Source organism: Oncorhynchus masou, chromosome 2 (assembly GCF_036934945.1).
Source record: "Oncorhynchus masou masou isolate Uvic2021 chromosome 2, UVic_Omas_1.1, whole genome shotgun sequence".
Classification (NCBI taxonomy): Eukaryota; Metazoa; Chordata; class Actinopteri; order Salmoniformes; family Salmonidae; genus Oncorhynchus; species Oncorhynchus masou.
Window position 1 is genome coordinate 29,450,516 of NC_088213.1, and position 72,089 is coordinate 29,522,604.

The 72,089-nt window shown below is 43.3% G+C and overlaps 1 protein-coding gene across 5 annotated transcripts; it reads left to right on the top strand.

Annotated features, from left to right (window-relative positions):
* Positions 1-11,394: 11,394 nt before the first annotated feature.
* On the top strand, positions 11,395-41,662 carry LOC135558367 (liprin-beta-2-like). 5 transcript variants are annotated; one of them, XM_064992139.1, is made up of 21 exons: positions 11,395-11,475; positions 16,742-16,828; positions 18,657-18,770; positions 21,198-21,329; positions 23,442-23,534; positions 24,248-24,356; positions 25,121-25,182; positions 32,681-32,756; positions 32,898-33,019; positions 33,275-33,327; positions 33,797-33,857; positions 34,231-34,354; positions 35,793-35,928; positions 36,055-36,183; positions 37,973-38,123; positions 38,438-38,549; positions 38,724-38,812; positions 39,264-39,386; positions 39,553-39,678; positions 39,847-40,035; positions 40,198-41,661. In XM_064992139.1, exons 1-21 carry the CDS (start codon positions 11,461-11,463, stop codon positions 40,399-40,401), a joined length of 2,307 nt encoding a protein of 768 aa, XP_064848211.1. In that variant the 5' UTR covers positions 11,395-11,460; the 3' UTR covers positions 40,402-41,661. The 5 variants fall into 5 exon arrangements, with proteins under 5 accessions (XP_064848211.1, XP_064848202.1, XP_064848229.1 ...); XM_064992130.1 differs by lacking the exon at positions 11,395-11,475 and adding an exon at positions 13,626-14,132 and having other exon boundaries at positions 32,919-33,019; positions 40,198-41,662; XM_064992122.1 differs by lacking the exon at positions 11,395-11,475 and adding an exon at positions 13,627-14,132.
* The last annotated feature ends 30,427 nt before the right edge of the window (positions 41,663-72,089 follow it).

Sequence of the window (72,089 nt, forward strand, 5' to 3'; positions counted from 1 at the left end):
CCTCTACAAAACACTTTCTACCAACACACCCACTTGTAAACCCATATGAAACATACACACCCTGCATTTATCTGGCTGCTAATGGTCTTGGCTGGATTCATTGGATAAATGGACTGACATTTTTTAAGCGAATCAATTCAGTTACCCCACTCCATCTTGCAGTTGTCTTCCCTATGTTATGATGTGCAGTCTATGTTATGATGTGTAGCCTATGTTATGATGTCTAGACTATTTTATGATGTGTTTTTTGCTAAACGGTATATTAGACAGAACACCATTCATGATTGCCATACACACAGCATTTGGTCATTGACATACTGTATGCAGTGATTTGATGCTCTCTGGTGGCCTTGTAAGGCATAGCAGCACATCACTGCCTCCCCATGCTCTCCTATACAGATAGCAAAGATGGTGGATAATGAAGATGCTACATAAAGGCTGTTTACCATAAAAACAAAAAGGTCAAGGTTTGTGTCTGTGTAAGTGTGCGTTTCCGCCGTGCATTCTCAAAGATGGTCACAAAGGAGAGGGAACGCCCACTTAGACAGGAACCTTCACAATTGTTTTCAACGAGAATCTGCCAGATAACAGCTGGCTCTGGTCTACCTCGCCCCCCTTCACCCCCGCTCACCCCACCCTGCCCAATCAGAAAAGAAAATGCCTGTGAGATGTTTCGCTCTCTCTACGGTCTCTGCTAATGAGACACTGTCAAATGAACACACAGGTGAATGCAAATGCAAAACAGAGAAGCAACAGTGGAACATAAATGCTCTATTACAAATGAATCTGCAACACAATACCATTTCAATTGGGTTATGTGAACACATTAAACTACAGAAGATAAACAGATCCACATACAGTATGTTGTGATAGTGTGTAATGTACCATTAATTGTAGCAGCCCGCTGGCTAAATGTACATTATACACTGTTAATGAGCCATCCTGCCCCCAACAGATGCTACCCATGGGGCAATAACACGGCGAGTGAACATTCTCTCGACGGCATATGTCAATGTAGGTCAAATCAAATAGAAATGATGCATTTCAGTCAATTCCCGAAGACAGATTCATGGTTACAGTGTATGGAACGTGATTCAATTTAAAACCTGTACTTACTTGAAAGGAAGGAAAGTCAACTGGAGATGTAACAGTAGAAGGTATGTTTTGTCGAGCCTAGGGTGCCGGAGAGGGGAGAGGACAGGGAAGGGATAGAGCAGGTGGTAGGGGAGGGTGTGTAGATAATATCTCAAACTCTCCAACTGTAGAACAATGTTATAATGCCGTCTTCCCCACAGCCTATGCCTCCCTCCAGTCCCTCGACTTCTTGGCACTGACGGAAACATGGATCACCACAGATAACACTGCTACTCCTACTGCTCTCTCTTCGTCCGCCCACGTGTTCTCGCACACCCCGAGAGCTTCTGGTCAGCGGGGTGGTGGCACCGGGATCCTCATCTCTCCCAAGTGGTCATTCTCTCTCTCTCCCCTTACCCATCTGTCTATCGCCTCCTTTGAATTCCATGCTGTCACAGTTACCAGCCCTTTCAAGCTTAACATCCTTATCATTTATCGCCCTCCAGGTTCCCTCGGAGAGTTCATCAATGAGCTTGTTGCCTTGATAAGCTCCTTTCCTGAGGACGGCTCACCTCTCACAGTCCTGGGCGACTTTAACCTCCCCACGTCTACCTTTGACTCATTCCTCTCTGCCTCCTTCTTTCCACTCCTCTCCTCTTTTGACCTCACCCTCTCACCTTCCCCCCTACTCACAAGGCAGGCAATACGCTCGACCTCATCTTTACTAGATGCTGTTCTTCCACTAACCTCATTGCAACTCCCCTCCAAGTCTCCGACCACTACCTTGTATCCTTTTCCCTCTCGCTCTCATCCAACACTTCCCACACTGCCCCTACTCGGATGGTATCGCGCCGTCCCAACCTTCGCTCTCTCTCCCCCGCTACTCTCTCCTCTTCCATCCTATCATCTCTTCCCTCTGCTCATACCTTCTCCAACCTATCTCCTGATTCTGCCTCCTCAACCCTCCTCTCTTCCCTTTCTGCATCCTTTGACTCTCTATGTCCCCTATCCTCCAGGCCGGCTCGTTCCTCCCCTCCCGCTCCGTGGCTCGATGACTCATTGCGAGCTCACAGAACAGAGCTCCGGGCAGCCGAGCGGAAATGGAGGAAAACTCGCCTCCCTGCGGACCTGGCATCCTTTCACTCCCTCCTCTCTACATTTTCCTCCTCTGTCTCTGCTGCTAAAGCCACTTTCTACCACTCTAAATTCCAAGCATCTGCCTCTAACCCTAGGAAGCTCTTTGCCACCTTCTCCTCCCTCCTGAATCCTCCTCCCCCCTCCTCCCTCTCTGCAGATGACTTCGTCAACCATTTTGAAAAGAAGGTCGACGACATCCGATCCTCGTTTGCTAAGTCAAACGACACCGCTGGTTCTGCTCACACTGCCCTACCCTGTGCTCTGACCTCTTTCTCCCCTCTCTCTCCAGATGAAATCTCGCTTCTTGCGACGGCCGGCCGCCCAACAACCTGCCCGCTTGACCTTATCCCCTCCTCTCTTCTCCAGACCATTTCCGGAGACCTTCTCCCTTACCTCACCTCGCTCATCAACTCATCCCTGACCGCTGGCTACGTCCCTTCCATCTTCAAGAGAGCGAGAGTTGCACCCCTTCTGAAAAAACCTACACTCGATCCCTCCGATGTCAACAACTACAGACCAGTATCCCTTCTTTCTTTTCTCTCCAAAACTCTTGAACGTGCCGTCCTTGGCCAGCTCTCCCGCTATCTCTCTCAGAATGACCTTCTTGATCCAAATCAGTCAGGTTTCAAGACTAGTCATTCAACTGAGACTGCTCTTCTCTGTATCACGGAGGCGCTCCGCACTGCTAAAGCTAACTCTCTCTCCTCTGCTCTCATCCTTCTAGACCTATCGGCTGCCTTCGATACTGTGAACCATCAGATCCTCCTCTCCACCCTCTCCGAGTTGGGCATCTCCGGCGCGGCCCACGCTTGGATTGCGTCCTACCTGACAGGTCACTCCTACCAGGTGGCGTGGCGAGAATCTGTCTCCTCGCCACGCGCTCTCACCACTGGTGTCCCCCAGGGCTCTGTTCTAGGCCCTCTCCTATTCTCGCTATACACCAAGTCACTTGGCTCTGTCATAACCTCACATGGTCTCTCCTATCATTGCTATGCAGACGACACACAATTAATTTTCTCCTTGTGGCGAATCGCATCTCTGCATGTCTGGCAGACATATCAGTGTGGATGACGGATCACCACCTCAAGCTGAACCTCTGCAAGACGGAGCTGCTCTTCCTCCCGGGGAAGGACTGCCCGTTCCATGATCTCGCCATCACGGTTGACAACTCCATTGTGTCCTCCTCCCAGAGCGCTAAGAACATTGGCGTGATCCTGGACAACACCCTGTCGTGCTCAACCAACATCATGGCGGTGGCCCGTTCCTGTAGGTTCATGCTCTACAACATCCGCAGAGTACGACCCTGCCTCACACAGGAAGCGGCGCAGGTCCTAATCCAGGCACTTGTCATCTCCCGTCTGGATTACTGCAACTCGCTGTTGGCTGGGCTCCCTGCCTGTGCCATTAAACCCCTACAACTCATCCAGAACGCCGCAGCCCGTCTGGTGTTCAACCTTCCCAAGTTCTCTCACGTCACCCCGCTCCTCCGCTCTCTCCACTGGCTTCCAGTTGAAGCTCGCATCTGCTACAAGACCATGGTGCTTGCCTACGGAGCTGAGAGGGGAACGGCACCGCAGTACCTCCAGGCTCTGATCAGGCCCTACACCCAAACAAGGGCACTGCGTTCATCCACCTCTGGCCTGCTCGCCTCCCTACCACTGAGGAAGTACAGTTCCCGCTCAGCCCAGTCAAAACTGTTCGCTGCTCTGGCCCCCCAATGGTGGAACAAACTCCCTCACGACGCCAGGACAGCGGAGTCAATCACCACCTTCCGGAGACACCTGAAACCCCACCTCTTCAAGGAATACCTAGGATAGGATAAGTAATCCTTCTCACCCCTCCCCCTTAATGATTTAGATGCACTATTGTAAAGTGGCTGTTCCACTGGATGTCAGAAGGTGAATTCACCAATTTGTAAGTCGCTCTGGATAAGAGCGTCTGCTAAATGACTTAAATGTAAATGTAATAACAGCTATCTGAGCAGTGTTTTTCACAGTACATCTAGAAGGTTGTTTATTTCCTCTTGGATTGTGTTGAGCGGTGCAGAGGTTTGTGGGAGAAAACACAGTGTGCGTACCATATCACTAACGTGCTTTTGTTATTCCCTGGCCAGACAAAAAGCCTTTATTTTGTCAACAACTGACTGGTTGTGACTAAAATAGGCCTTCAAGTCGAAACCATTATACACTTTTAGAAAAAAAGTTTAAAAAAGGGTTCTTCAGCTGTCCCCATTGGAGAACCCTTTTTTGTTCCAGGCAGAACCATTTTGGGTTGTATGTATAACCATCTGTGGAAAGGGTTCTAATTGGAAAATAAAGGGGTTATTCAAAGGGTTTTCCTATGGGGACAGCCAAATAACCCATTTAGGTTCTAGATGGCACTTTTCTTTCTAGTAGTGTACCAAAGACCTTCAAATAACGACAAGATAGGGTTGGTAGGATGATGCTGTACTCTGGTTCTGGTCAAGGGCTTGATATAATCTGACTAATCTGATACATTTTGTTGTGGTGCAGTTCAGTTGGTAGGTTATCACTCCTCCAGGGATTGCATCTCTGCCACTATGGAGCCAGAGTGCTATGAAATAACAACCTTATCTGCGATTCAGTAAGTAGTCTATGTATCAACCCTTGGGTGTGTGTGATTACAACACATTGGCAAACATACAGTACCAGTCAAGAATTTGGACACACCTACTAATTCAAGGGTTTTTCTTAATTTTGACTATTTCTACATTGTAGAATAATAGTGAGGACATCAAAACTATGAAATAATACATATGCAATCATGTTGTAACCAAAGAGGTGTTAAACAAATCAAAATATATTTAATATATTAGCCACCCTTTGCCTTGATGACAGCTTTGCACACTCTTGGCATTTTCTCAACCAGCTTCACCTGGAATGCTTTTCCAACAGTATTGAAGGAGTTCCCACATATGCTATGCACTTGTTGGCTGCTTTTCCTTCACTCTGCGGTCCATCTCATCCCAAACCATCTCAATTGGGTTGAGGTTGGGTGATTGTGGAGGCCAGGTCATCTGATGCAGCACTCCATCACTCTCCTTCAAATAGCCTTTACACAGTCTGGGAGTGTGTTGGGTCATTGTCCTGTCAATGTCCCACTAAGTGCAAAGCAGATGGGATGACATATCGCTGCAGAATGCTGTGGTAGCCATGCTGAGTAAGTGTGCCTTGAATTCTAAATAAATCACAGACAGTGCCACCAGCAAGGTACCCCCACACCATCACACCTCCTCCTCCTCCATAACTACACATGCAAAGATTATTCGTTCACCTACTCACAAAGACACGGAACCAAAAATCTCAAATTTGGACTCATCAGACCAAAGGACAGATTTTGACCAGTCTAATGTCCATTTCTCATGTTTCTTCATCTTATTGGTGTCCTTTAGTAGTGGTTTCCTTGCAGAAAATTGACCATGAAGAACTAATTCAGGCAGTCTCCTTTGAACAGTTGATGTTGAGATGTGTCTGTAACTTGAACTCTGTGAAACATTTATTTTGGCTGCAATTTCTGAGGCCGGTAACTCTATTTAACTTATCCTCTGCAGCAGAAGTAAATCTGGATCTTCCTTTCCTGTGGGGTTTACTCATGAGAGCCAGTTTCATCATAGAGCTTGATGGTTTTTTGGTACTGCACTTGAAGAAACTTTCAAAGTTCTTAAAATGTTCCATGTTGACTGACCTTCATGTCTTCATGTCAGGACTATCATTTATCTTTGCTTATTTGAGCTGTTGCCATAATATGGACTCGGTCTATTACCAAATAGACCAAATATTACCAAATAGGGCTGTCATCTGTATAGGAACCGCAATCTACCTTGTCACAACACAACTGATTGGGCAGTGGGCAGTGTTCAGAAGTTCGGATGACTGACGTGCCCAAAGTAAACTGCCTGTTACTCAGGCCCAGAAGCTAGGATATGCATACAAATGGTAGCATTGGATTGAAAACACTAACGTTTCTAAAACTCTTAAAATAATGTCTGTGAGTATAACAGAACTGTATTGCAGGCGAATACCCAAGGAAAATCCATCCAGAAATGTCAATGCTAGTCTATGGGATATACAAATAAATAGGACCCAGATTGCGGTTCCTATAGCTTCCACTAGATGTCACCAATCTTTAGACAGGTTTTCAGGCTTGTTTCTTGAAAAATGAGCAAGTAGTTGTAGTTTATCCAAGGTGTCCGTCATTAGAAAATGAGTATTTTTGCGTGTGTGAATGAGGCTCATGCTCTTTGTTATTTATCTTCCCATTTGAACATACTATTCTCCGTCTTAAATATTATAGTTTATTTAGATATTAGAGTACCTGAGGATTAATTAGAATCATCGTTTGACTTGTTCGGACGAACTTTACCGGTAACTTTTGGAATAGTTTGTATGCATGTTGAAAGAGTGGTATCCTGAAATCAATGGCGCCAACTAAACTGACATTTTTGGATATAAAGAAGGACTTTATCGAACAAAGCGACCATTCATTGTGTAGTTGGGACCCTTGGGATTGCAAACGGAGGAAGATCTTCAAAAGTAAGTGATGTATTTCATCGCTATTTGTGATTTTTTGATGCCTGTGCTGGTTTTAAAAAGTATTTTGATGTTGGGCGCTGTCCTTAGATAATCGCATGGTATCCTTTCGCCATAAAGCCTTTTTGAAATCTGACAATGCGGTTGGATTAAAAAGACGTTAAGCTTTTAAATGATGTAAGACACTTGTATGTTCTTGAATGTTTAATATTACGATTTTATCATTTGAATTTAGCACTCTCCAACTTCACCGGATGTTGTCGAATTTGATGTCTGGGAAATGTCCTGGGAAATGATATTGTTTTTTACAACCTCATGCTAATCACATTAGTCTACATTAGCTCTACCTTCCCACGTAGGGGGACACCAATCCTTTAGAGCAGGTATTCCCAAACTGGGGTCGGGGGTATGCCAAATAAAAATTTGATTCAGATTATTATTTTTTTTAAATGGTTTAAATCCTCACATTTTCAAATAGTCCATTTATATTTTCCAACAGGGCTATACATTTGGGTGAGTTTTTTTTCTTGCCTGAGTAGCCTCGTTTCACTGCCAAAAATAAAATGAAACCATCTAGTGTTCAGCAAAGTAACAACACAATGTAAAATACTGGTAGCCGAGTCAAATAATTAAGATCCAATCACATTAACCGTTACTCTCTCGCAGGAATTCCACTAACGGTCCGTATGTAGCCAAACGTAGCTGTTGCTCATGTTGGTATGTGTACTGATGACGCAAAAGCCATGACAGGGAGACATGGTGGAGGGGTAACGCGCATGCAAGCAGTTGCTCCCGACGCCACTTGGGTACACTGCATCGTCCACCGAGAGGTTCTTGCTGCCAAGGGAATGCCTGACTACTTGAAAGACATTTTGGACTCTACAGTTAAATGGCTAACTTTGTTCATCTTAGCGCACGGATCCCGTTAACGGGATCAAAATCGACAACATCCGGTGAAGCTGGAGTGCGAAATTCAAATGACAAAATCGTAATATTAAACATGAACATACAAGTGTCCTACATCATTTAAAAGCTTAACTTCTTGTTAATCCAGCCGCTTTATCAGATTTCAAAAAGGGTTTACTCGAAAGCATACTTTGCAAGTATCTGAAAGTATCTGAGGACAGCGCTCCACACAAAGCATTTAAAAAGAATTCAAACCACCAGAGGCTTCACAAAACTCAAAAATAGCGATAAAATAAATAATTTACCTTTGAAGATCTTCCTTTGTTTGTCATCCTAAAGGTCTCAGCTTCACAACAAATGGTTGTTTTGTTTGATAAAGTCCTTCTTTATATCCCCAAAAAGTATGTTTAGTTGGTGTGTTTGATTCAGTAATCCACCCATTCCACTAGTTCAACATGCATACAAAGGAATCTCAAAAGTTACCAATAAACTTCGTCCAAACAAGTCAAACAACTTTGCTAATCAATCCTCAGGTATCCTAATATGTAAATAAATGATACAAGACTACAGTCCAAATGACATCCACCTTGAAAAACTACAAATTCTAGCTAATTAAAAAAAACAAGCCTGAAACCCTTTCTAAAGACTGTTGACATCTAGTGGAAGCCATAGGAACTGCAATATGGGAACTATTTATGTATATATCCTATAGACAAGTGTTGAGATTGACAGTGACCTCAAAATAAAACATTTGGGATGGATTTTACTTGGGTTTTCACCTGCAATATCAGTTCTGTTATACTCACAGACATTATTTTAACAGTTTTAGAAATGTCAGATTGTTTTCTATCCAATTATATGCATTTCCTAGCTTCTGGGCCTGAGTAACAGGCAGTTTACTTTGGGCACGTGATTCATCCAAACTTCCGAACACTGCCCCCTAGCCCTAATAGGCTAAAGTAAGGCCCCTGAACTCTCGTGTATTTTCTGCACTATGCAGTGATATGGGCAGCGACCATGTAACGATTTTACAACATACAGAAGTGCGCTGGTTATCAAGGGGCAAAGTATTGACCCTTTTTTTTAATTGAGAGATGAGCTTAAAGTTTTCTTTACTGACCAAAATTTTCACTTGTCTGACCGCTTGCATGATGGCAAGTTTCTCACACGACTGGCCTATCTGGGTGATGTTTTTTCTCGCCTGAATGATATGAATCTCGGGTTACAGGGACTCACCTCAACTATATTCAATGTGCAGAACAAAATTGGGGCTATGATTTAAAAGTTGGAGCTCTTCTCTTTCTGTATTAACAAGGACAACACACAGGTCTTTCCTTCATTGTATGATTTTGTGTGTGCAAATTAACTCAAGCTTACAGACAATGCCAAATGTGATATCGCGAAGCACCTGAGTGAGTTGGGTGCACAACTTTCCCAAAACGGATGACACAAACAACTGGATTGTTATCCCTTTCATGCCCTGCCACTTACTGATATCTGAACAAGAGAGCCTCATCGAAATTGCAACAAGCGGTTCTGTGAAAATTGAATTTAATCAGAAGCCACTGCCAGATTTCTGGATTGGGCTGCGCTCAGAGTATCCTGCCTTGGTAAATCGCGCTGTTAATAAGACACTGATGCCCTTTGCAACCACATACTATTGTTATTTTATTGTGTTACTTTTTATTTTATTTTGACTTTAGCTTATTTAGTAAATATTTTCTTAACTCTATTTCTTGAACTGCATTGTTGGTTAAGGGCTTGTAAGTCAGCATTCCACGGTAAGGTCTTACTTAACCTGTTGTATTGTGACAAAAACAATTTGATTTGTATATAGATGAAATAAGATGATTATATGATTACATCTGTGAACAGAGGATGTAATATAATGTGACAATGTGCATTAGGTTCAAAGATTTATATACATTTTCCTGTGAGTAGGTTTGTGTGTGTACACGTTTGCATGTAATTATACTGCAAATAGTTTCACCATTCTGTCTACAACACCCATAGGGTTTTCACTTGGACTTTGTTATGACAGCCACTGGTCCATGCTTGCATTGGTTATCAGTATCCAACTATCTGTCATCCTGTCTTCCTACTGTATGTCCGTCCTGCTGGTCAGTACCATCTTTATACTTATTCAACCTTGTTTCCAGTAAGACAGTATTTTATAACTTCTGTATTCTCAGCCTAAGGGCCAAATAACAGCCATAAGAATCATACCAGACATGAAAAAATAAAGAAACACAAGACAATTAAGAAATCTAGAAATATTAAAACAAGCAATGTCAGTCCGGAATATACGTCTCTAAGGTGTAGGGTGGAGTACTGGGTGGCAGCGGACTAGTAACAGTGACTAAGGTTTCAACAGTCTGATGGCCTGGAGATAGAATCTGTTTTCCAGTCTGTTGGTTCCAGCTTTGATGTACCTGTCTACACCTTCTAGATGGTAGCAGAGTGTACAGGCTGTGGCTCGGGTGGCAGAGGTCCTTGATGATCTTCTAGGCCTTCCTGTGACTCTGGGTGCTGTAGTTGTCCTGAAAGACAGCCAATGTGCCACCAGGAGTTGGGCAGACCGCACCACCCTCTTGAGAGCCCTGCAGTTGCGGACAGTGCAGTTGCTATACCAGGCAGTGATAGGGCAGTGTGCAGGGCGAATGTAATTGCGTCATTCGTGGATCTTTTGGGGCGGTATGCAAATTGTATTGAGTCTAGGGTGTCGGGTACGGTGAAGGTGATATGGTCCTTGACTAGTCTCTCACAGAATTTCATGATGACAGATGTGAGGGCTACAGGGCGATAGTCATTTAGTTCAGTTACCTTCAGGACATATGAATGAAGTTAACAAGTTATAGAAATAAAGGGAAGACAAATGGAGTACTTGAACAAGAAAAAAAATTTAACCACTCCTTTTCCATGGTATCCAATTGGTAGTTACAGTCTTGTCTCATCGCTGCAACTCCAGTACGGACTCAGGAGAGGCAAAGGTCGAGAGACATGCGTCCTCCGAAACACAACCCAAATTGCTTCTTGACACAATGGCCACTTAACCCAGAAACCAGCCACACTAATGTGTCAGAGGAACCACCATACAACTGGCAACCGTGTCCGCGTGCACTGCACCTGGGCCCACCACAGGAGTCGCTGGTGCCTGCCAAAAGTGGACGACACTGGCCCAATTGGTCACAGCCGGTTACAACAGAGCCTGGACTCAAACCCAGAATCTCTAGTGGCACAGCTAGCAGTGCGATAGAACACTGCGCCACTCGGGAGGCCCACAAAAACAAAAGCAGAAACAATGCCAAGGTTGCGCTCCCATCCCATTTGGATAGGACTGCTGACAACGGCAAGAAAAGTCAAAAGCCACATCCATGGAGGATATTTACATGGGGAAAAAAGCTGTTGTTGTTTTGCTGTAAATGGATCTAAGAGGTAAAGAGTACTCCTTAAAGCTGCAGTCATCTGAGTGCTGATTAGAATCTCTTTGACTGGTTTTGCATTTTAGTTCATGATTGTAAACTGTCCCATCTCTTACTCCCCTCCCTTCTGCTCCTTCTGCCCCTCTCCGTCTCTCTCAAACCTTCCTCTCTCCAGCTCTACTCTCAATCCCTCCATCCCTCTCTCTCTTTCTCTATTTCAATTTCTCCTACCAGTGCATGGTGATCTGGTGAGTAACAGTGTATGAAGTAGCCCGTTGCCATGGCGTCAGATGCCAGCCACATGCTGGCGGAAGCTTTGGAGCAAATGGAGGAAGCTTTGGAGCAAATGGAGGCAGCCTTGGAGTAAATGGATGATATTATCGCTGGTAAGTTTCACATTTTATTAAGACCTCCTCAAAGACAATCCGGCTTGCAATTACTGCTCTCTCTAGACTGGTATTTGATAATGTGTTGAAGGTTTAATTGAGATTTAAATAGATTAACTTAGAGTAGGAATGTTACAATGTGTTCAGTTCTTTCTAAGCATAATCTAAAAAATGTGTACTTTAGATTTGACATGAAATGAGGAAAGGAAAGTTCCTCTTGTGATTTTGAAGTTTGGGATACTGGGATTGAGTTTGTTACAACTAGAGCATATTTACTGGGGAAAACTGCAGGTTTTGATTAGATGGTCCTTGACAGTAGGCTACTGTACATCAACCTTTCTGCTTGTCTTTGAAGCTGCCTCTCTTCTTCCCCCACCTGATCTATTCCATTCATACTCTATCATTTTTATTGCATTTACATTTAGGTAATTTAGCAGACACTCTTATCCAGAGCAACTTACAATTGCTTCAACTAAGGTCCATAACACCCCATGTCATAGTCATAGAATGTAAAAACGCTCCTCAGTAAAGCAGCTGTCAGCAAAGAAAGATGCAGCTGTCGGTGCAATAAAGAAAAATAGAACAGTAAGGTTTGATTTATATTGTCTTTACATATACAGTCTCTTTCCCGTAAGGGGTTCCCGTAAGGGGCACAAGACACACGGCTCTAATAATGAAGATAGCATAGTGCTAATGACCCCCAGCAGACTGCTCTAAGACTGAGAAAACAGTGACATCACCCATAGAGATGGTAATACAGGCTAGCATAATGCTAATAATGAAAATTATAGCAATTCCCGGAATAGGGCTACAACTAAGGTGACATGAGATCATGAATATACATCTGTGCAGACTAGTGTAATATTTAAAAGACCATCAGAGCACAGCACTTTGACCCACTGCCTTTACTCATAGAGGCGGTCAATACGACATACAATTTTCTTACAATATCCCTATAGAGAACACTTTCAAAGCTGACAGCATTCAGGCACTGTAGAAGATAGCGTTGTAGTGGGAGTGTGCCCTCTAGTGGTCTGGCTAGGTAGCAGTTGGATGTTTTCAATTATTTCACACAGTATGTTGACGTATTCAGTGACATCAAACCTACATGAGACATTCATCAGCACATAATACTTTCACTCAGCAATCCTGACAGCCTGTTTGTGGAGTGGTCACTTACAATATATTCAACACCGAACAGTTTATTAGTAATCCGATTTCAGAAAATCAAAACAAGTCAACATGGATTGCTAGACTCTGGGATAGCTAGCGTTAAGGCTCTGATGTCTGTATCTCCACTATGAGGCAAAATCTCTGGGTGAACAAAACTATAGATCATGTACAGTATTTATAGGGTACATGAAGGCATAAGGTCTGTTTTGTGGTGGTCTTTATTCAGGGGTGGATGCTCCCTCCCTCCCATCTCCTCTCCACCCAGAAGTAGGAGCCAGAGCAGGGGTCTCTGATCTGCCACTGGTAATGGAATCCAGAGGTAGCTGCTGCTGCTCAGACTGGGAGCAGTTAGTTCCCCTCCTCCATCCCTTCCTATTCTTTCTTCTCCTTATCCACTTCTTCCTGCTTGCATTTTGATGTTGGTTTTATTTGCACATAAACTTTAACACATACTTACTATGCACATTCAGGGTAAGGAAAGGAACATCTAATAATCTCCCCACCTAACTACACTTCCCTTTCCCCCTTCTTTCTCCTCACCTACCCTCCATCCTTCTCCTCACGCCTATTTCATCTCCTCATTCTCTTCCTCATCCCCCTCCTCTCTGTCTACCTACCATTCCTGGTCTGTACCACATCTGTGACAAGCATGTGTAGCAGAATGCTCCCTCTCTCCCGTGCCCCTTTTAGAGAGATCACAAAAGTAGCTACATCGACGGATACTTCAGGGAGAGGGGGGGGGGGGGGTAGAGCCAAAAAGAACAAAGTGCTAATGTTTGTGTATGAGATGGAGAGGGAGAGGCATGTGTGTGTGTGTGTGTGTGTGTGTGTGTGTGTGTGTGTGTGTGTGTGTGTGTGTGTGTGTGTGTGTGTGTGTGTGTGTGTGTGTGTGTGTGTGTGTGTGTGTGTGTGTGTGTGTGTGTGTGCGCGCGCGTAAGAGAGAGCAAGAGAGAGAGAAAGAGAATAAGAGAGAGAGAGGGGAGGAGAAAAGGGAGAAGAAAGGGAGGGAGAGGAGCCAGCTGGCGTGGTCTTGAGTCGTAGAGCTGCAGTCTGATATTAGAGACTGGCCACTTCTCAGCCTGCTTCTGTCTGGGCTCCAAACCACACAGCCAGGGTCCGAACCAGACACAGCACACCATAGGTTCCCCACTACAGTCTCTCTGCAGCAAGAGAGAGGGAAGGAGGGGAAGAAGAAGATAGAAGGTTTCAGGGAGATTAACAGTGATATCTTCCTTTCTGATCCCTACTTAATCACTCTCTTTTCTATCTCTCTCTCTCTCTCTCTGTCTCTCTCTCTGTCTCTGTCTCTGCCTCTGTCTCTGTCTCTGTCTCTGTCTCTCTCTCTGTGTGTGTGTGGAGCCTCACCGCCTTGCCGGGATAAGTTGCAGTGTAGAGTTTGAGGAAGGAAATAGTTAAAGCTACAATGGGCCAACAGAATGGAGTATAACATCGATTTGTATAAGCATTTTGCCTGGCTGAAAAAGGTAAGAAACATTTTGAGGTTTCACTTTCATGCATTTACCTTGCTAATACATCTGTACAGAGGAATCTGTTTTTTCTTATTGTACACAGACAGTGAAATTCCTTGCATACTGGTGATGCACATGGAGAAATACGTGTATTGTGGAGTTGCTCATTGTAACACAGTTGGCAACATTGATAGTACAGACTCACCTGTTTTGACCGTAAGTTGGACATTTGTGCGTCATGCTGTCCTAAAAAGCAAAAAGGCAGTAAATGCTCATAGCGTGAAACTGAGAAAAATGGCTTTTATTTACCTTGGTTTCACAGTAACTTTATGCATTTAATACTAACATGACCCCCATTGTCTACCTAACACAATACAATAGAGGCAGGATACTTGTCCACATGATTAAGCATGTATTTAATGTAGCAAAAAATTACATTAACTAATTTTCAACTAAATGAGCAGTTACTGCCTTTTTGCTTGGTAGGGCAGCATAGTACTCACCTGTTCTGTTGTCTGTAATTTCTACACCTTCACAGAAAAGGCCGGTATAGGGAAAAGCTCGGGAATTGTTGAAGAGCAACAGGTAGCATTCAATAAAACATGGTAACCAGCTTTCTGGAAAACACTTTGAACTCTCATTTACATGAACATTTTAGTCATTAAGCAGACGTTCGTATCTACTTACAGTAGTGAGAGCATACATTTCCATACCTTGTTTATTATCTTGGTCGTACTGGTGCCCCATCGGAATCCAAACCTGGCGTCTACCAACTGAGCCACATAAGACCCAACTTTCCCTGTGTTTCTTTACTGAACAGGAATAATATAATATTTTACTAATATAAGTTTAGTTCATTTGTATTTTTACAGGGACAGTGCACATTAATCAACGATTCAGTAAAAGTTTTCAACCGCAGTCCCTGGGCAGGTTCTTAAAACAATTACAATACAGACAAACAATGAGCAGTGAGCACATGCAGAGCAACATGGAACAATAGCACCAAAAGCAACAAAACAAAATGCATAAAAGCAAGTGTTTCCACACCTCACATGCTACAGACAACATGGAAAGCAGCAATACACAGCTGGGGATTATGTTCACAAGTCTGATTGGCCTTTAAGCATTTCTTAGTTTTTTTGTGAAGGTGGGATAGGTGGTGCAGTTATGCGTGTCTGATGACAGTGGGTTCCAGGCATGGGAAGCTCTCACAGAGAAAACAGATTGACTAAAGGTGCTTTTCCATTAGGGAACTATATCCATAACTCTGCAGGCGATTCATACATGGTACCATAACAGGGAAATGTCATTTCTGTATGGTTCAAATAGCTATATGGCTAATCTGTCAATCCATCTGTTGAGGAACTTTTACTGAATTTCAGTGAAGAATGTGTAGGCTAATCTGAGTCTGTGGCCGAATGGATGTTATCTAGGATAGGAGGAAAATATTTAAACGAGTCACTAAATGGGAACCAGATCTGGTATGGTGAGCTTGTGCACCAGGCTTAACCTTTTTCACGGTCCCTGTGGCCAATCAGCAACCAAGGTCCCAGTGACCAATCACCAATTAGGGGCAGGAAACATGTGTCTGGAGAAGTGCATACTGGAATGTGTGAAAGATAAACACCAGACAGGTCAAGAGGTCATAGTACCTGAGGAGAATAGATGAATGGATGGGCAACATGTGTTTTCACTTCAGACCTTGTCCTTCCTCTGGGAGGTACAGTACAGGAAGCACCTGAAATAGACCTGATAGAACTAGACTGGATGTAGTTACGATCAGCCCATTCTTGAATTCTCCTTCACCATCTTGTTGTCATTAGGGAGATGTGATTAACTCTTTGCTGGCTCGTACCATCTGGACCTCGTTGTTACAGGGTTAACTTGGAGACAAAATGGCCTGATAGATGATTATATACGAAGTCTCTTTCTCTCTCTTTTACCAAACTGACTTGTTTATTTGGACTTGTTTACAGGATGTTTATGTTGGGCAAAAATGTGTTATTTGCAGCCCTTGAAATAGCTGAAGAGAGAATGTATTTGCATATTCTATTGTTCAAAACATATATGGCTATATGCATACTTTGTCTTCTTTTTCCTATGACTCGTGAAGGAAGTTAAACTCCAGCCACATGCTGTGGATTCTGAATCTAAAACAGTTAGATCTGAAGAGTATTCTTACATAGTCCTCACGGTCACTGCACCACAAAGTTACAATGGTTGTGGTTTAAAAAAGTTTGGATTTCTCAGCAATTTGCTCTAATTTTGTTTCATTCTTTATATGAACGGCTAAGCCATTATTTAGGAAGGCCCGAGGTCCTGCACACTTGGTCGAGAAGCAAATATCAAATTATTAGAATACTAAAAGGTTCAACATCATTTGATGAAAGCTTAAGAATCATAAACCTCTTAGAGAATTCCAGACTCACGGCCACAATAGGTTATTTAAAATGTAATACCAGTGCTGTGTGTGTGTGTGTTCTTGTTGTTCTCTCCAGAGTCTGAGCTTTCATTTCAGAGAGCCCTGGTTCAAGGTAGACCTGACACTGTGGGTAACTCCTCTCACTTCACAGTTGTATTTGTACTGACCACAAATTGACCAGTAACTGACCACTCCTCTGTAGGTAAACCAGCGGTCCCCTGTGAACGGTGAGACTAACCAAGAACGGTTGACACGCTTAGAGGGAGACAAAGAGTTCCTTGTCCTCCAGGTAAGATTACCTTATGGCATAAACAGTGCATGCATGTGTATGTTTTGCTTTTGTGTGTTTGTATGGGAGAGAATAGTGTGTTTCGCTGCACATTAGTGTATATCCAGCAGCATACCACCCTGCATACCACTGCTGGCTTGCTTCTGAAGCTAAGCAGGGTTGGTCCTGGTCAGTCCCTGGATGGGAGACCTGATGCTGCTGGAAGTGGTGTTGGAGGGCCAGTAATAGGCACTCTTTCCTCTGGTCTAAAAAAAAAATGGCCCAATGCCCCAGGGCAGTGATTGGGGACACTGCCCTGTGTAGGGTGCCGTCTTTCGGATGGGACTTTAAACGGGTGTCCTGACTCTCTGAGGTCATAAAAGATCCCATGGCTCTTATTTTAAGAGTGGGTGTGTTAACCCCGGTGTCCTGGCTAAACTCCCAATCTGGCCCTCAAACCATCATGGTCAGCTAATAATCCCCAGTTTACAATTGGCTCATTCATCCCCCTCCTCTCCCCTGTAACTATTCCCCAGATCGTTGCTGCAAATGAGAACGTGTTCTCAGTCAACTTACCTGGTAAAATAACGGACAAAAAAACAAGAGTTGTGTTAATGGATATATCCTTCACCTACAGAAATTATTTAAATTCAGCTGAAGCTGAATCCCCCGAGTTGAATATGAGCCTACTGATATACATGAGGATACATTACACTGCATTGGCCCCCTTATGTATCAGTCATAAGAGAGGGAGGAAGAGAGAGAGAGAGACGGAGAGAGTTGAATTTGAGCCTACTGCAATACAAGAGGATACATTACACCGCATTGGCCCCTTGGTGCCCTCTATAAAATATAAACAGTAGTATCTCTATCATGTATCAGTCATAAGAAAGGGAGCGAGGGAGAGGAAGAGAGAAAAAGAGAGAGGAAGAGGGAAGGAGATAGAAAGATGGTGGCAGAGAAAGATACAGAGAGAGAGATGTAGAGAGAAAGAGATATATATATATATATATATATATATATATATATATATATACGTAAATATATGAGAGGGGGAGTGCTAATCCAGTGGTTGGCCTTAATTGCTGTGTTGTTTTGTTGTCAACAAGGGTTAGGTACAAGGGCAGTACTTCTTAAGTGTGTGTGTGTGTACACTAGTTCTCAGGGCTGTTGAGTAAGGGTTTTTCTGCAGTCAGGTCCAGACTTGCTGGCTACAACACACCTCTGTTTGTTGGCAGATGTGATGTCTTGTTGTTGTGTATAGGTCTCATGTACACACTACCACATTCCTCCACTAACCTCCATCTGATTGGCTGGTTGAGCCCTGCCTTTTGTAACTGATTGGCTCTTTCGCTAGTTTGTATTCTCAACAGCTTTATCTACATCATGAGTAGTGCAGAGCCGGCTTGATGGGCTGAACTGAGAAAAACTCAAAGAGTCCTTCATTCAGCTTTGGAAATACTTGCACTGTTTAATTTGGCAGTGTTAAGTCTATATCAATTAAGGAGCTGATATGTTGTGAAATGGATGGCAGGCAAAGAGAGGTGATTTTAATGACTTTGAGAAAGTGCATATGGATGGTGGGGTTAGATGACTTCCCAGGTCTGGAGGAGTGAAGGATGGAGCCAGGGAGGGAGAAAGAGAGTGTGGGAATGAAGGATGAGCAGAGGTCAAGAGGGTTGACAACATTGAAAGAAGGGGTCAGAAATGTTGAAGTATTGCTGTCTACTGGTGAGACTAAGTTTCTACTCCATTCCACACACACACACACACACACACACACACACACACACACACACACACACACACACACACACACACACACACACACACACACACACACACACAGGTGAGCGTTCTGACGGACCAGGTGGAAGCTCAGGGAGTAAAGATCAGTGATCTGGAAAGTTCTCTGGAGGAACACCAACACAAGCTCAACTCTACAGAGGAGATGCTGCAGCAGGTAAGGACCTCACACTCTGGTCCTCTTCCATTCATACAAACTTTTGAACACCAACCTTATTTACAGTCTCAGTTTAGACTGGCTTCAGCATGATATGGGGCGGCAGGGTAGCCTAGTGGTTAGAGCAGTGGACTAGTAACCTGAAGGCTGCAAGTTCAAACCCCTGAGCTGACAAGGTACAAATCTGTCGTTCTGCACCTGAACAGGAAGTTAACCCACTGTTCCTAGGCTGTCATTGAAAATAAGAATTTGTTCTTAACTGACTTGCCTGGTTAAATAAAGTTCAAATTAAATATCAACTTCCTTGATTTGTGTGGTTATCAGGTTCACTTCTGTATCTTCCTGTTTCTATTCAAATTGGGATCTGAAAGTCTGCAGCACAACTATTATGCCTTCTCCCTTAGACTGACATGATGACATTTGATTTATGTATGACTAGAATGCTTTAAAATAATGCATGTATGAGCAGGGGACATTCAAAGCTTTCATCTACTACTTTGTATTTTAAGACTAGCACACACCCATGGCACAAATACTCCTCATACAATAGTCTTATATTCAGTCCACCAGCAGACTAGATTTAGACATGCTCTGTCTCTTAGCAGACTGTCTAGACATGCTGAGTCTCATGGTAGACTGCTTCCTAGAGAGGCCAGCTTCCCAGGAGGAAATTCCTCCCTGCGATTCCAGTTAGCCGGGCTCCAAAGTCTCTGACAACCCAAATATTTAGTGTGGTCTGTTCCCATCCAGGACTGATTCTTGGAGTGCAGCGGCCGTCTGCTCTGGTAGGTTTGGTCGTGGTGTTCTGCTCTAGGGCTGGTCTGTCTGGGCATGTGTGCACAGGACCGGGAGCGTAGTCGGTCACACCCCTAACCCCCCGGTGTGTGTGTGTGTGTGTGTGTGTGTGTGTGTGTGTGTGTGTGAGTGTGTGTGTGTGAGAGAGAGAGAGAGAGAGAGAGAGAGAGAGAGAGAGAGAGAGAGAGACAGATCTGTCATCAGTAGAGGTGGTGTGTCCATGTCTCCCACTCCTGTGAGGTGCAGTAGAGTTCAAGCTCAGAGCAGACATGGAATCTCAGTCAGAATCAAGGATCCTCTTTACAATTAAGCTAAGATAACTTCATGACAGCAACATGCATGAAAAGGACTAGCCCAGGCACAATTTAGATTTTGGCCACTAGATGGTAGCAGTGTATGTGCAAAGTTTTAGACTGATCTAATGAACCATTGCATATCTGTTCAAAATGATGTATGAAGACTGTCCAAATGTGCCTCATTGGTTTATTAATACATTTTCAAGTTCATAATTGTGCACTCTCCTCAAACAATAGCATGGTATTATTTCACTGTAATAGCTAATGTAAATTGGCCAGTGCAGTTAGATTAACAATAATTTAAGCTTTCTGCCCATATCAGATATGTCTATGTCCTGGGATTTTTTTTGTTACTTAAAACCTCATGCTAATCACATTAGCTCAAACGTCCCACAGGGAAGACACCAATCCCGTAGAGGTTAAACAACAAACAGTTTCCATAATGAATACACCCCTGGTTAACTCTGTACAGCAGGGTTATTCTGAAGGGCCGGGTTTGTTTCCTTGAGACGTGGTCATTATGAGGCGTTGGACCTGAGCCGCAAATCTCTTATTAGTGACACAGCTCTAATATTTTCCATGTGCACTCTCCCAGAAACCTTAGAAAACAAACCATTTTCTCTTAAAAAAAGGTACATTTTTAAATGCCCATGCTTGGACTGCCTCAGTGCTTCAGATATTTTCTTTGGACCTTTTTAAGGCTGTGTTTACACAGGCAGCCCAATTCTGATATTTTTTTCACTAATTGGTCTTTTGACCAATCACATCAGATATTTTCACATCAGCACTGATTCAGAGCTGCTCTGATTGGTCAAAATACCAATTAGTGAAAATAAATCAGAATTGGGCAACCTCTGAGACTTTGCACCTGCCTGAAATCAACCTAGTTAGCTGTTGAGTGAAATAGGGACATTCAAAGCAGACTGTTTTTCTGATAAAGAGGGATAATTAGTGGACCAAGCAAGGTCCTAATCAGCATCATGTTAGATTGATAGCAATCCTCATTTCAATAGGAAGGCAAATGCTGAGCCTCTACAATATTTCTAGTTGTTGTTGTATGGCAACTGTGCAGGGTTCTGTGGGCTCTTCACACTCTCCTCTGCATGATTTGTACTTGTGTGTCTGCCTGTGAGAGGGGCAATAAAAATAGTGTCCAGAGGCTGTGTATATTTAGCCGTGTGGACAGTGTCTGACTTTGAGGGAACTGAACAGAGCTAGACGGTAGCTTCTTTAGTGTCCAGTGTAAAAGTTCTGTTTGGGCTTGGTGTGGTTGTACTACCTTTTCTTTTTCTCCATTTGCATGATTGGTGCTAACAAGTGTCTCCCCTGGTGGCAGGAGCTCCTTAGCAGGACATCACTGGAGAGTCAGAAGTTGGACCTGGTGGGAGAGGTGTCCTACCTGAAACTGAAGCTGGTGGACATGGAGGAGAAACAGATTAATGGAGTAGCAAGGAAGCATAAAGCAGAGGTAAGGACACAGACACATGAGGTGATGAGTGTAATCCTAAACCTTTATGTGTGACTGAGGTGGTTAGAGTTGAGTCCCTGAGACAGACTGTACTGTAGCAAGACTGATTTAGTTCTTTTATATTTTATTTTTTAAACAACTATAGAGTAGTGAAATAATTCAGCTTCCCTGAGGGGGTTTGTTTACATCCCTTGTGATACTTATATTTAGTGACGTGAGCTTTGCCAGGAACTGACAGGAGTGCATGTACAAGTCCTGATCATGTTTTGGGAGATATAACAATGCTGCTGACTTTGACAAACATGCTAAAGACAGTAAAATGTACTCCGCCCTCTTCCTGGACTACCTAGGAATGAAACTACTCTCCATGGAGTCATGGCTCTGTTTAAGTTCAACCTGAAATGTATGTTTGCTTAAGCCCATATGGTATGTTGGGTTACCTACACCCATCACCACATGAAGGTAAGGTCTAACATTTTTCCTCAACTACTGCAAAACCTGATACAGTTATGTAGTTACTGTCAAAACATGGCTTGTCAAAGAGCCTTTGTGCCCCAGAACACATCCAGTACTATGTGAAGCCATGATGGTTGACTGGGTAAACCTGAGGGTGAGTAGGTTTTAATTTGGCGACAGGTTTAAGGTTTAAGTCCTGATGTTTATGAAATCATTACTGGCCAATTGTATGAGATGCAGAGGCAGGTTTCCAAATGAGGAAACCCCACCGCTTTCAAGACTGGGGAGCATAACACTTTAGACAGGAAATGATCCATACCTGTGGTTTGTAATGTAGAGGATATTCAGTACACTTAGTAATATAAGGACATGTGTTGCGATAGTCTTTATGCTCCGGTCATGTACACACTGCCTTCCCTATGACAGCTGACTGGAGAGAATGAGACCTCTGTTTTGAACATTCCTGATGTGCCATGTGTGACCATCCAAGCGTATAGTATGTTTGTGAATATGCGCACGCACACTGACACTCCCTGCTGTGGAGCGGAGTCCCTAAGCTCATGGTTATATACAGCTGTGGACAGCTCTCCATATGTCATATCTATACTGGACACCATGTGATAATTCCACAGTCCAGGTATAGCTCTATGGTTGTTACACTCTAAGTATGATAACATGCCCTGCTCAAATGGAATAGACTGTTCCTTTCGTGTGGCAGTATCGCACACACGTGTGAGATTTGGTACTTGTTCTCACTCCAGTAGGTCAAAAGCATATTTAGACAAGACTTTATCACAGGCCCAGAGGGTGTTTAGATCTCGCAGCCCTTTGTTTCTCATTGTGGCTCACTCAGACATATCAACCCAAATCACTGCATGGCTTTAAACATTCCATCTGTTACTTTATTAACTAAATGGGTGTAGAAAATGTAGGTAGTATATCGTTGAGGAACACCACACACATCTTTCCCTTTTCATTCTTTTTGGGGTTTTATTGTCCTTATTTCTCTCTTCCCTTTGTCAGAGTGTTGTGAACTTGATTAGTGAGCTGCAGGAGCAGATGTGTAGGTTTCAGCAGGACATCAATTTCAGGATTTGGGAGAAAACAGGCCAGGCTGACAGCAGCCCACAGGAGTCCAGTGACATTGGGTCCACGGAGGCCCAAAACCCAGACCAGGGACTCGCCTGTGCGGGTATTCCAGAGGAGGTACATGACAGTGGGCTGGAGGAGCCTCCTGACGTGATACCAGGCGTGGATAATAGCTCCAGTACTTCTGAGGCGCAGTGCTGCTTTGGGGAGAGTGTAGGCAGAGAATGTCTGCATGACCTTTGACCCTAAGCATGTAGTCGTCCCCCACTGTATGGAATGATCCCAAGGCTGTGACACTTGGCTCTATGCTTGCACTCAGGAACCCCTCACCACAACTTACACGTGTAGTTCATGAAACCCAATGCAATCCTATGACTTGTGTAGATAAGGGGGTTGCTGCATGTACTGCATTGTTTAAGAGGCATTTCACTGTGGTGGTTTGAGTAGTTGGCAGAACTCATGGACTAATTGATAGTCTCCAGACTATTTAAACAATCCATTATCTGTTGATGTACATTTGTGACAATGACATGTACAATTTGTAAATCCTTTTATCAATGTCCCCAGGTCATACTTCAAGAGCTCAGACTTCTCAAGGAGAAAGTAGACCATCTTGAAGACCAGAAGTCCCAGTATGAGAGGAGACTCAAAGCAACAAAGGTTAAACATGTTAGCCTACCTCATCTCCTGTTATATCTAGACTGTACTAGTAGTGCCCAGATTCCTCTGCTATCTACAGCTTCCCTAAACTATGTCCAATCTGCTTCTCTGCCCAGTTAGATGAGTCTTACAGTCTTACTATTTTCTGAACAAATCTGCAGGCCATTTTCTTTGTAGAAATGGATTTAAATGGTGGTTAGGTCCTGGTCTCTTGGCGGTATTACAATACCTTGGTTAACACACCCCATTGCCATACCTCTCTGGCTCTCTCTAACCCTCAATTTCTCCTTTTCTAGAACTTAATTGAGCTATTTAAAAAAAACTTTCACTCGCTTAATCTGTCCCATCTGCTTTTCGCTCACACTATGCATTTTAACTTCAATCACTGCTAGTGTAGTTCAGCCTTCCTAAAATGTATTTCTTTGCTATACATGGTCATGTTGCATTACTATGAACATCGGTGTGCCCTATGTAAAACATATAGCCTGCTCTGGAAAGATGAACAAGCCAAATCATGTAAATATCTACTTCAGGTGCAATTTTCTGCACCTACTATTACATCTGCTAAACAGTTTACGCCACCAATAAACTTAGTCTCCAACCGTGTTATGTTGAGCTTTTTGTTATGAGTGTTGACTTAGTTTTTCTTTCTGAGAATGTGTTTTTAGCTTATGCATGTTCCTGCTCTTACCCTGTTCCCCTATCCCACACAGGCACAGATATCAGACCTCCAGCAGCTCCTGCTCAGTAAGAATGCAGAGATAGACAGCCTGCACGCACAGCTCCTGGCCAGACCACTGTCCGCTGAGACCTCCGAGAGAGGTAAGCACCAACTGTATTACAGGGTTTGTTGTTCTGTAATGAAGGGGTTGTATGTCCTTTGTTGGTGACGAGCCAATAGGTTTTTGCCGGTCATTGATCAATAACATGCTGCGACTGTGCCGGTGAGTAGTGCTAACAATGGTTCTCTCTCCACCTTGCATTTCCACTGTTGGAGGATATGTACAGGAGAAGGCTCAACAATAAGCACAAGCCTTAACACTATTTTAACAACTTTAAAACACTGCGTCAACATCTTGTCCCTTACATGAATTCACTCGTTCATACCCTGTTGTGGGGCTCCAAGAAAATCTAACCCAGGAATGGACCTTGGCTTCCTCGGTCTGGTAACATTTTATGAGCTCATGTTCTTCAGCTGAGTAGATTGTTGAATCCCTGATCAGAATACAGAATTTCCACTGGGAATGTCAGCCAACTGGTGTCCAATAACAACCTTGATATGTCATCTTGCTACTAGAAGTATGGTTAAGTGAATAAGTTTCATTTTCAGAAATCTTTTCCATTCCCTATGACTGCCTGTCAACTTCCTCTACCTTTATTGTATGGACCCCATCTGATTTTTAAAAAAAAAATTTTTTTGGCTAGGTGAGACATTTTCCATCTGAGAAAAGCTCTGCTCCTTTTGTTTTTTTACAAATCTATATGCATAAATGGGGTAGAAAATGAAAGATTGCAAATACATTGTCATTATGGTATTGCATACATAAGGTACATGATGGCAACTACAATATGACTCCTTTCTACAGACCAGGAGCTCCAAAGGTTAAAGACTGGGATGGAGACTCTGCTGGTTGCCAATGATGAAAAGGTGAGGAGGTGTCTGTCAAAGGTTACTACTAATGCATGTTTGTCTCTCTTGGTCCAGTAGTGAGATATTTGCTATACGTCACAAAATAAAACATTGAACTGACTGATTCCATTGCTTTGTACAGTGTATACAGATTGGTGCCGTTGTATACATTAAGCAATGTAGGCACACACAGCACGACCATCACTGTTTGAATGGCAGGAGCTGCAGGATGGCTGATGGCGTACGTAACCACACAACCGTAGCACCGCAGTTTACAGCACAGCGCTTTTGTACTCTTAGTTGCACCCACGGGTGGAATCTTTGAACAAATAGGCCTCGCTCTCGCCGCAGCCATCCGTTTTTAGGCAAAGCCACAATTGATGAGTCTTATGCCAGACCTAATTTTGGAGTTTGGTCCACAAAGATAAACTAGACCAGGCCAGGGGCACTGGCACCACTTCAAAACACGCACTCCGTTACCACTACTGATTTCCAGCTGTGCCCATGTCACACCACATTTCTCAACTCTTATGTTAAAAGCATATGGAGTAAGCCAATTACAGTGCCTTGCTAAAGTATTCAGACCTTTTGGATTATTTCAATATTTGTTTTTAGTGTTATTAAAATGTCACTAGAGTAAAATAAACCATTAGCATAAACATAACAGACTTGCATAAGTATTCATCCCCTTTTGTTTAGACTAAATTAGTTCAGGAGTGAAATATGGCTTAACATATCACAAATTACCCAGACTCACACTGAAATAATAGTCATTCAAAAATCCAGTCAACCCCCTAATGCTTTCTGTCCCCCATACACACATTTAAGGTCCCACAATCAAGTGTTGAATTTCAAGAACAAAAAGCCTCAAAGGGCAGTGATGGGTAACAACCAATCTGACAATGAAAGTCTTGAGCATGATCTGGTTGATTATTAAATCAGAGTCCTACTGAGCTGCAGGAAAGGAATGACACTGCTCAGCGACATTACCATGAGGCCATTGGTGATTTTTTTTTTTTTTTTTTTTATAAATGGCTATGGAGTTCAATGGCTGTGCTGGGAGGACTAAGGCTGTATCAACAACGTTGTGGTGACGCCACAATTGCCTAAACGACTGACAAGAATACAAATGTACAGACTGCATGCAACAAGGCACTACAGTAATACTGAAAAAACACAAATACACTTGAAAAAAGCCTTAGATTTGCGCTTAACACATCACTGTGTAACTGCCTCATTTTCAATCATAGTGGTGACTGAATCATGGTATGGGTATGCTTGAAATTGGAAAATACTGGCGTTTTTCAGGGAAAGCCTCAAATTGCTGTCTAGCCATGAACCTCTATCAAGATGCTGGGGATCAATGTTTGAATGTATTTTATTAGGATCCCTGTTAGCTGTTGCAAAATCAGCAGCCACTCTTCCTGGGGTCTATGTGGAACATTATACATAATACAGAACATTAATGGACAAGAACAGCTCAAGTACAAAACTGTTATCTCACGTAGCCGACATATCAACACAAACTATCTAGGTCAAATAGGGGAGAGTTGTTGTGCAATAAGTTGATTAACCTGAATTTTATTTAATTTTTTTAAACTAGGTTTGCTGGAGTTCCATGCATTAACGGCTCTATGTAATATTGTTTTCTTGAATTTGTTCTGATTTTAGGGACTGTGAAAATACCCCTAGTGACATGTGTCTGTGTCAGAGCTGTGCAAGTTGACTATGCAAACAATTTGGGATTTTAACACTACTGTTTCTTAAATAAGTGATGTTGTCGGTCTTTCCTCAACATCCGGCCGTGATTGGGAGTCCTGTAGGGTGGTGCACAATTGGCCCAGCGTCAGCTGGGGTAGGCCGTCATCGTAAATATGAATTGGTTCTTAACTGACTTGGCTAGTTAAAGGTAAACTCTTAGCCAAGAGATACTGGCATACATAGTATTTATATCAGCCCTCTATTTACAATGACATGCAAGATGTACCACTCTTCCGGGCCAGATGCAGTTTAAATAGGTCTTTCCTTGCAGCACTTGACCACACGCCTGGACAATAATCCAGATAAGACACAACTGGAGCCTGCGAAACTTGCCTTTTGGAGTGGTGTCAAAAAGCAGAGCATCTTTTTATTATGGGGTGGAGGTCAGTCCATCTTTAAAACCATTGAATCTTTGTTTTGATCATGACTGTTTACGATCTAATGCCAAGTCATCTAGTCTCAGTGTTCAATAGCCACACCATTCATTACCAGATTCAGCTAAGGTCTAGAACTTAGGGAAGGATTTGTTCCAAATACAATGTGCTTAGTTCTAGATGTTCAGGACCAGTTAATTACCAGCCACCCTTTTCAAAACAGACCAACTCTGTTAAAGGGATCATTGACTTCATTAGCTGTGATTTCTGATGCATATATGGTTGAATCATAAGCATACATGGACACTTGGTGTCGTGGCAGTTCATTGGTAAAAAGAGTAGTGCCTAGAGATCTGCCCTGTAGTACACCACACTTTGTCAAAAATGTAGAGTTTAATGGTAGCTTTTCTGAGTTCAATTAGTTTGCCATGTCATGGATTCAGAGCTGGTTATGGTCAATAATATCAAAGGCTGTACTGAACAGTACAGCTCCCACAATAGTCTTATCAATTTCTTTCAACTAATCATCAGTAATTTGTCAGTACATGTTGATTGCCCTTCTCTATAAGCATGATAAGTCATCATTTGTTTAGAGAAATAATTTAATTTGTCAACTTATTTTTTTTTTCCTCCAACCATTTGCTAAGAGCTGGCAGCAAGCTTACAGGTGTGCTATTAGGAATAGAAAAGGCTGCTTTACCACTCTTGGGTAGCGGAAATGCACTGCTCAAAAAAATAAAGGGAACACTTAAACAACACAATGTAACTCCAAGTCAATCACACTTCTGTGAAATCAAACTGTCCACTTAGGAAGCAACACTGATTGACAAATGTCACATGCTGTTATACAAATGGAATAGACAACAGGTGGAAATTATAGGCAATTAGCAAGACACCCCCAATAAAGGAGTGGTTCTGCAGGTGGTGACCACAGACCACTTCTCAGTGCCTATGCTTCCTGGCTGATGTTTTGGTCACTTTTGAATTCTGGCGGTGCTTTCACTCTAGTGGTAGCATGAGACGGAGTCTACAACCCACACAAGTGGCTTAGGTAGGGCAGCTCATCCAGGATGGCACATCAATGCGAGCTGTGGCAAGAAGGTTTGCTGTGTCTGTCAGCGTAGTGTCCAGAGCATGGAGGTGTTTACCAGGAGACAGGCCAGTACATCAGGAGATGTGGAGGAGGCGTAGGAGGGCAACAACCCAGCAGCAGGACCGCTACCTCTGCCTTTGTGCAAGGAGGAGCAGGAGGAGCACTGCCAGAACCCTGCAAAATGACATCCACAGGTGGGGGTTGTACTTACAGCCCAACACTGTGCAGGACGTTTTGGCATTTGCCAGAGAACACCAAGATTGGCAAATTCGCCACTGGCGCCCTGTGCTCTTCACAGATGAAAGCAGGTTCACACTGAGCACATGTGACAGTCTGGAGACGACGTGGAGAATGTTTTGCTGCCTGCAACATCCTCCAGCATGATCGGTTTGGCGGTGGGTCAGTCGTGGGGTGGCATTTCTTTGGGGGGCTGCACAGCCCTCCATGTGCTCACCAGAGGTGCCTGACTGCCATTAGGTACCGAGATGAGATCCTCAGACCCCTTGTGAGACCATTTTCTGGTGCAGTTGGCCTTGGGTTCCTCCTAATGCAAGACAGTGCTCGACCTCATGTGGCTGGAGTGTGTCAGCAGTTCCTGCAAGAGGAAGGCATTGATGCTATGGACTGGCCCGCCCGTTCCCCAGACCTGAATCTAATTGAGCACATCTGGGACATGTCTCGCTCCCATCCACAGACTGTCCCGGAGTTGGTGGATGCTTTAGTCCAGGTCTGGGAGGAGATCCCTCAGGAGACCATCCGCCACCTCATCAGGAGCATGCCCAGGCGTTGTAGGGAGGTCATACAGGCACGTGGAGGCCACACAACTACTGAGCCTCCATTTTGACTTGTTTTAACCTCTAGCGTCGAGCAATCCCGTATCCGGGAGCGTAATCATAGCCTCAAGCTCATTACCATAATGCAACGTTTCCTATTCATGAAAATCGCAAATGAAATAAATATATTCAAAGACAAGCTTAGCCTTTTGTTAACAACACTGTCATCTCAGATTTTCTAAATATGCTTTTCAACCAAAGCTACACAAGCATTTGTGTAAGAGTATTGATAGCCTAGCATAGCATTAAGCCTAGCATTCAGCAGGCAACATTTTCACAAAAACAAGAAAAGCATTCAAATAAAATCATTTACCTTTGAAGAACTTCGGATGTTTTCAATGACGAGACTCTCAGTTAGATAGCAAATGTTCATTTTTTTTTTTTTCCAAAAAGATTTTGTGTAGACGAAATTGCTCTGTTTTGTTCATCACGTTTGGCTAAGGAAAAGACCGGAAAATGCAGTCACAATGCCAAAATTTTTCCAAATTAGCTCCATAATATCGACAAACATGGCAAACGTTGTTTAGAAACAATCCTCAAGGTGTTTTTCATATCTATTCGATAATCTATCAGTGGTGGCAGTTGGCTTCTCATCAGAAGCAAATGGAAAAATACTGCAGCTGGAGATTACGCAATAATTGCGACGGAGGACACCAAGCGACCACCTGGTAGATGTAGTCTCTTATGGTCAATCTTCCAATGATATGCCTACAAATACGTCACAATGCTGCAGACACCTTGGGGAAAATGTGGAAAACGTAAGCTGACTCCTAGCTCCTTCACAGCCATATAAGGAGTCATTGGCATGAGGCGGTTTCAAAAAATGCGGCACTTCCTGATTGGATTTTTATCTTTTTTTTCTGTAACATCAGTTCTGTGGCACTCACTATCTTTGCAGTTTTGGAAACGTCAGTGTTTTTCTTTCTGAAGCTGTCAATTATATGCATAGTCGAATCTTTTCGTGACAAAATATCTTGTTTAAAACTAACGTTTTTCATCCAAAAATTAAAATAGCGCCCCCTATATCCAAGAAGTTAAGGACATTACATCAAAGTTGGATCAGCCTGTAGTGTGGTTTTCCACTTTAATTTTGAGTGTGACTCCAAATCCATACCTCCATGGGTTGATAAATTTGATTTCCATTGAACATTTTTTTGTGATTTTGTTGTCAGCACATTCAACTATGTAAAAGAAAAAAGTATTTAATAAGAATATTTCAGTCATTCAGATCTAGGATGTGTTATTTTAATTTTATGAGCAGTGTACTTTGGCTTCCCTCCAAGCCTGAGGACAAAGACTTTCCTCTAGGCACAGTTGACCTGACCGCTTTGAAGTGCCTAGAGTCCTCAGTAGCTTTCCATTGAAGTTGTCAATGCCAGGAGGTTTGTCATTGATTGGTAACAATTTTTGTTCACCTCTCCCACACAAACTTTACAAAATTAATAAAAAATAAAAAATGATTTATACACGAATACGATGGCTCACTGTTTGGCATTTCCTGCCAAAGTTTGCCCACTTTGCCAATAATGTCATTAAAATAATTGCCAAAACGAAATGGCTTTGAATAATTTTTGAATGGCTTTTTTTCCATTTATATAATTGATCTTGGCTTCATAATGCAGTTTCTTTTTGAGTTTAGTCATAATTTGCAGTACGTCAGCCAGTCAGCTGCGTAGACAACTTATTGGCCACTCCTTTTGCCCCATCTCTTTCAACCATACAGTTTAAGTTCCTCGTCAATCCATGGAGCCTTAACAGTTCTAACAGTCTGTTTTCTTAACAGGTGCATGTTTATCAATAATTGGAAGAAGCAATTTCATAAATTTATCAAGTGCAGCGTTTGGATGCGCCTTTCATTAATCACATACAAAATATTTTGTATGATCTCTTCTACACTTTTAGGATTAGCCTTTGAAAAGTTGGCTTTCCTGACTATAGCCACTATAGTGTGATCACTGCATCCAATGGGTACGGACACCGCTTTAAAAGAAAGTTCTACAGTATTTAACAATGTGTTCAATACATGTGGATCTTGTTCCTCTGGTGTTGTTGATTAATAACTTGAACCAGATTTAAAAACAGTGGTTACAGAGAAGCTTCCTCTTGAGCAGATCGCTTGACCCCATGAAAGTAGACCTCTGTTTACATCACACTATCAAGCTTTTCACAAATTTAGATACTGACTGTTAGCACTTGGTGGGCTATAGCAACACCCCAAATGAAGTTTTTTTTTTTTTTTTAGATTTGCCAAGTGAACCTGCAACCACAACACTTCAATAACATTTGACGTAAGCTCTTCTCTAAGCATTACAGGGATATGACTGAATATACAGTGCATTTGGAAAGTATAGACTCCTTTTTCCAAATTGTTACGTTACAGCCTTATTCTAAAAATGCTTAAATTGTTTTTAACCTCGCCAATCTACACACAATACACCATAATGACAAAGCAAAAACATTGCTTTGAATCTTCTTGGGTATGACGCTACATGCTTGGCACAACTGTATTTGGGGCTTTTCTCCCATTTCTTCACTGCAGATCCTCTCAATCTCTCAGGTTGTATGGGGCGCGTCAGCACAGCTATTTTCAAGTCTCCAGAGATGTTCGATCGGGCTCAAGTCTGAGCTCCGGCTGGGCCACTCAAGGACATTCAGAGACTTGTCCCGACCCTTCCTCTCAATGACTTTCATCTTACCATTCTGTTTCTACTCATCGTGCTGACTGGGAGAACTGCAAACTGTTCTTCAGTTACTTGAATCCACCCGTATTTTGACAAAACACAAAGCTATTTTCTTGTAACAACTGCTTGTAGAACTTTGTCATGGTAGCTAGCAACACAGGTTACGCTGTTTCTCTTCGCAGATCCAGACAGGGCAGGTCACAGGAATGATTAAACCTAGCAGCAGGGATCTAGATGGCCACAAACTCGGGACGATCTGCGGTCCCAGCCACAATGGTTAACCGCTTCGCGGTCTGCATTCAAGCCCTCAACCCCGCTAGGTAAATGGCTCCTCAGACCTGGCCTTAGTTGGCAAGATCACTGGACAGAGACTAGCAGTCCCAGCAACTGATGCCAACTGTGTCGCGGGATCCAAACTAAAAAGTTAGCTAGCTACTAAGAAACATTTCAAAACACAACCGAGCTCTTCCTCGTTTCATGTTAAACAGGAAGTGACGATGGTTATTAAAAAAAATAGGCAAATATTGCACATTCCAGATGTGCAAAGCTCTTACTTACCCAAGAAAACTCATGGCTGTAATTGATGCCAAAGGTGTCTCTAACATGTTTTGACTCTTGGAGCTGAATATTTGAGTTATTACATTTTCTTCCCCACTTTGGCTTTTTGTGTAGCTTGACAATTCAATTTTAATACCATTTTTTTAGTACAAAATGAGAAGAAATACTCTGAATACTTTTTGAAAGGTACTATATGGATTAATCTCCCTGTTACAGGACCGGCGTATTGAGGAGCTCACACTGCTCTTAGTCCAGTGCAGACAGTTCAGAGATGTTGTGACCCCAAGACAAGGTAACAACCTTCCCTACCATACTCTTTTTTTTAATTAAAAGCCACCGAAGGGGTAAAACATTCCTTACATTCAAATGTATAATAAAGCAGAACATTTCCATTACTCATGATGGTATAAAGCAATGACACTTTCTTTGATAGCTCCACCCACTATTCTCTCAGTATCCAATGAGAGGACTCTGTCAAGCAGCAGCGAAGAAGAGGAGCATGGAGTGGTGAAGAGAGATCCTCCCAGTGCACTCCCTGAGAACACAAAGACTGAGGTGGGTCAGAGGAATGTTCAGATGGGGGAACACATTTATTCTCTCAGCCCCAAGCATACACTGACAATTACTCCAGTTTTTAGTATCGGCATAATATGAAGGTTGAAAGTGCCTTTGGATTAAAACATGATTGATCCTGCCCAATATGGTTCAGAAGTCTAATTTTCCCACAAGTCTTCTATTGAACTAGAGGCTATGGCGCTACAGTCATATTCCTCGTTCCCTGTCCTTATCTCCATCTCTCCTCTGGTCCAGATGTCCTTCAGCGGTTTGTCCAACCTGCCAACCCAGAAGGGGAGAGAACTCTGGTGAGACTCTGGGGAATGGAACACCTTTTACGGGACTGCACGCACACACGGGACTGCGTACACACACACGGGACTGCGTACACACACACGGGACTGCGTACACACACACGGGACTGCGTACACACACACGGGACTGCGTACACACACACGGGACTGCGTACACACACACACGGGACTGCGTACACACACACACGGGACTGCGCACACACACACACGGGACTGCGCACACACACACACACACACGGGACTGCGCACACACACACACACGGGACTGCGCACACACACACACACACACACACACGGGACTGCGCACACACACACACACACACGGGACTGCGCACACACACACACACACACGGGACTGCGCACACACACACACACACACACGGGACTGTGCACACACACACACACGGGACTGCACTAATCGATATTTTTCATTGGGAATGATCAGATAATGTATTTTTATCAGGACGCATCCCCGACTTTTCTCAAGCAGTATGGACAACCTACAGAATGGATCTTCACCGAAGGTAGGGGAGACATTTTCACCTGTTAACATTTACTGACCAGAGTAGGAAAATCTGACTAGAAAGGGCATTACTTTTCTCCCCAATCTTTATCACAGCACTGACTCCTTGTCATCTAATGACTGTTCTTCACCTTTCCTACCTCTAGCATGTAGTGGTAATTTCCTGTAGAGGCTGAAGTGTCTACTGCGGTATTATAACTGTGAACAAAACTCTTCACTTTCATATCTAACCATTACTGTTCCCTTTGTGTTTGGGTCACACTTCTGACCACATTGTTTTGTCTTGTCAGAATTTTACAGAAAAAAATCTGAATTTAAAGGAAAATGAAACATTGTATTGGCCTAATTGTTTAATTTATCTGTTTGTTCTCCAGAATGGGCCTGTAGATAACAGGTGCCAGACCTTGCCGGTGAAGTCCTCCCTACCAGAGCATAATGGAGAGTGCAGTGAGCCACCGAGCCAGAGGTCTCTAGAGGGGAGTGAAGACGGAGACTCAAGTAAGTCTGAAGAAGCACTACCCCACCCCCACACTGTCCATAGGTGCTTCAGACACCTTCACCTCAGAATATACTGTAGGTTTCCCTGTGTCTTGTTTATATGGTGGACAGACCTGCTCTGAGAATACATATGTGCTTAGTTCTGGCCCCTTCTACACCATAGAACACAAAGCCCCTGGTAGATCAGACCAAGCCCTGGTCCTCCCTTTGAGACAGGGCACATACACAGGTCTCTGATCAGTGGCTAAATGACTTAAATGTAAATGTAGTGGCACTGTGATCAAAGCTAATAATGGAGAGGTCCCAACCGGAGCAAAGGTCGCTTACCTCAATTCCACCTTCTCTTTCTAAATGATCAAGGTCCACACAACCCCACCCTCTCTCACGGACCACACTCACCCCATCTCCACCCTAGGCTTTGGAGTGGCAAATCAAGCCCATGAGTGTATGATCCTCCCACAAAATGAATCTATTTTGGCCTCCCAGCTGTAAATGGTGCCATATTATGGATGCAGTGGTGGGATTTTGTGATGTGCACATAAACGGGCACAGGCCCAGCAGCTGGAGCGCCTTTCTATGTGATCTCACTCCTGTTGGGTGGTCGGTTTGAGCCAAAGGCCTCCAATACAAACATGAGAAAGCAAAGTGCTACCAATCCCCTAGTGGGCCTATCAGTGAGTCTTACTGGGGTCTGACACACATAACTAAAAAGACATTCGACAAAATACTTTACAATTTACATATAAAACATGTTAATGCTTTTAAGTGTGTGTGATCGTCAATCAGTTACACATACATGTCAGTACATACACACAAGGTGGTCATATGGGGGAGAGACATTGTGCTGTGAGGTGTTGCTTTACTTGTTTTTTTTTAAACCAGGTTTGCTGTTCACTTGCACTATATAAGATTGGAGTCATGGCTCTGTATAATACTGTATGTTTCCTTGAATTTGTTCTGGACCTGGGGACTGTGAAAAGACCCCTGGTGACGTGTGTGTGTGTGTGTGTGTGTGTGTGTGTGTGTGTGTGTGTGTGTGTCAGTGCTGTGCAAGTTGACTGCATACAACTTTGAATTTCCAATACATTCATGTGTCTTATCTTTCAGGGATATGTACACGTCAGGAGTGTCCATGACACTAGCTATGAGTTAATTAACGTTTGTGCTACTCATCTCTCCACAGGCTATTGGCAATAAACAGAATTCATTCATTAAGACTGAAGGTTCCCCGCCTGTATGAAACTTACTTGCACAAAGATAACATCAGCTATTTGTGTTGCGGGCCTGGAAAGAAATTACTTTTTTGAACAAGTTGATTTCTTTCATTTTCAAAAGCAACTCTAATGAAAGCTAAACCAGAACCTTCGCACAGATGTAAACGTCCGATTGAAGCAACTAGAAAATAAAGAATATTTTTGTTTTTCCCCCCTTCTTACAGGAAAGAAAGAGAAAATGGACGACACCTCATCCTCTGACCTTTCACCCCAGTCATCAGGGGCGGAGTCAGGTCAACAGACTATTGGCTCTCCAGAGCACCTGAAGAACAATAACAGTATCAGAAAACTCTGGGGAAAGTGAGTGGGTATATTTAAAAATATATATATATATATATCTCAGTAAATTAGGCATGTGAATGACACCCAAGTCATGTATATTATCTACAGGATGTCTATGAAATCAAATACTGTCCTCTCTTCCAGGATCAGGCGGACCCAGTCAGGGGGTCTGCAGGGGGAGGACCTGGAACCAAACCAGTTTAGGAGAGGGGGGCTGCGTGCCACAGCGGGGCCAAGATTGACCCGGACCCCTGAGTCTGGCAGCTCTGTTCGGTAAGACTGGGTTTGGGGGATGACTCCTTGACACCACAATTCCCCAGTAGATTATTGGCATGAAAAAAAATGTAGTAACACTTAATTTAGAGCATCTACAGATTTCTACTAACCTTAACCCCTACCCTAAACCTTATTATTAACCTTACAGTATCAAACAGTTGCTTATCAACAGATGGCTTGTTGATAGTATGCCCATATGTAGAGCATCTACAGATAAAAATATCCAAATAAAGGGTGCCCAAGATGTGACCGACTGCCTCAATTTGGTCTTATGTCGCAACATTTGAATTTCATTTTTTTTACATTAGGTAACAATAGCATAACTGGTGCATTTTAACACCAATAAATCTGTGCATTTAATATATCAGTCTAGCAAACCAGGCAACTAAAGGCAACTTTCTAAACAATGTTTTTGCTTAGTTTTCTAGCTTGTTAGAAGGTATAAACGGTACAGTGAAACGGTTACTTGCAGTCTTTCGTTTAGACGTGTAGCTCGGTAAACATTGAACCGTAATCCCAACTCATAATATTAAAACTCAGCATGAATCTACAGGTAGTTAAAGCTAACAAACTAGCTAGGTTCAATGTTAGCTAGCTAGCTAACATTAGTCTATAACTAGCAATGTAAATAGCTCTGAGATACAAATAACATTATTGCACAGATCATACACGTAATATCAGCCAGCTAGCGTTAACAGTACACTTTAATGTGCAATGAAAAATGACGTTCTAACAAAATTAGAAGATAATAGTATCTGAAAATGTAGCTAGCGAGACTCTCGTACCGTATAAATGCTTCTCCCTCTTTGTCACAAATGCCATGGTTTGACAATGCCCTTAGTTTGACAATGTAATCCCGACAAATGTATACTACAGCCTTCTGTGTTCTCTTTGACTCCCTCGGCATTTGTAATCAAAAGCCTGCATTTTCTCCATCTCCTTAGCGATCATACTCTGCTTCCACCAGGCATTCCACTGATTTCAAAGCACTGTCCTCCCAGAAAGTGAAGAGCCTTAGCAACACTGCAGTTCTTTGTGAAATCTTTCACTAAATGCCACTTTAGAAAGTATTAACTTAACTTACTTAGCAGCTCATGTTATAGACAGAAGCATGCTACATGGCAGACCAATCCAAACTCCTCTCTCGCCATGTCCAGCCCAACCATTATCTCTGCCAATCATGGCTAGTGGCAGGTAGCCTTGCGGGTAGGAACTTTGGGCCAGTAACCAAAAGGTTGCTGGATCGAATCCCCGAGCTGACAATTTAAAAATCCCGATGCGCTGAATGCGTTGATGTTGATTTAAAGGCAGCCCTCCGCACCGCTCATTCAGAGTGGTTGGGTTAAATGCAGTAAACAGATTTCAGTTGTGCAACTCACTAGTTATCCCCCTTTACTGTTTTTCCATGGTTAAACCAACTATGCTCATAATTTAACAAAATCAATTTTCATTTACAGACGGCATATAAGTTTGTTTTTAAAGGAACATGAAAGTTCACATGTTCCAGAATACATTTCTGCAAAAAAAGCTTTTTGATAAAATGTCATTTTAATAAAAAAATGTCTCCAGTATAGTATTGATTTGCGACATATGCCTACATTACGGAAACGAGTAACATATGTTTGCTACTGCACCTGTTTCAATAGAGGGTGTACTGTTAACATAGTATAGATGTTGAGTTGGCCAAATACAATACATCTAGACAGATGCAAAACAAGGTTTTCCATCAGTATTCTCTCTCGCTCTCACAAATTCTTCATATAATTTCTATCATTCTGTCTATCAGGGATATAAACACACCATTCAGCCAGTGGACCAGGGAGCAGGTGTGTGGTTGGCTGGAGGACTATGGTCTGGGCCAGTACGTCAACCTGACCCGGCAGTGGGTCGACAACGGACAGACGCTCCTGTCCGCAAGGCCACAGGACTTTGAGAAGGTCATTGAGGGCGAGAGGGTTTCTACAATGATGAACTTAAAAGCATACAAAATTGTTGCTTCTATGGTGCCTATATTAGGACAGCCTCAGTGTAGCAAGTAGGTCAAGTCAGTCACTCAGAACTTTTCAGTCTCAGCAGGATTCCATATGGACACTCCATTGTCATAATACTCTCTGGAGAACTTGTAACACTGCAGGAATCAGGATCAGGTTCTGAAGTAAGACACAGTCATTGATTGGCTTTGGGAAACCACAGTAAAACCTTGCATGTGTTTGGGAACCTTATTTTAATGTAAATGTTTCTGTGTCCACAGGAAATGGGTATCAAACACCCGCTACACAGGAAGAAACTACAGCTGGCTCTAAGGGGGTTCAGTACTAAAGCCCTGGAAAAGTCCTCTGAGCTAGACCACATTTGGGTTACACGTACGTCTACAACTTTAAACTGTACTATTAAAATCTACTATATTCAGACATTGCCAGAAGTGTGGTATTTGAGGTGCACAATGAGTCAACTGCATTGTCTGTATGATATTTTACTGGGACATGTTCCTTGTTCAAAAGGAAGTTAAATGGTTAGCTCTGATTGGTCACATGCAGGATGGTTGGATGACATAGGCCTTCCTCAGTACAAGGACCAGTTCCACGAGGGGCGAGTGGATGGCAGGATGCTCCAGTATCTCACCGTGGTAAAGCTAAACAATGAGATTTTTGAAAGTGAATCCTGTTTACCTGCTCATGTGATATCACCATTTTTAATATATAATTAGTATAAAAGTGTTCCCATACAGTGAATATGCCCTAGCTTTCCTACTGAACTACAGTGAATACGCCCTAGCTTTGCTACTGAACTACAGTGAATACGCCCTAGCTTTGCTACTGAACTACAGTGAATACGCCCTAGCTTTGCTACTGAACTACAGTGAATACGCCCAAGCTTTGCTACTGAACTACAGAGAATATGCCCTAGCTTTGCTACTGAACTACAGTGAATATGCCCTAGCTTTCCTACTGAATTACAGTGAATATGCCCTAGCTTTCCTACTGAACTACAGTGAATACACCCAAGCTTTGCTACTGAACTACAGTGAATATGCCCTAGCTTTGCTACTGAACTACAGTATCTAAACTGTTTCCCAGAATGACCTGCTTTTCCTGAAGGTGACCAGTCAGCTCCATCACCTCAGTATAAAGTGTGCTATCCACGTCCTCCACGTCAACAAGTTCAACCCCCACTGCCTCCGACGCAGGCCTGGAGAGGAGGTGAGAGGGTAGGGACCCTGAGGAGGGAAATGAGAGGAGAAGCAAAAGTTGGCAAGATGGACGAGAGGAGAAGTTAGAATGAGGGATGAGAAATGAGTTAATATTTGTTTAATAAGATTTTACTGCTCAGTGGAGGAACTCTCTCATTTCTCTCTCCCCTGGTCAGAGGAACCCCTCTCCTTCAGAAGTGATCCAATGGTCCAACCATCGTGTGATGGAGTGGCTTCGGGCAGTGGACCTGGCTGAGTATGCACCCAACCTACGGGGCAGTGGGGTCCATGGAGGTCTCATTGTGAGTGGACTGCACCTCAGAACTATGCATGTGTCCCAATTCCCCAAACCTTTCTGAAGTGTGCAGTTGCACACCCCCTGTCATCTGCAGGTACACACTTTGGAAGAAGACTGGAGAATGTTCCTACCTGAGTGAGCTCCAGCCCTGTCCTCTACCCCTGTACTTTAGATTCTGGAACCATGGTTCAGCTCTGAGACCCTGGCCATGCTGCTGAACATCCCCCCTCAGAAGACCCTGCTCCGCCGCCACCTGGCCACCGCCTTCACCGCCCTGGTGGGGACGCAGGCCACTCTGGACAAACGGGAGTATGCCAACGCCACTGGCCATGCACCCCTCACTACCGCCGCCAAAGTCCGGGTATGACTGCTGTGTGTCCATGGAAGAAGGCCCATGATTACTGTATAATGTGCTGTGAATACTGTGTACATGTAATGAAATCTGCCTAATAGTAGTTATTGTTCAATATACGTATTGTGTACAGAGGACCCAAGCTTAAGCTCTTGTCTTCCTATATTTCAGCCCAAGAAGCTTGGTTTGACCCACTTCAGTCACCTGAGGAAGAGGAGCCCAGAAAATTTGGCGGACTACATCTGCCCGATAGACAGTGGGGGTCTTTCGGTGATGAATGGGGTTTCCCACCAGCCGTACGCAGGGGTCCGTGGCCTCAGCCCCATCCTGGACAGCGAGTCAGAGAAGCGGGAGCAGGTGGGGCCCAAAAGCTGACACTGATGCTCGCCTCAGCCAATGACTGCAAATCTTCTGCCTTTTAAACCCCGCCCCACATGCCTACGTAAACATCCCTGCTCTCCCTGAATCAAGGTGCTGATTCGGTGTAAATTCTAAAGCAGTGTTTTTACCAAATGGTGATTCACTGGACAAGATACTGTGTGTGTGTGCATATAATGAATATCAGCAGGATGTGCTAATTGGGTATTTGCTGGATGATAATTAGCTGAATGTGCTAATTACTTGTTTACTGGATATGCTTATTAAGTAATTGACCTGGATATGCTGAAATCATGACTGACCTGACAGGCAAAATGAGGATTCATAATGCTATGGTTGTATAATGGTTCCCTTTGAAAGCTGCTCTCTGCATTCCTGGAAAAATGAGATGGATTAAATGTTCCTATCTTCTGCAATTGCTTCAGAACACTACCCTTATGATGTTACTGACCATTGTCGTCTTCCTCCTTACCTTGCTGGATTTGTCTTAGCTATTAACTGCCTTTCTTGAGTTATGGTACAAATGAATACCTATTCTATAAGCTTGTTTGATTTATTCTGTGCTATATTTAATAATTGGCAAATTCACAAAACGAGGTGCTCTCATGAAAATTCAGGTTTGCACACAATACCCAACTCAACTGGCCTATAATTATATATTGAAAATAAATAATAATTTGCAGGTGATTGTTTGGTTCATTTTAATCCTAAATGCATTATTTAATGTGGTGTAAGGTGAGTGGGTTAAAGGCCACACTAGCCAATATTGACTCTGAAGCAGAGTGCTCTTGCTGACTGACTCCACTATAACACACATCATGGATTCTAGACGATGCTACAGCGGCTTCAAATAATTATTCTGTCAATGCACACCTGAATTTCGACATTGCTACATCTGTACTATTGTATACTATCATGTGACTGGTAAGCCATGAATGCTAAAGTTTTCAGCTTGCTGATTAATGTTCCATCAGGCATCGACTGAGGACAGTTCTGTGTCTGAGGACAACATAAGGTTTCAGCATTGTTTTTCAGAGAACTGAAGACTGTTTATCATACAGTAAATCATTTTTCCTCATGGTGTTTGTGACGCTATGGCTCAAGTTACAATGCTACAGTAGGTGGAGTATAATTCAGTATGTTGGACTGTTACGTACCATGCGCCTCCATGTTATTGCAACATTATGGTCTTCATTGTATCCTCAGGTCCAAAGTTACACTAAAGTTACACTTTAGCTTCTGTGTAGTCTACCTGTGTGTTATTCCAGTGTGAAGAGCCAAAGCCGTGAACAGATTCTGCCTTGGAATTTGTGAGAAGCAGAAACCAAACTAGCAGAAATTCCCAGAAAGCCCTGTGTACTCACCATCGTGAAGATCTGAAGTCGAGGATGGCGCTCTGAAGGATATTTTTTAGGTTGGAAGCCCACACCATTTATTCAGCTATAATAGAGGGAAATCAATGGCTGTAAAAAATATATTTACTGTTTATCAATGCAATGTCTTTGATCAAGAATGTTATTCTGTTAATGATGAAATTGAGTGACTTCCTTTCATGTCTAAAAAGGCAGATGTATCCAACAGTTGGAAGAACAAAACATGAATGGCCTGTTCAGACACTATTAGAGTACCAACATCTTGAAAAATACAAACAAGAAGACATGTGATCTTCATTAGGAAAGAAGTGCAGAAAAGAAACATAAACAATCCAATTTACATTCGGGCTTTTCTTGCATTTCATCATGAGCAGTTGAAGGAATGTCATGTGATTTACCCAGCTTCACACAGTCATCTCACTCCTCTGCTTGTCCACAACTGATTTTGTAGACATGGCAGCAAATGTTATTCTGTCCAATGTGAACAATTATATCTCTGTCAAAGAATAGTTCATGACTGTCTGAGGGGAAAAAAGTAAGTCCGGTGTTCTGTTTGACTGGTCTAGTACTGCTCTCTACTGGTTTAAGGTGATCTGTTTGACTGGTCTAGTACTGCTCTCTACTGGTTAAAGGTGTTCTGTTTGACTGGTCTAGTACTGCTCTCTACTGGTTTAAGGTGTTCTGTTTGACTGGTCTAGTACTGCTCTCTACTGGTTTAAGGTGTTCTGTTTGACTGGTCTAGTACTGCTCTCTACTGGTTTAAGGTGTTCTGTTTGACTGGTCTAGTACTGCTCTCTACTGGTTTAAGGTGATCTGTTTGACTGGTCTAGTACTGCTCTCTACTGGTTTAAGGTGATCTGTTTGACTGGTCTAGTACTGCTCTCTACTGGTTTAAAGTGATCTGTTTGACTGGTCTAGTACTGCTCTCTACTGGTTAAAGGTGTTCTGTTTGACTGGTCTAGTAACTGGTTTAAGTTCTGTTTGACTGGTCTAGTACTGCTCTCTACTGGTTTAAGGTGATCTGTTTGACTGGTCTAGTACTGCTCTCTACTGGTTTAAAAAGGCAAGGACATGTCTCAGGATTGGATTCCCTTCTTGAGTTTTATAGAATTGAATAAAACAGGAATAACCCCGTTAGACAAGTATTTTAAATGAAAGGCTCAGCGTGAAGGTAAACCATTTTTTTCCCATTGTTTCTGCCTTTAATTCTCATTACAGTATATATAATATACATTCTCGATATCAAGTGTTTGACCTCGTTTCCTAGTTATTATGTACATAACTCAAAGACCTATGCAGTTCTGTGTAGATGCATAGTGCCATGCGTTGTATGTGCAGTCTAGTTTACTAGTGCAGCACCAATCGTCAACATAATGCATGTTGTGGATTAATTACTGTGTATGTCTTTGGTACAAATTCTTTCTCTCTCTCAGCAGTTTATATTTGCTTTCATTGACCGTCAAGGAAGTGTCTCAAAATAATATTCCCCACATTTCCAGTTTACATGAACCAGACTAGGGTTATATGACAATACATGTGAGTAGCCTGTATCCTGGCTACATGACCAACCTTGCTGATCATAATACCATGGTCTCATCTTTCTATCTGTGCCATGATACTGTCTGTGACAGCATGCGCAGTGCCATTGAGGCAATCTTCATTTTGAAGTAGTCAATTTCTTCTTTATGATTTGGCTGATCCCTTCTGATGACCCGGTTGGACTTGACTCCAACAGTGTTACAAGGAAGGATCAGCCAATGAAGTTGGAAGTCCCACCCAGTTGACTATGTCAGAGAGCAAGAGGCGAAGCAACAGGGATAACTCGGCCTAAAATCTGTGTTCTTCAGCAGGTGGCGGTTTTTAGTTTTTTCCCGCTCACCAAGCGAAGAGTTTTGGACACATCCCCTGTGAAAGTTAGAGGCTGGAGCCATCTAATCCTAAAGCACCCTCCCATCCAGAGCCCACTCCTCCTGCAGTCTACAGAAACCTCCACTTTGGAGCTCTCTCCTCCTGCAATCACCTCCCATCTGGATCCCTCTCGTCATACAGTCACCTCCCCTCTGGAGTCCTCTCCTACAGTCACCTCCCATCTGGATCCCTCTCATCCTACAGTCACCTCCCCTCTGGAGTCCTCTCCTACAGTCACCTCCCATCTGGATCCCTCTCATCCTACAGTCACCTCCCCTCTGGAGCCCTCTCCTACAGTCACCTCCCATCTGGATCCCTCTCATCCTACAGTCACCTCCCCTCTGGAGTCCTCTCCTACAGTCACCTCCCATCTGGATCCCTCTCATCCTACAGTCACCTCCCCTCTGGAGCCCTCTCATCCTACAGTCACCTCCCCTCTGGAGTCCTCTCCTACAGTCACCTCCCATCTGGATCCCTCTCATCCTACAGTCACCTCCCCTCTGGAGCCCTCTCCTACAGTCACCTCCCATCTGGATCCCTCTCATCCTACAGTCACCTCCCCTCTGGAGCCCTCTCCTACAGTCACCTCCCATCTGGATCCCTCTCATCCTACAGTCACCTCCCCTCTGGAGTCCTCTCCTACAGTCAAGTCCCATCTGGAGCCCTCTCGTCATACAGTCACCTCCCCTCTGGAGCCCTCTCCTCCTACAGTCTCCTCCCCTCTGGAGCCCTCTCCTCCTACAGTCACCTCCCCTCTGGATCCCTCTCATCCTACAGTCACCTCCCCTCTGGATCCCTCTCATCCTACAGTCACCTCCCCTCTGGATCCCTCTCATCCTACAGTCACCTCCCATCTGGATCCCTCTCATCCTACAGTCACCTCCACTCTGGAGCCCTCTCCTCCTACAGTCACCTCCCCTCTGGAGCCCTCTCCTCCTACAGTCACCTCCCCTCTGGAGCCCTCTCCTCCTACAGTCACCTCCCCTCTGGATCCCTCTCCTCTTGCAGTCACTTCCCTTCTGGAGCCCTCTCCTCTTGCAGTCACTTCCCTTCTGGAGCCCTCTCCTCTTACAGTCACCTCCGTTCTGGAGCCCTCTCCTCTTACAATCACCTCCGTTCTGGAGCCCTCTCCTCTTACAGTCACTTCCGTTCTGGAGCCCTCTCCTCTTACAGTCACCTCCGTTCTGGAGCCCTCTCCTCTTACAGTCACCTCCGTTCTGGAGCCCTCTCCTCTTACAGTCACCTCCGTTCTGGAGCCCTCTCCTCTTACAGTCACCTCCGTTCTGGAGCCCTCTCCTCTTACAGTTACCTCCGTTCTGGAGCCCTCTCCTCTTACAGTCACCTCCGTTGTGGAGCCCTCTCCTCTTACAGTTACCTCCGTTCTGGAGCCCTCTCCTCTTACAGTTACCTCCGTTCTGGAGCCCTCTCCTACAGTCTCCTCCCCTCTGGAGCCCTCTCCTACAGTCACCTCCCCTCTGGAGCCCTCTCCTACAGTCTCCTCCCCTCTGGAGCCCTCTCCTACAGTCACCTCCCCTCTGGAGCCCTCTCCTCTTGCAGTCACATCCCTTCTGGAGCCCTCTCCTCTTACAGTCACCTCCCCTCTGGCACCCTCTACTCCTGCAGCACAGCCTCCACTTGACCAAACACAATAATTAGTGAATCTTTAACCTCTGCATATCATTAGTTCCCTAACGAAGGACATCCAGATCAATGATTGGAAATGACAAGATCATAAATAAATTAGTCCCACCGATAGTGTGCCACACCAATCAATGGCCCATGTTAAATGCTTATTAGAGGAGCAGGGAAAGGAGTGGGTGTGGAGGATGGGATGGGTAGGAGGGGACAGGGATGTGGCTGAGGCTAAAGGGGAGATGGGGTATATATATAGATATTGTTCTGTGGGTTAAACTGTTGGATGTTGCCTGTATGTGATTGGCTTATACATGTGGTAGTTTCAGAAAAGTTTGGCAATGGCGGTACTGTAAATATCATACTGGACTATGAAGATTTGACTGATGTTCCACACCAACAGGTGTCAGTGTTGTCTGTAGAATAAGTTGCCGTGACGATGCCTACTAACACCACTTATCACTGTCGTTGATTGCTCTTTTTCTACAATTTTGTATTGTGCTGTCAGGCCATTATAATCTCTCAACTAAGAGAAATGAGTGTGTCAATTAATTTTGACTGAAATTGCCTGTCATCTAACAAAGGTTGGACCTAGCTGGAAGAAAACACTTTAAAGTCAATTTACAGAATGACAATGAGAACTCCTGTCTTTCATTGTTCCTTTCCCCACGTACTTTATAATGGTAGTTCCCAGTCCTGCTGGTGTTAGTCAGGGCATCAGCGGGGTCATGGTAATACTATCTCTGTTACAGCCCCTCATCTCAATGTGACACACTTGTCAGGACATACGTGATGACAACACCCCCCCCCCCCCCCCAAATGTCTCTCTGATGGGCCGGAGGTGAACAGGGGTATGATGCCAACGCAGAGGACATGATTGGATGTCACAGCACCGGTCAAGCACAAAGGCACATCTTGCGTGGTCCGATGGACACTTATTTAACAGGACGTCACAGTCAGGATTTGGCCAGATGACCTAATGGGAGTCAGGATGGTCAAGACAGATGCCCTAATGGGATCAGACACAATGTTTCAACTCACCCGCCCAAAAATGGTGGGGACAAAAGAGCCTTCCGTGTGGAAACAACCTTAAAGCTGGGCGGTATGCCTTTGAACAGCCCTGTAAGTGTTAGCAGGAAGTAGAAAGACCTTTCCTCTCCTCCTTTTTTGTCCCGTTTCCCTCCTGTAATGTGTGTGTGTGTGTGTGTGTGTGTGTGTGTGTGTGTGTGTGTGTGTGTGTGTGTGTGTGTGTGTGTGTGTGTGTGTGTGTGTGCTTGTGTAGAGGGAAGGCATCGTTTATAATGGTGCATCTTAGCTAATTTCGGTAATGTGATCCAGCTCCCATTGGCTGACAGTTTAATGGCTATTATTTGTGTCACCCTCTCTCATAAAGCATTGGCTGTAAATAGCAGTGTGCAGGAAACTAGGGGATGAATGACAGCACGCCTTGCTATATGATATCTATTGTTTTAATTAAGTGAAAGCGATTGTGACATTTATTGGATTCCAAGTTACTTGTTAATGGCAGTCAGGGAAAAAGTCTGAGTAAATTATCATGGCTTAGATTACATAAATAATTTGTAAACCCTTTGCTAATGATTACACATTATTCTCCCACTGTGCCTGTCCATTCACTTGAAACATATCACATAAAAAACTTTGGATCGGTAAGGCATTGAAACAATGACCCTCTTGACAAAGTCCTACTCCGCTTGTAAGTGTGCCTGCTTCCTTGCTTTTGTGTGTTATTGGTATTTTACAATTGTTACAGATTTTATTTAATCAAACCTGTCTTCTGTCTGTAAAGAGCAAACTTGCATTCTTTATCAAGAGTGTTAGAAGTCACAGTAACAACCAAATCTGAAAGCACCTCCCTTCATCACCCTGTCAGTGTGTCTGTCTGTTTGATCCTTGAGCTCCTCAGATGTCTGGAGCAGAGCGTGATCATGTTGTTGTATGATGTCACTGGTCGTTTTCGTCAACAGGCTTGCCACCAGCTTGCCAGTTTGGAGAACATATTCCTTGGCAGGGTGGCGCATACGTCACACACTGGTTGTTGGGCGAGCCGAGGTCGGATCTGTCTCCCGCACACCAGTGTTTTCTGACAGGCCTGCCACAACGATGAGTGCGTCATGCGGACGTGGCCAAGCGGCCTGCGAGCCAAGCCTGACATGCCGTCAAAAGGAGCAGCCAGACGTTCGCATAAGCCTCCTTCTGCCTCGTCAAACCTCACAGCCTATCTTGTCCTATACGGCCGTGCTGTATCAAGACCTCTGTGTTTCCGTCCAACCTGCCCGTCTGTCTGTCTGTCGCATCCTTCACTGGATCAAATGGAGCAGTCCTATCTGTGTGTCTCTCTGTCTTATACTGTGTGTTTCTCTAGCATTAAAACTGCAATATGTGACTTTTTGGGTGACCAGGCCACATTCACATAGAAATCTCAGTTATAGATCTGTCATTATCATTGACAGCAAGTCTAAGAAGTCATAGAACAGATCTATGTCGCTATTTCTATGCATCCCGTTCTTAAGTTTAGTTTTTGCATGTTTTACTTTCAGTTTTTTTCACCAGCTTCAAACTGCTGAAAATACAATACTTTTGGTTATGCGAAAGATAGTACAGTGATTCTCTACACTATACATACTTATTTTTTCACATAAACTGAAATTAGGGAAAGTAATTTGTCTGATTTCTGCATAGTGCATCTGTTATGTTTAATTTCAATTCCCAGTTAAAATATACCAAGTGAATTCCTTTATGTTGTCTTATTCTTCAAAATGGAGTTATATTTCAGGATGTTTTGAATGAGCAATTGGAAGCATGGGAAATGTGCCTTTTCAGTGATTCTCCAACCTCTGCCTGTCCATCTGTCCTTCCCCTCCCAGTGGTCTGAGCTTTACAGACAAACAGACAGCCCAACTAACGTCCCAAAACAAGCTTGATGGGGTATGATTCAGAGGACTAACTGGGATCTGTTATGATCGGCCGCCCGCGGCACCCGAGGGCCTTTTTACAGGCTCCCGAGACAACTCCCTGTCATGTGTGCTTAGGAGCTGAAAAAGGACTGGCCTTTTCGCTGCCTGAAAAATGCAGTGGGAACATGTTGAGACAGGAGAGAGATCAGTCACGGAGAGATGAGAGAATTATAGAGACATTTAAGGAGTCCTTCAACACACAAGAGATTGAGCATCATGTCATTGCTCTCCGGGGTCATTTAGCAAACGCTGCACACAGTCCTTTAGGAATAGGATAGATGTATCTTTCCCACTCGTGGAATCTAATGGAACAACATAACCACAGCCTACTGTACAGACAACATCATTGAGATTTGATTGATCCACTCAGACGAAGGAGTTGAATACAGAAATGGTATACTTCCTCTACTGTTGCTTTCATTTCTTCAAACAGGAGGTTATTTCAGAGGCCTTGTTCTTCATGCAACAATGGGAGATTATAGCCAATATTGGTGTAAATTAAAAAGCATGATACATGTTCTCCCTAAACTCTGTGATCATCTATGATAAATGTACTAAATTACTAACCATCCAAGTGGCTTTTGAGTCCAGTATGTATTACATGAAGCAACGTAACTTGATTTTGCGTTACATTCCCCATCCCGGGAGCATGCAGCCGTGCCTTTCAGCGCCTTGGCCTTGCCTTTCAGCACCTCTCTCCTCCACATCATAAACATGACACCCTGGGAGCACCAGCTGCAGGTCCACCGCCATAAAGAGTCTTTATGTGTCCGGCCATGCAGTCATCATTCATTCATAGGCTGGGGTCAGGGGAGACCATGGGGAGTCTGAGGAACCTGGGGCCCTCTGTGTCTTCAAACTGGGGAGGAATAGAGAGGGAGGAGAGCGGTGTTGGAGAGACATAGAAGAAGAGATTTTGTATACAGGATAGTGAGACAGAGACGTGTAGAAAGAAGAACACACATGAGCTGGAGTATAGAAGGAGAGAGCAGGAGGAGAAAAATAGACATGAAAACGTTTAGTAAGAGGGAGAGGGAGAGATGGAGGAAAGATTTCGAGGTCAAACATTTGCACAGTGTGTTATGGTGACCTCTCGCTTGGCTGTTTTCTCAGCCTTATTCCTGTGAACCGGGCCAGAGTGCTGTGTAGAGAGGGGCACAGCCTGGGTTATTAAATAGATCTGTCAAGGCCTGCTAACTGTTAGAGGGGAGCACAGACAACAACAACATGTGCCACAACAACAGAGCTGGCCAGATGCACACATGTATAGTATTTAAGGATGCAGAATTAAATCAATGTCTATGTATTTTGGAAACAAAGATTTAGGGCTACATTTCCATTTTTGTAATGCAAAACCTAACAATACCGTAAAATGTATAATATTCCCGCAGTATGAATTCATTTGAAACTTTTCTTCAACAATGTGTGATATGAAGAGACAATTCTTTAATTAGAGTGAAGTAAATTGAGCAATACATAAATAGTTGCCTCTTCATAACACACATTGTGGATGAAAAGCTACCAATGAAATAACGCTGCCAGTTTATAATGAGGTTTATGGTAATTTTGGGACTTTGCAAAATGCTTTTGCACTACTTCCATGTCGCCTTTAAATGGTAAAAACTATAAACGGCTGCCCGCTAGTACACTTCGGTCATTTTAGAAACTCTAATACAGTGTTTTAGTTTTGTTTTTAGAAATGACAGGAAAGAGAGAGAGAGAGAGAGAGACAGCGAAAGCCAGGGAAAGAGAAATGATGCCCCTTGTTGTGAGACTCTGTCCATCTCGATGTAGCGTTGGAGGTTGTTGCAGCTGCCAAAAACATCCTAAAAGTGCTGAAACTCCAAAGAGATCCCATGTTGGTGGGAAACTAGCAGTTTCATAACCCCAGGCCAGCATTAGTGGTGATCAAGAGTGACATCAATCATCAGAGACCTTCATGTCCAATGAGAACACCTGTCTGACTCTCAGGGTGAAACTGGACAGAGGGATGCCAAAGCAAATTATGTTTCATATGTGTTTTCCTATGTCATAGTGCACTGACCGACACAAACTACTAGGACACACAAAAACAAGTTGTATTGTAGACAAAAAACCAAACTATATTTGTAGTATTTTTAATATTGTTATTTTGTATGAAGTTTGTATACAAAATTGGGTCACTGGAGTAGGCATGCACATAACGATAGTAGGCATAGCCTACACTAGGTACAACCCTTTTGGGTTCCATGTAGAGCCATCTGTGGAAAAGTTTCTACATGGACACCAAAAGGGTTCTACATTGAACCAAAAGGGTTCTACCTGGAACCAAAAAGGGTTCTTAAAAGGTTTATCCTTTGTAAATCCAAAAAGCTTTAGTGTCTCTGTCAGACCACTCAAGCCATGCGTAGGGTGGCATTGAGGTTCAGAGATATTTGTTGGATTTCCTGGCCAATGTTCAATGCCCCCTGAGCTGTTCAGAGAGAGAGAGAGAGAGAGAGTGACAAAGAGACAGAGTGAGAGAGATTAGATTTCTACAAGCATGATTAGACTACCAGTCACAGTGTAACGGTCTGTAGAGAGGGATTATTTCACTCCCAGTGATATCCATGTAGAGAAGTGTGATGGATGCCATTATGGATGAAGTAGGCCTAAATCAGATTTGAAAAGTGAGCGAGTCATTAATTAGGGGTGAAGCTAGTAGTGGACCGACTGTATGGAGGATTCATTAAGAACACGGCTGTATCAAACATGGTGGGTTTAATATCTTTGTAACAAACAGTATGTACCCAAAGTCGCTGCTGGCAGCTTGGCAATAAAAATCTATGTTTAGTTTGGGTAAATTATGTAGGAACTGTTCCTTTTATATTGATCAGGCTACTTTCTATTTCAGGCCTTCTCTTGAAAAGTGTTAAGGTTGATTGTGAATGTTGGATGCGATGATGTGTACAGTCCGATATGAGAGGAGACATGGAGCAGAGGGCTGATACAGTGGATGTAACGTGAACACAACACTTAGACAATATTGTGAAAGGAAATAGAGGACGTAAACAACAACAAACTAACCGTTTTCCAGAAAATTACACACAAAAAGCAGTCTCTGATGAATTGGCACTTAATTACCACTTGATTAGCATAATTATGCATGTTAATAGCATCTCAAATGAATTGCAGTTGTCAGGAGGGAGGAAGCATCTGTAGTGGTGGCTGACTGATACATATTTCTTCCCCATCCAGCAGCGTTGTGTTACTCTTCCCCCTAAAGTGTTTCCCATTAATCACTACACAGTCGTTTTCCTTTGGAGTGAAATTTTGAGTTTTGGGATAATTGGCCCATTATGGGACGCTCGTCACATCTGTAATAGAGGGCTAACGAGACCCCTGGTGCGCTGGCATTCAGAGGAGGATGGCAGAGTTAGAGCATCGCGAGTGGCATGCCGGGTGGAGGTGGGGCACCCACTCGTTCTCTTGGTGAATGCCACATTTTTCATTTCTGACACTTTACTTGTAAAACATCTAAAAATGTATTGGTCAAGGCCTTATTATGTGTAATGATTTTATGAAATATGTTACAAATTATGCTACACTGTCTTAGCAAAGAACAAAAAAGGTTATGCGTTTTTTGAGCTGTATTGGGGTTGTCTGAGTGTATCTGCTAGGTAAATTAGAATCTTGATCAATAGCTGTGTTCCTTGTTGGAGGATTGGCTAACAGTGGGCCAACACAAGAGACAGAGGTTGATATCAGGGTCTTGTGACTGATCAATATCTAGTCTTGAACTCCAAAAAACCTTCCTGTGTTTAGTAATGAGCAGAATGGCAAACAGGCCACTGGGGCCAGGTTACAAACTGAGATGGCAGCTTGAACAAGGGAAGTGAAGGGGGGGGGGGGGAGAAGGGGAGGGATAGACAAGAGATGAGAGGGAAATGAGAGACAGAGGAGGGGAGCGAGAGTAGAGTGAGTGAGAGATAGGTTTCGACGTGTGCCAAGGTATTCTTGCTGCCAAGAGTATCAGGGAAAAAAAGAGCTATGATTTTTACACAGAAAATTGTCCACATAGATATAATCAGAAACAGTGTAGTAGCACCATTGATCCAGAGAGAGGCTCCTTAGACCTTCCTATTCTTCACTTCTCCTCAGGCTGACTCACTCTGGAGACTGACTGGAACATCATCCGTACAGTTTCAGTATAAGTTACACTGTCTTTGACACTGTATTATTCAACAAGTCCTAATTTCTCCTTGAAATTCAACAGCGATATTGATCAGATGAAATTGTAATGAACAAAACAGACAAGCATGAATATTCTTTAATAAAGGTATGTTTCCCTAGTTAGGTCATACAGACTCTTCCCCTTCAGGCAGTGTGCAGTGTTTCGCCAAAGTGTATACTTTTGTTGAGTGTTTATGGATGCCTAGTGGGTGCGTGTGCGTACATTTGTTTGTGTGTGTGTGAGTACGTCCGCGTGTGTGTGTGTCTGTGTGTGTGTGTGTGTGCATCCGTGCTCATGTGTGTAGGCTACTATATGAGTGTCTGGAGAAAGGGAAAGGGGGATACCTAGTCAGTTGTACTACTGAATGCATTCAACTGAAATGTGTCTTCCGCATTAAACCCAACACCTCTGAATCAGAGAGGTCATGGGGGGCCGCCTTAATCATCGTCCACGTCATCGGCGCCCAGGGATGTGTGTTGCCTTGTTCTGTTAATTACTGATGTCCCCTTTAAGGATGGAACACCCGTGGTCATGCGCAGTGTTGTTCTATGTTATTCTGGTACTAACTCGTTTTAGTAAATGTGAAGCTCCAGTTCAATTGTTTGTTTTCAGAGTCTTTCTTATTATATAATTAAGTAATAAGAGTTAAGACACTACACGTGTAATGGGATGTTCCAGTGTGGACCGCTGGCTTGGTATCCTTCTGTCAATCCAATATTATACAGACGACCTCCAAAGCCAGTGAACATCAACAGGGTTGGTCATGTATTTACATATCTTAGCTGGGCCCTCCACTGCACATGCATTAGCCTGCTCCTGTAATGAGGGTTTGAAAGGTGGCTGAGATGTATGTATATGCCTTCTTTCCTTAATAAATGCTGGGTTGAAGTGATTTAAGGACTGTTCCGTTCCACTGCTTTTTACAGTGAAAACAAGCTTGTCCTGCAGTAGGAATGACAACACAGGGTGTTTTAGTTAAGCCTCCACTCTTTACTTTGGTGAGTAAATGCAAGAACGCTAACTGTCCGTTTTGAAATGTGTTGGCATAAACTCTCTTTCACATGCTCTTTGCTCTGCTACCATACACATAACATATGTGCACCCATACAGACAGGCACACACACACCTTCATTAGTGTTTCCTCTCACAACATAATCATCTTAAATGTTCTGTTTCTATTTAGATGTTCTGAGTAAAAGTGTTTCCGGGGGAGGATGAAACAACCATGGTGTTGGGCACACAGAGCAAAATACTTTGAAGAGTACTTAAAAAATTAGCAAATACCTCCATCTGTCTTGTGTTAAATAAGGCTTCACCTCTCAAAGGCAATGACATGCATGACAGGAAACACACTCTTGCAACCTCTCTCTCACACACACAGGCAGAGAGATAGAGAGAGAGAGAGATAATCCAGCGGTTTGCCTTAATGAGAGAGGCCCCTTAGTTTGATAATAACGTACAGTATTTCAACAGCCGGTAGTCCTCTCTCTCTGTGAACGCAAGCATTAACAGAATGGAACACAGTAATTAGAGCTACAAACATTGTATTGAAAAATACAAAGGTGATTAAGCAAAGACACATACACTGAGTGTACAAAACATTAGGAACACCTGAACTTTCCACGATATAGACTGACCTGGTGAATCCAACTGAATGCTATGATCTCACCTGTTAAATCCACTTCAATCAGTGTAGATTAAGTGGAGGAGGCAGGTTAAATAAGGATTTTTAAGCCTTGGGACAATTGAGAAATGGATTGTGTATGTGTGCCATTCATAGGAGACCCTCCCAGAAGGACAGCCGTCTCTGCAGCACTCCACCAATCAGGCCTTTTTGATAGAGTGGCCAGACAGAAGCCACTCCTCAGTAAAAGGCACATGACAGCCGTTTGGAGTTTGCTAAAGGGCACCTAAAGGACTCTCAGACCATGACAAAGACGATTCTCTGGTCTGATGAAACCAAGATTGAACTCTTTGGTCTGAATGCCAAGCGTCATGTCTGGAGGAAACCTGGCACCATCTCTACGGTGAATCATGGTGGTGGCAGCATCATGATGTGGGGATGTTTTTCAGAGCCAGGGACAGGGACACTAGTCAGGATCGAGGGAAAGATGAAGGGAGCAAAGTACAGAGAGATCCTTGATGAAAACCTACTCCGGAGCACTCAGGACCTCAGACTGGGGTGAAAGTTCACCCTCCAACAGGACAACAACCCTAAACACACAGCCAAGACAATGCATGATGGCTTTGGGACAAGTCTCTCAATGTCCTTGAGTGGCCCAGCCAGAGCCCAGACTTGAACCTGATCGAACATCTCCAGAAAGACCTGAAAATAGCTGTGCAGCGACGCTCCCCATCCAACCTGACAGAGCTGGAGAGGATCTGCAGAGAAGAATTGGAGACACTCCCCAAATACAGGTGTGCCAAGCTTGAAGCGTCATACCCAAGAAGACTCAAGGCGGTAATCGCTGCCATAGGTGCTTCAACAAGTATTGCGTAAAGGGTCTGAATACTTATGTCAATGTGATATTTTTGTTTTTTATTATAAATACATTTACAAAAATGTCCTAAATCCTGTTTTTGCTTTGTCATTATGGGATACTGTGTGTAGATCTTAAAACCGATTTAATACATTTTACAATAAGGCTATAACGTAACAATGTGGAAAATGTCAAGAGGTCTGAATACTTTCATGAATGTAACTGATCACATAGTTCAGCTGTGATTCTGATGCCATTTGTCCTGTCTGCATGGGACTGCTAAAGGTTTCAACAAATCTACAGATTAGCGAACGCAATCAAAACCCAGCGTTCACTGTTCCCTACCTCTATCTCATTCAGCTGCCTTATATCTGTATGCTCTGTCCCAGGTTTCAGAAGATGAAAAACAGATTTAATTAGCACTGTTCCTTAATTTTCCTTATTTCTGACATGTAAACTCAATTGGAGAATCCATATGGTTTTCCATTGAATTTGTAACACTTTCCCCTTCCATAAATCAGCGTTATTGCAAATGTGATACTATATAGAGTGCGACTGTGAAAAATACTAGACAGTATTTGGTGACACTGCTCTTCATATCCACTCTCAGGGTTTTTACTCTGGTCTCATTGCTCTTCCAGTATAGGAAGTCACATGATGCTAATTAGTCATACAAGAGACATGACAGGCCCAAGAGCAAGAGAGTGGTGAAACTATCCCCTCTTTTCCTCTAATAGTCATACTCTTCCAGTGTGAAAGGAAGCATGGAGAATACATCCAGCCCTCTCTGAGAGTTGAGGACATTTTGCGGCTGCTGCTGCGGCTCTCCATTTCGGCCTGTGGATTTGAATCCTTTCCTCCAGCGGGAATCAATGGAGTGATGGATCACGTTGACGTCCACTTCCCCTGAGCTAAGACGACACTACCGCTTTAGCAAACGCCATTTCCTGCCACTCTCTCTCTCTCTGCGCGTTATTGGCACACCCAGTGGAGGTGAAGATGGAGGGATGGGTAGAGGGAGGGAGCTGAGGTGTCTCAAGGTTGCAGCTGGCAGCCAGGAGCATTTATGGATCGAGATGGAGGATGAGGTTTGAGACAGACTCCATGTCTTCTTGGGGAATTCTACTCAGAATTATTGGACTCCTGTTTGGAACATTTCCTCAGAAATGATTCACTTTATGTTACACAGAAGATATCAGTTTACAGATTAATAAAATGCATATAATTTGGAAAAGTATACTTAAACAAATAAAAATGGCCAATTTAGACATTTTCTTTCATTCAATGTTTATCAGATATCACAAGGTCCCTAAACTTTGCGTAAACAATACCAAGTATGTCCTGACCTTTGTATCAGCTCAACCATTTCAGTTTACCCAAAATGGCGCACAAAACTCTCCAATAAGTATAAATAGCATCTAGTTGGGCCAGTAACCGAAAGGTTGCTGGATCGAATCCCTGAGCCGACAAGGTTCGAATCTGTCGTTCTGCCCCTGAGCAAGGCAGTTAACTAACAACAACTGCTCCCCTGGCCCCAATGATGTGGATGTCGTTTAAGACAATCCCCCCTGCTGGTTTCGTGTTAAATGCGGAAGACACATTTCAGTTGAATGCATTCAGTTGTTCAACTGACTAGGTCTCCCCCTCTCCCTTTCTCTGGCATGGAAGGGTGTATTGGATATTAACTTACAGAAGACCAGCCCTCCCTCACTCCCATAGACAGCCTGTTAATGCCCTAATGTCCCATTTGCATTATTGATGAGCAAACCCTGTGTCACCTCAAACATAGACTATTTAAGGGGAATAATTTTATGCAAACTACATATCGACGGCCTAATGATCAATTGGTCCCTGGTTTTGTGTTAATATGCAACTGTTGCAGTGTGATATGCATCTTCAATTAGACCCGAGTTGCCCTGCTCAAACAAGCGGTGTGAAACAAGCGGTGTGACCCAATGCATTGTGGGTGATGACATTATGACACTGACAAGTCTCCATTTTGGGTCAAAGCAGCTAACAGCAGGGGCATCCACAGAGTGCAGTGATTTAAAAAGTAACTGAATTGTCTTTCACAATATTTCATTTTATGAAGCTAAGTCAATTCTATGATGACTTTTGATCCTGTACTGCAAACACCCCTGATAAGTGATGCAGCTTGGACACTCTCCGGGGTAATGGTTAAACGGTACAGCTGATAAGTGATGCAGCTTGGACACTCTCCGGGGTAATGGTTAAACGGTACAGCTGATAAGTGATGCAGCTTGGACACTCTCCGGGGTAATGGTTAAACGGTACAGCTGATAAGTGATGCAGCTTGGACACTCTCCGGGGGTAATGGTTAAACGGTACAGCTGATAAGTGATGCAGCTTGGACACTCTCCGGGGTAATGGTTAAACGGTACAGCTGATAAGTGATGCAGCTTGGACACTCTCCGGGGTAATGGTTAAACGGTACAGCTGATAAGTGATGCAGCTTGGACACTCTCCGGGGTAATGGTTAAACGGTACAGCTGATAAGTGATACAGCTTGGACACTCTCCGGGGGTAATGGCTAAAACGGTACAGCTGATAAGTGATGCAGCTTGGACACTCTCCGGGGGTAATGGTTAAACGGTACAGCTGATAAGTGATGCAGCTTGGACACTCTCCGGTTAAACGGTACAGCTGGGGTAATGGTTAAACGGTACAGCTGATAAGTGATGCAGCTTGGACACTCTCCGGGGTAATGGTTAAACGGTACAGCTGATAAGTGATGCAGCTTGGACACTCTCCGGGGGTAATGGTTAAACGGTACAGCTGATAAGTGATGCAGCTTGGACACTCTCCGGGGGTAATGGTTAAACGGTACAGCTGATAAGTGATGCAGCTTGGACACTCTTCAGGGGTAATGGTTAAACGGTACAGCTGATAAGTGATGCAGCTTGGACACTCTTCAGGGGTAATGGTTAAACGGTACAGCTGATAAGTGATGCAGCTTGGACACTCTCCGGGGGTAATGGTTAAACGGTACAGCTGATAAGTGATGCAGCTTGGACACTCTCCGGGGGTAATGGTTAAACGGTACAGCTGATAAGTGATGCAGCTTGGACACTCTCCGGGGGTAATGGTTAAACGGTACAGTTGCCAGGCAGAGACGGCATGTTTGAAAGGCTGTTGTTGGATAAACATGTCCCTCTTGTCTTACATAACCACATTTACTGGTGTTTACTTCAGCTGAATAGAGATTAGTCTGTCTTGTTCCCCTCGTTTTAGGAGACACATGATAAGATAACGATTGAACATCTATTGATAATAAAGGAGAGCCACACACTCTAAGAACTCAGATCCAAAAATGTAATGTCCAACGTTTTGACAGGTAAGCTGTCCTTATCAGGGTATATCGTTGGACCTTACATTTTTGTATCTGAGCTCCTAGAGTGTGCGGCTCTCCTTTATTTTCAAGTGTTCCACTCCGCTAGCCAGCACCTCGCCTAAATAGGTGTGCGTTTCTTTTTCCTCTAGATTGAACATCTATTGATAACATAGATGTCACGCCCTGGTCGAAGTATTTTGTGTTTGTCTTCATTTATTTGGTCAGGCCAGGGTGTGGCATGGGTTTTTGTATGTGGTGTGTTTGTATTGGGATTGTAGCTTAGTGGGGTGTTCTAGTTAAGTCTAAGGCTGTCTGAAGTGGTTCTCAATCAGAGGCAGGTGTTTATCGTTGTCTCTGATTGGGAACCATATTTAGGCAGCCATATTCTTTGAGTATTTCGTGGGTGATTGTCCTTAGTGTCCTGATGTCCTTGTTCTGTGTTTATTTACACCAGTATAGGCTGTTTTGGTTTTCGTTACGTTTGTTGTTTTGTAGTGTTTGTAATTGATTCGTGTTTTATGTTTGTTTATTAAACATGGATCGCAATCTACACGCCGCATTTTGGTCCGACTCTCCTTCCCACCTAGAAAGCCGTAACAATAGAGCTATTGATAATATGTCGTTAATTTTGGTACGGTAGAGGACTTTTGTTTTGATTCAACTGAGAGTATAACATTGCTCCCTCGACTTCTTCTAAAATAATTTCAGGAAAAGATTAGTCATAGAGTAGTATTACCGCTTAGATATTTACCTTGGGAGTTTTAGTTATCCCATTTCACAGCAAGGAACTTACTCATTGCCCAAGCCAATATGTTCTGCATATCTTTTAATGACAAGAAAAGGTCAGGGAAGATACATTTACTGATCTGATTGATGTCCAACCGTTTCAACTCCTCTTCAGGGACGCCTCATCTCTCCAAAAAGACAATAATCAATGATGAAAGCAATTCTGTTTGTTGCTCACACAATGATGCAAATGGGCTCTGCCAGCGTTGCCATTGTGTCCCTGACAAATTGGGGATCTGGTTTGTATTCCGAGAGAAAGCCTGTCTCTTACAGAATGGAGCATGGCAGGCACAACACAGAGGATTTATCTCTCTGATTGATTGAAATCATACATTGATGTTTATCAGTTCAGCAGATACTTTTGAGCAGTGAATGAGTCTAAAAATAAATTGTTCAAAATAAGATTTTTTAATCAATCTCCCCCAAAAAAGATGGTAATGTTCAGTTTTGTAATATATTGTTGATGTACTAAATATATATTACAGTGCCACTGTTTAGTCAGAGTCTCTCAGCTGCTTCTGGTTTGTTCCATTGCCAGGGATTTGATGTCAGAGCGAGAGATTGATTATTGTTCCTCATATGGAGTGCGAGGGGACACTAGGGCATGCGTGTCTGCGCATTGTCATTTATATCTATGACCTACAAGATATATGGATGTCAACACTTCCCATCCAATCAAAGATGGATGGTGAATATAAATAATTTAGCGGTCTGGCGTGGAGTGAATACACCTGCAATGGTCTGAGTGCCTCAGCCTGCCCTAAAGCCTAGTTATTTGGGGGGGCCTGTTTTGTTTTGAATGTGCGGAGAGAGTCAAATATACACACACACACACACACACACAGACACACAGACACACAGACACACACACACACACACACAGCGAGGTGAGGTGAGCTTGTCCTACTGCTGCTAATCCATCTCTCCCGCTGTGGTCAGCCCCAAGTGCTCATCTTCTCCCCTTTAATTCACAGACAAGGCGTCTGTGGCAGTGCCTGACACTCTAAATTAAGAGGCCCATAAAGCAGCTCCGCTTTGGGGATCTCAATCACGGGGTGAGGGCCCATCACCACCCCTCAGCCCCCCCCCCAGCCTGCCGAGTCCCTTTAAAATGAATTAACACCATCTCCTCCAGGACCAGGTATTGTGGGCCAGATTGATGGCCAGGAATAAAACGTCGCTCCTCACTTTTGGCTCTGCCACATATATCAGCTGAAAGGCCCATCGTTTATCAGGCACAATACTGCTATTTAGTATGCTGACTGCTACCATTAGGATAACATATAATAATGTAAAAGGGTTTAGGAGAGGCTCCTTGGGTCAGCGAGCCAGCTGTCAGTGGGTTGGATTTAGCTCTGGTTGGCGGCGTAGGGGAGATGGAATGAGACTGCTTTGCACCACAGAGCCTGTGGGGTTGGGGCTTTCTGGCTTCTTAGATGAACTAACGGTCTGCATACTGGGGTAAACCCAGGTATGGACATCTATCAATCCATCCATAGGTCGGTCCATAAAACCATCCATCTAGCCATCAATTCATTCATCCATCCATCTCATATACTGTACTGCTCATTGGCAAGGGTAGGGCAAAGTGAAAATGGGTATCTGTGATGCGGCTCAGTGATGGAGTGGAGTGATTGCTCCAGGCATAAGAGGTCTTGGCACGCAAAGTGGATCTGTCAGCAAAGCCCAATGGTTTTCAGCAATGGCGAGGTTGAGAAAGGGGCAGAGGGCATTTTGAGTGAAGAGAAGAGGGAGATAGAGGGGAAAAATGACAGGAATAGCAAAAGAAAGTGATATACAATGAGGAAAAGGGATGAGAAGAACGCATTAGAGAGAAAAGGAGGAAGGAAAGGGGCCTAAAAGGAAAGAATGACAGAGAGGAAAGGACAAAGGAAGGGGCAGTGACAGAGGAAGGGACAGAGGAAGTGACAGAGGTTCTGTCTACAGTGACAGTGTCCCCTCTGACGTGGTGTCACTCAGTTTGTTATAGGACAGTATTTTACTCTCTCCTTCTCTCTCTCTATCTCTCTCTCTCTAACACAAGCAGCCCCACCTGCCTGCCAATCATGCCGGTGTTCCTCTGTAAGACAGCTGCTGTCAGAGCTGAAGGCCACTGGTACTCCCTGAGTCCCCCTGAACTAAACCAATCTTACACTTCGGAACCATTATACAGTAACACACACATCACTCCTGTAACACACACACACACACACACACACACACACACACACACACACACACACACACACACACACACACACACACACACACACTTCTTGTATCTTCAGGAGCAGCAATGATTCACTTTATGGTTCACATAAAATGAGTGGGTATGGTCATGTCGTGTGGGAGAAAATGTAAGAAAGTGTGTGTGTGTGTGTGTGTGTGTGTGTGTGTGTGTGTGTGTGTGTGTGTGTGTGTGTGTGTGTGTGTGTGTGTGTGTGTGTGTGTGTGTGTGTGTGTGTGTGTGTGTGTGTTTGTGTGTGTGTGCATGCCTGTGTAGAAGAGCTAACATTCGTGTGAGTGATGATGCAGGGACTTGATGGGACAGTGACAGAGCTGGTGAAGACAGGACCGGTCAGCTCAAATACAGTTTAGGAATAGGGCCAAATACGCAGGTCCTGACAGCTGTATAAAGTACTGGGGCCTCATTTATAAAATGGACTTACGATCAATTTTGATCTTAAGTATGACTTACGCAGAACACCACGTATAAGTAGTTTTTTTAAATAAAACCTTACTTTGATGTGGAAGTGATCTTATCTCTACACAAAGTCTATACTTGACTTAAGTGATTATCCTGCTCGTTATGTAGGGGTAGGAACTTGAACTTTGCTTTAGCTTTATGAACAACTTGTTAGGAATGATCAATTAAAGGTGTGAGGAATTAATTGCCAGACGCAAGGTGTTTTGGAATTAAAAACAGGATATTCTATAAATAGTGTGTCAAATTTGAAAAAAGTAACTCTGGCTGTTCTTGCGTTATTGGAAGACATTGAATCTGGAAAGGAAGACACGATGTAATCATGCCATACCTGCATCTGTCCATTGGGATTCCTCGCTACTGGAACATTCCAGAGGAAAATGAGTGACAGGTCGGGGTATATCCCAGCCATCATTCAACCGCATCCTGCCACAAGTGTTCGAGGCGATTCTACACATATTGTCCACGAGACACACTAGTTTCCCATTTACAGCCGACGAACAGGCTCGTGTCAAGGCCCGAGTTTGTCCGCTCATTTAATTTCCCAGGGGTCAGAGGTGCAGTTGAATGCACGCATATTGCCTTACGCGCACCGTCTGTAGATGAACATGTATATGGTAACAGGAAGAACTTCCATTCATTGAATGTCCAGATCATCAGCGATGCCCGAATGCAACTACTCAATATATGCTCCAAGTGGTCAGGGTCTACGCAGGACTCAATCATTCTGCGCCACAGCAGAGTATTATAGAAGCTGGTGAGAGTGGAGGCGGGTGGCTTCCTCCTGAGGTTGTTTTTTTTTCATTGTAGCCTATTAATAGTGCAAAATAATGTAACACAACGGTTTTACCCTATTAGGCAACAGGGGCTATCCACTGAGTGGCTTCTCACTCCCTTTGTCATCCCCCCTAACAGCTGAGGAAATGCGCTACAATTTGGCCATGACAGAACAAGGTTGGTTGTAGAGCGCACCATCAGACTGCTGAAGAGCAGGGGGCATTGCCTTGATGCATCAGGTGGAAAACTCCTCTACAAGCCAGAGAAAGTAACTTCATTTCATAAAAATACTCAACTTAAATGTACTTTTAAATGGGTCAACTTAAAGCACCATACAATTTTATATTTAGCATTTTATTGAAATTGCACACCCAAATGTTCTGGCCAAATAGCTGAAAAAGTTTTTAATTTGGCCCTAAGGTTACTGAGATGTCCCCTTGAAGCTTGTTCATTTTGTAGCAATGCTAGTGTAAAAGAATGGAATCAGCTGATTCCAGTCATTTCCACTAGCATTGCAACAAAATGCAAACAGATTTCAAGTTGACATCTCAGTAACTGTAGTGCCCATTAGTAGTTGAAGTTTGTTTGACAAGAACATTGGTGTGCAATTTTGAACCTAAATATAAAATGTTGGCCTGTTTTAAGAATTTGTGGTTTCCCTCCCCAAAAGGATATATATGGTGTGCTCCACAACATAGCCCAGAGGCGTGGTATTGAAATGGATGTGGAGATTAGAATGGACCCACAAGAGCCTCCTAACCCAACACCCAATGGAGCACCTGCCCCGGCTGATACAGTGAGGAGGGGGCGGCAGCTCATAGAGAGATTTGTGGTAAGAAACACAATGCCAGACAACATACAAAGCATAGGTTTTCTTATTCACGTTGTGGAAAATGTTCAACAATAGTGCTATTGTAACGCTCAATGAGTGAATGTGTGTGGAGTCAGGCGCAGAGAGCAAAGGATGCGGGAAAAACATGCTACTTAAAATGTCCAAAATCAAAATAGTATATACCCAACACAGGCGTAACTATTAAAACAAACAGTACCCTTAGGTAAAATACCAGGACAGCGAAAAAACCCAACAAAACACTACACCTCTCACAAATACAGTAGAACAAGCCCACACAAACAGAAGCGGGCTAAACAAACTTAAATAACCTCACCTTAACAACCAAACAAGGAACAGGTGAAACCAATTAGACAAAACCAAATGAACACAGAACAAAGGATCGGTGGCAGCTAGTAGACCGGCGACGACGACCGCCGAGCGCCACCTGAACCAGAAGGGGAGCGAACGTCGGTAATATTCGTGACAGTTATGTAAATGAATCAGCACTGTGTATTCTTCCAAGTTCAGTCACAATCTGCCCAACCAATGTGTTCAACTCGTTCTGGGTTTGCAGGACTGAGGGGGTCAACTCGCAAACTGCAGACGTGGATGGACCCTTGACACCTGTGGCCAAACATTCCCCCTCACTCCTGGCACCTGTGGGTCTGTGACACTTGTGAACTGGGGCCTCACGGACTTCATCCCAGCGCACGGACGCAGATGTGGACGGACCCTCGACACCTGTGGCTAAACCTTCCCCCTCACTCCTGGCAATTGCTGATTTGGGAGCCTTAAGCACCTTATCCTTGGGTGGAAGGTGCACGGGCTACAACACAGCTTCCCTTGGTGGTGGGGGCACCCTCACCCGGCGCATGGGCTGCAACACAGCTTCCCTTGGTGGCGAGGGGCACCCTCACCCGGCGCATGGGCTGCAATACAGCTTCCCCCGTTTGTGAATCAAATGAATCATGTCTTGTACTGTATATTCAGTTACTGACCAAGTTTCACATTCTCTTAATTACTTACCGTGATCCAGTGATGTAGTAGTGGGGGATTCACACGCCGACTTCACAGTTTCCGATGTTACTGCTAAACCATGTAAAACTTATGTGCCAGTGTATGCGCTTTCCCCAATGATTGCCCTGATGCGCTGGTCCATTAGGGAGAGCTCCGGTGTGCCAGGCCTTAATGCTGTGGTTATTCATGGCTATTCTTTTTATCCCTTGCAGTTTGTCAGACCATTTTTTCACATCAGCCACAGTTCTGTCTTGCTGCCCCACCCCGTTCACTGCATTGGCGACACACTCCCAAGCTACCTGTTTGGCTTTGTCAACCCACTATTTAGTCCACCAAATAATACGTGTTGCCTGTTTTTAATCTCCTCTACCATCGCCGTGATCTCGTCTTCCAAAAGGATAGCTTTTTTCTTTTGGTCCATGGCTATTCCTGACAAAACCCTTATTTGTGCTAGCATTCTATAAGCGAAAATCGCTGATTGGAAAGCACGTTCAGGTGCCGTCAATTCTAAGTTAATTTGAGATTTATAGATCACCGGTGTGTAAGTTACAAATGGGCTTCTTAGAACTTACCTAAGCAAGGCTTTTTATGCTCAGTATTTTTTATGAATCGAACGTAAGCACAACGTCGGAAATGATCTTACGGCTAAGTATGAAGTATAAATCATGGTCTTCTCTAGGATTGGGGTAATAAATATCTGAAATGTACATTACAAATAGGAGTGGGCTGAGGGCGGAGTCTTGAACCTGTAAGACATAGTCATTCCCAGCTATTTCCCGCTGATTTAAAATCACAACCATCTGTTTTGGAAGCTTCAAGTTGGCATCCTGCAGCCTGTACAGGAGTCCCTGTGCCACATCTTTTCAAATGCTTTTTTGATGTCAAAGAACACAGAAATGGTTACTTGTTTCCTGTTTAAAGCTCTATGAGTGTCTTCAGCCAATCTCAGAATGTTGTCCATGTTGGAGGTGTTTTCTTAAAACCCTGCCTGGTGAATATAACCTGGAAACAGTTGAGTCCCTATAGCTGTATAGTAAGAATTACACATGTTCAAGGGATACTACAGTGTGTAGTATATAATTCTACAGTATACTACAGAATTTTGTAGTAAGCAATGTAGTATTCTATAGTAAACTATAGTTTGTGTGTGTGTGTGTGTGTGTGTGTGTGTGTGTGTGTGTGTGTGTGTGTGTGTGTGTGTGTGTGTGTGTGTGTGTGTGTGTGTGTGTGTGTGTGTGTGTGTGTGTGTGTGTCAAGTAAGTATCAAAAGTAAATGTAATTGCTAAAATATACTTAAGTATCAAAAGTAAAATTATAAATAATTTCACATTCCTTATATTAAGCAAAGCAGATGGCACCATTTTATTTATTTATTATTTATTTATGGATAGCCAGAGGCACAGTCCAACACTCGGACATAATTTACAAAGCATGTGTGTTTAGTGAGTCCACCAGATCAGAGGCAGGGGATGGACCAGAGATGTCCTCTTGACAAGTGTGTGAATTGGACCATTTTCCTGTCTTGCTAAGCATTCAAAATGTAAAAAGTACTTTTGGGTGTCAGGGAAAATGTATGGAATAAAAATACATTATTTTCTTTAGAAATGTAGTGAAGTAAAAGTTGTTAAAAATATAAATATTAAAGTACAGATACCTCAAAATGATTTAAGTAGTACTTGAAAGTATTTTTTACCTTAAGTACTTTACACCCCTGTCTGTGCATCCATGTATATACAGTGCCTTTGGAAAGTATAGAGACCCCTTGACTTTTTCCACATTTTGTTACGTTACAGCATTATTCTAAAATGGCAAAAAAATATATATCCTCATCAATCTACACACCATAATGACAAAGCGAAAACACGACCTTAAGTACTTTACACCCCTGTCTGTGCATCCATGTATATACAGTGCCTTTGGAAAGTATAGAGACACGTTTTTATTCTAAAATGAAAAAAATATTTTCATCAATCTACACACCATAATGACAAAGCAGTTTTAGATAAAAAAAAAACAAAAACAGAAATACCTTATTTACATAAATATTCAGACTCTTTGCTTATAAATGTAGAAATTGAGCTCAGGTGCCTCCTGTTTCCATTGGTCAGCTTTGAGATGTTTCTACATCTTGATTGGAGTCCACCTGTGGTAAATTCAATTGATTGGAGATGATTTGGAAAGGCGCACACCTGTCTATATAAGGTCCCACATTTGGCGTTGAATGACAGAGCAATGAGGTCAAAGGAATTATCCGTTGAGCTCCGAGACAGGATCGTGTCGAGGCGCAGATCTGGGGAAGGGTACCAAAAAAGAAAGAACCAAGAACCCGATGGTCACTCTGACCGAGCTCTAGAATTCCTCTTCGGAGATGGGAGAACCTTCCAGAAGGACAACAATCTCTGCAGTGCTCCACCAATCAGGTCTTTATGGTAGGGTGGCCTGACAGAAACGACTCCTCAGTAAAAGGCACATGACAGCCCACTTGGAGTTTGCCAAAAGGCACCTAAATATATAGGTGTGGCTTCGAGACAAGTCTCTGAATGTCCTTGAGTGGCCCAGCCAGAGCCTGGACTTGAACCCGATCGAACATGTCTAGAAAGACCTGAAAATAACTGTGCAGCAACGCTCCCCATCCGTCCTGACTGAGCTTGAAAGGATCTGCAGAGAAGAATGGGAGAAACTCCCCAAATACAGGTGTGCCAAGCTTGTAGCGTTACACCCAAGAAGACTCGAGGTTGTAATCGCTGCCAAAGGTGCTTCAACAAAGTACTGAGAAAAGGGTCTGAATACTTATGTAAATGTGATATTTCAGTTATTGTTTTTTATAAATTAGCACAACATTCTAAAAACTTGTTTTCACTTTGTCATTATGGGATATTGTGTGTAGATTGATGAGGGAAAAAATCATGTTATCAACTTTAGAATAAGTCTGTAACACAACAAAATGTGAAAAAGTCAAGGGGTCTGAATACTTTCCGAAGGCCCTGTATGTGTGCTTATGAACATGGTTAACTCCTCAGTCCTAATGCATGTACGTGTTGTGTTGTATATTGTACCTTAAGCAAAGCATATTTATCCATACATTATGAGTGAGCCATTTGTGTGGCATGTCTGACTATCAGAAGGGAATTGGTCTGTGCTTCATAAGCATGCCTACACATGCCTGTTTCCCTTGCCTTCTCTCAGACAATGCTGCCTCCCTCATTAAGACAGAAAAAACAGCAAATGTCCTCAAGAGGTAACAGGGAGAGCGAGAACAATACCCATTATGTGTGTGCTTGTGCGCACGTGTGCATGTGTGTATAGATGGTGTACAGATACCCTAGCGTGTGTGTGTGTGAACACACAGCAGGCCCGTTTCAGGGTACTGATTTGATTGATAAATCCTCGCTGACGGGAAAGGAGAAAAGAGGCTCCATATAAATGGGAAATTAGCAAGCGAACGTCGTCAAAAATAATGAACTCCCCTCCGCACCGCTGTCCATTAGGCCTGACACTCTGACACGGGAGGGGGGGGAAACGCTCGTGTCAACTCTGGCAGCCGCCCGCGTTGATCAGATAAACATTTTTTTGTTTTGTTTTGACGCCTGATTACAAAATGATTAGCCGGCGTGCCTGTCTCCTCCTTACCCTTCACCTCCCCCGCTGGGTGAGTGACAGATGAGGTGATCCTCTGCTGGGGCCGTGTAAGCTGTCTACCCCCGCCTCTGTCCTCCGCACTGCAGCATGGGCTACATGACATTGAGGCTCGCTAGGTTTTTAAAAACAGCTATTTATTCAGTTCAATCAAAACCTCCTTTTTATTTTATAAACCTTGATGTCACAGAGGAGAAAATGTGTGACTAAAGTTGGTGCATTTTGCTGTATATTCAATGTGAACATGTGGGAGCTTGTGTTGTTGTATTACACTCAATAAAATGTCTCCCTCAAAAGTGATATTTGTGTTGATGACAGTATTCTCCATTGCGAGTTTATTACTGTGAAGAGGCTGTCCTTATTGTCCAGTTATGGATTATGTTATCCATACTGTTCTATCTAGCTGGGTGAATCATTCATCAAACACTCATGTCCCACACCAACTTTACTCCACCACAGATAAGACACTGGTAGTATTCCTGGTGTGACTGTATGCTACAGTAATAACAGTGGGCCAGAGTGTCAGCCTGGATAAGACACAGACTCTGTCTGACTGCTAGAAGACGACTTTGCCTGGACATATTCCTGAATGATCATAATGTCTGATATATGCCTACATAAAGTACATTGAAATTGGATTTACTAGATCAGCTTCAACATGGTTTAATTTACTGAATTAACTTGTCCAACTATTTGTGAGGTTATTTTGTTCTATTTCTCTTGTCTCTCTCTGTGAGAGGATGCCCTTTAGTTTCTGCAGTAGAAATGTTTTCACAGATCACCCATACGGCGTTAGGAGCTGATATTTTGATAAGGCCATGTTAAGAGTTTGATAAGGACGGTATCTTAAATCTGTGGATTTATTGATTTACTGCATGTCTGTATACGGCTGGCACCCTTCTCTCCCTCCTCTCCTTCCTCCCCAAACCGTCCTGAAGATATGAGGATCTCAGAAAGGTAAAAACACATTACGTAATAAAATTCCCCTCAGGTGCAGGGTGTAAAAGAATATAGGTGCAATCAAACTGAAATCAAACTGATAGGACATGTTCACCTAGTCTTTGTATTACCTCTAATTAGGTAATGTGGTTGAACCAGTTGAACCTCTGAGCGTTAACACTAATGGGATAAATGAAGGAAATTGTTATAGTGAGGTTTTTGAGAAGTACTGTATTTTAATGGAACTTGAATGCTGCTGTATGTTGTTCCCTAATCCCCTGTGGAGAGACCTGTAGTACAATTTAATTAAAAGCAAACTGTCACAAATGTAGGAATACAAATCAATGTGTAAATGGTCTCATAATTATATCATAGTCCACGCAATATGGCTCACTGAGCTCAAGGGCATGATTGCTGAACGGTTGTCATCTGTCAGATATACAGTAAACCTGGTCTGGAATTCTTAGTTCCAACTGTACACATTCCCAGAGTTTAGTATAGCAGCTATATGAACCAAGTCACCTTTGAGTAAAACTTGTACAATGTTTCATACCTTTTATTCTTGTGTCCTTTTCATAGCGAGGCTGATAGCTGGCTGCTAATAAGGAAACAGAAGCTGTAAAACCATAAAGGCAGGTAACTACTGCCTTCACCAAAATGCTGAAAAATGTCGATCTCCATTTTTTGCCAATTACAGTAATAAACAGCATCATTTCAACTTTGGACCTCATTCACACAGGCTGCAGTCTGCTGGATCCCTGCCAGAGTTACTCTGGGCTACTATCTATCACTGTTAGGCATGCATTTATTATTGGTCATTTATAAGTGTGGATAGCACCTAGATAAATGTAGGAAACTATTTAATTTAAGCATAGGGCTGCTTTAAAAATGGTAAACTATAATGGAGACTGCTTCAAAATATGTGTCCAGGAACATAGCTTCAAGTTAAAAAAAGTCTGGTCAAAAATCATTTGGGGGCATAAATGGCTTCCATGAAGTGTCCATGAAGTTTCATTCTCCTCCATCCACTTCGAACACGGTTAGTTATTTCTAACCGTGCCTGAACTTAACATGCTCTGAAATGTGACCAGAACTCTAAGAGCTATCACAGCAATCAGTGTCCAAAGTCCAAGGCATAACTCTATGTGTTGGTGCAAATGCTCCTAACTCTGGTGCTCTCCAGGTCGGGATAAGGGCCAACCTGTGAGCTATGGAGCAGCAATTCTAGGGGCTGCAGGTAGCCTAGTAGTTAGAGCCTTGGGCCAATCCCCAAGCTGACAAGGTCATTCTGAAACACTAATACCTTAAACACTTAATAGGCATGTGATGTAAAACATTGTACAGATATCTGAAAGGAAGTCATTTTTTTGTCTGAAATAGCTACGTAAATTGATCAGCATGACCAAACCACATTTTTTTATTTTGAAATCATAAACATATTTTTGAAAGGATAAATTATTTTGTGGGATTTATAGGTATGTATAACATCTAACATACAGTACTTTGAGTAAAATTACAAATCAATTCAAATGTTTTGTCACATCCCTTGAATTCAACAGGTGTAGACTTTACCATGACATGCTTACTAACAAGCCCTTAACCAACTATGCAGTTCAAGAAATAGAGTTAAGAAAATATTTACTAATGTAAAAATTGTAACAAAATGTAACACAATAAAATTACATAACAATAGCGAGGCTTTGTACAGGGTACTGGTACAGAGTTAATGTGCGGGGGTACAGGTTAGAGGAGGTAATTTGTACATGTAGGTAGGGTAAAGTGACTAGTCTGGGTGTCCATTTGATTAATTGTTCAGCAGTCTCATAACCTGGGGGTAGAAACTGTTTAGGAGCCTATTGGAACCTGACTTGGCGCTCGGAGTCTTCTAGAAGAAAGACTTCCACAGACACCAAAATAGCTCAGAGGCATTTGAGGAAATTCAGGAATACCTCAGAGAGCCTTCTATAAGGAATCTTTCACCTGATAGGTTCATCAATCTCCTCATCTGCTTGACTGAGATGAAAGACAACTCTGCACATGAGGACATACAGAAGTTCCTGAAGTCAGGATATCAAACCGACACAACATTTTTTGAAACAAACTGCTCAGCACTGGCCAATGCACTGCTGATGTCAAGGGGTGTGCTGGATGAGATTGATATGAGGAAATACAACATATCAGAGGAGGGGCGTGAAAGACTGAGCCCAGCTGTGAGGAAATGCAGAAATGCAAAACTGCCTGACTTTACACCTTCTGAGGAGTACTGTGAAACACTGGCCTCCATTCTACAATCAGCAGACTCACCTCTGAGAGAGCTTGACCTGAGTGTCAGAGTGACACTGCATGACTATGATTTTTATGACAACTAGGGGGTTAGGGATGTTGAGGAGCAGAGACTGAATGTTATCTTTGCTTCACTGAAAGATCCACACCGTAAACTGGAGACACTGAGGCTGTCTGGCTTCACTCTCACACCCACACACAAGCTGTGTTCTGTTATCCAATCTGCAGACTCACCACTAAGAGAGCTTGATCTCAGGAACTTTAAACTGTTTGATGATGATCATGATGATTATGATTATTATGATGATGGTGATGATGATGATGATGACAGAATGACACTGAAAGGTCCACACTCTAAACTGGAGACACTAAGGCTATACAGATGTTCCCTGACCAAGACGTATTATGAAGTGTTGGCATCAGCTCCTCTTTCCTGACAAAACTGGACCTAAGTCACGATGACCTGCACGATACAGGAGTGAAATGGTTCTCCGCTGGTCTTCAGAATCCAAACGGTAAACTAGAGATACTAAGGCTGTGGACTGTAATTATCTGGCTTCAGCGCTGAGGTCCAACCCCTCCCATCTGAGAGAGCTGGACCTGAGCTTCAATCACCCAGAATTAGGATTGAAGGTTCTTTCAGCTAGACTGGAGGATCCACACTGTAGACTGGAGAAACTCGATGTGGACCATAATGAAGAGTTCTGGGTAAAACCATGGCTACTATGTATGCTTGTAAGCTCACACTGGACCCAGACACAGCACACAGATGCCTCTCTCCCTCTGAGAGGAATGAACA

Excerpts from the sequence above, each read along its gene's own strand:
- LOC135558367 (XM_064992122.1), top strand. The coding sequence starts at position 14,085 with ATGGAGTATAACATCGATTTGTATAAGCATTTTGCCTGGCTGAAAAAG. Across the intron at positions 24,357-25,120 it reads CGCTGAGACCTCCGAGAGAG|ACCAGGAGCTCCAAAGGTTA; the intron begins GTAAGCACCAAC and ends TCCTTTCTACAG. Across the intron at positions 25,183-32,680 it reads TGGTTGCCAATGATGAAAAG|GACCGGCGTATTGAGGAGCT; the intron begins GTGAGGAGGTGT and ends TCCCTGTTACAG.